The following is a 70,157-nucleotide window of genomic DNA, read 5'->3' on the forward strand; positions in this document are numbered from 1 at the left end:
CCTGGAAGAATAGAGTAGACCAGAGCCAGGCATTTCAGCTGAGCTGAAAACATCCAGAGGCAGGAATGAGAACAGCCAGTGATGACGTAGAATCTGTTGGGCAGCATCGGGCCGGGGGGACCCATGGGGCAGCCAGACTGAGGACACTGGATGCTAGAGAGACAGTCTGAGTCCCCACAGTGGATGCAGACAAGGAAATATGGAGACCCTATCTACCAGACTGCACCTGAAAAGATCTTCCATCCACAACACCTTCAAGCTTCAGAAAGTTTATGATTTCCTGGGCATAAACCGCAGGCCACCAACGTAGACCAGTTAATTGGTTTCAAGCATTGATGACACAATAGTATGTAGTACACACTGTCCTAGGCTCCAGCTACAAAGCAACCCCTAACGCTTTGTGCCAATAAAGACCACCTGCGGCCAGCTCCTGGGCACGTTCCTATCATGTATCAGCTGACCTTGCACGGCCCGTACCTTTCTACTGTGGCATTTGAGGCAGAATGGTCAGGTTTTCATGGGAAGTTTCTCACATGCCACAGTAAGCCCACCTAGGTTACCTAGGTGGAAACTGCATCCCAAGGACACTTGGGAGAAGCCTAGTCTGGACCAATGCCACTAGGGTCAGAAGGGTAAAGGGGAAGAGAGGGAGAGCCACTGAGCTGGTACAAGAAAGGGAAAGAGGTTGCAGAGCCTCCTGCCATGAGTAACCAAGAAGGTCTGTGGTTGTGTGCTTGCCAGTGGCCTTTTGGGAAGTTCCAGGGAGCCTGCCCTGGGTCACTGGCTCAAACCACCACAGACCTAGCTAGGGAGCAGCTGCCTGATAAACTTACGTCCTAAGGAGCCTCTCGGCCTCCAAATGGCACACAGCTCTGCAAAGAGACCAGGACTCCCCAAATTCAGGCACCAGGAAGATATTTGGATAGGTCCTGCATCTATCAAAAATGAAAAACATGAATCCAGACTGAAGCACCCATGAAGCATCTGTTTTCACACATGCACATGTACACAGACCACATCCTGCATTTCACTTGCGTCTCCTAGGCTGTCGATGGCGATGACAGGAAGCAGACGGCACGATGTGAGCTGGGTGCCAGATAGTTCCGGGCTTCCGTCCCTGATACACCATGTTACTTCAGTAGTCTTTATCACTTAGTACAAATAACCCTGGACTCAGGAAGGAGCTCAAAGACGGGCAGCCTCAGGCACAGACAGTGAAGTAGGTAGGAGAAAAGGTCTGACCCGGTCTGCTACTGACAATGAGTGCCTTGGGAGGGCAGACATAAAGCCACAAGGGTGACTACAGGACCTCAGAACATGGCAAATAGGGCTCCTTTCCTCGGAGCATGTCTGGACAATGGTACCAAAAGGCACCACTAATTTTCGAGATCTGATAGCAATCCTGTTGTATCCCTGGTGTTGGGAGACCTGAGTGATAGCATTTGGCAGGCCATGCATATTATATCGATATTTCACACATTGCGGCTGATGCTGTGTACAGTGTTTTCCTGGTTCTGCTCATTTCACTCAGCTTCAGTCCATACAAGTCTTTTCAGGCTTCTCTGAAGTCCGCCTGCTCATCATTTCTTATGGAACAATAGTATTCCATTGCATTCATATACCACAACTTGTTCAGTCATTCCGCAATTGATGGGCAACTCCTCAATTTCCAATTCTTGGCCACCAAAAAGAGCTGCTATAAATATTTTTGTACATGTAGGTCCCTTTCCCTGTTTTTATGATCTCTTTGGGAATACAGACCTAGTAGTGGTATTGCTGGGTCAAAAGGTATCATAGTTTTATAGCTCTTCGAGCATAGTTCCAAATTGCTCTCCAAAATGGTTAGAGCAGTTCACAACTCCACCAACAATGCATTAGTGTTCCAATTTTCCCACATCCCCTTCAACATTTCACATTTTCCTTTTTTGTCATATTAGACAATCTGATAGGTGTGAGGTGATATCTCAGAATTGCTTTAATTTGCATTTCTCTAATCAATAGTGATTTAGAGCATTTTTTCACATAACTATAGATACGTTTAATTTCTTCATCTGAAAACTGCCTGTTCATATCCTTTGACCAGTTATCAATTGAGGGATGGCTTGTATTTTTATAAATTTGACTCAATTCTCTATATATCTGAGAGATGAGGCCTTTATCAGCCACACTTGCTGTAAAGATTGTTTCCCAGATTTCTGCTTTACTTGTAATCTTGGTTGCATTGGTTTTGTTTGTGCAAAACCTTTTTAATTTAACATAATCAAAATTATCCATTTCATATTTCATAATGCTCTCTATTTCTTGTTTGATCGTAAATTGTTCCCTTCTCCACAGAGCTGATAGATAAACTATTCCTTGTTCTCCTAGTGTGCTTGTGATATCACCCTTTATGTCTAAATCATGTACCTATTTTGACCTTATCTTGGTATACAGTGTAAGATGTTGGTCTATACCTGCCATATTGTTTTTTCAGCTTTTCCAGCAATTTTTGTCAAATAGTGAGTTCTTATCCCAGAAGCTGGGGTCTTTTGGTACATCAAACACTAGATTATTATGGTAATTCACAACTGTCTTATGTCCCTAATCTATTCCGCTCCTCCACCACCCTATTTCTTAGCCAGTACCAGATAGTTTTGATGGTTACTACTTTATAATATACTTTTAGATCTAGTATGGCTAGGCCAACTTCCTTTGCATAACTGTGAATATGAATGGGATGAACTCTCCCATAAAATGGAAGCAGATAGCAGAGTGGATTAAATACCAGAATCCTACAATACATTCTTTACAAGAAACACACTTGAAGCAGAGAGACACACAGAATAAAAGTAAGAGGCTAGAGCAGAAGTAAAATAAATAAATAAATAAAAGCAGTGGTAGCAATCAGGATCTTAGACAAAGCAAAAATAGATCTAATTAAAAGAGATAAGGAAGAAAGCTACATCTTGCTAAAAGGTACCATAGACAATGAAGTAATATCAGTACTAAACATATATGCCCCAAGTGGTATGGCATCCCAATTTTTTTTTTTTTGGTGAGGCAATTGTGGTTAAGTGACTTGCCCAGAGTCACACAGCTAGTGAGTGTTATGTATCTGAGCCAGATTTGAACTCAGGTCCTCCTTACTCCAGAGCCCATGCTCTATCCACTATGCCACCTACCTGTCCTTGCATCCAAATTCTTAAAAGAGAAGTTAAGTGAGTTACAGGAGGAAATAGACAGCAAAACCATACTATTGAGAGACTTCAACTTTCCTCTAAATAAATCTGACAGACCTCTGAAGAAAAGTGAATGGGGATAGAAAAGAATATATATATTTTTTTCTCAGCAGCACATGGTATAAAATTGATCATGTATTAGGGCATAAAAACCTCAAAATCAAACACAGAAAGGCAAAAATATTAAATGCATCCTTTTCATATCACAGTGCAATAAAATTATACTCAATGAAGGGCAGTGGAAAGATAGATAAAAAATTAATTGGAAACTATATAATCTAACCCTAAAGATTAAGTGGGTCATAGAACAAATCATAGATCTCCCAGAAGAGCATGACCTCTGACCAAAGACCCTAAACACCATGATGCAAGAAATAATTCAAAAGAACCACCCAGAACTTCTGAACACAGAAAACAAAATACCAATTCAGAGGATTCATAGATAGGCTCCAAAAACAAAACCCAAAACTACAAACTCGAAGACATATAGTGGTTAAATCTAATAATTCAATTAAAATGACAACAAGTTCTACAAGTGACCAGGAGAAATACCTGCAAATGCAAAGAAAAAGAAATTCAAATAACAAAGCTCATTCTGCACACATCACAATAACATAGGAGAAAATGGAATAATATATTCTGAAGAGCAATGACATTCAGGATACAGCCCAGGGTTACATACCCTGCAAAGCTAAGCTTAACCCTTAAAAAGAAAAAAAGAAAGGATGGACATTCAATAATAAAGAGGTGTTTGAAACATTCTTTGGAAAGAAGAAATTATTTGCTTCTCAAATACCCCAGATAACAGAAATAAAGATGGGATGAAGGAATGGAGTAGCCAAGCACAGAAACTAGCAACAGAATGACAACAGAGAGACCAGTAAGAGACTGCTGTCCAAATGTACACAAGGGGACAGGGGTGAAGGTGGAAGTCAGGTGGTGGTATTAGTGTAGAAGTGGGTGTGGGGCTTTATGGACAGAACCTGGAGACATGCTGCCTACAGTTAAATCGATGTCTTATGGGGTTACATTACAAAATGGAAGACTGAATTAAAGGACAGAGGGCTGCAGGGAGACAGAGGGGAGTGTGTGATGAGCCCAGGTCAAATCAAGAGCTAGCAATGAGAAAAAGGTGACCTCTGTGGTCACTTAGAAAGAGAAAGCCTGAAGGGGAGTGGGTGAAGAAGAGGGGGGAAGGACATAGGGGGGAAACAGAGGCCTTCTTGTGGTGGTGAGACAGGGTTCCATTGATGAATGCTTGTATCGGTGAAGATAGAAGTTCTGTGAAGATAGATGGGTACCTTGTGCTGGGTGTTGTCTGGGGGATTTGGTACCTGAAAAGACCATTTATCCTACCTTAGGACGAGGGAGTTGGAACTCCCAGGTGCAACTGGAACCTGGGGGAGACAGAGGGCATGGACCCAGGGAGATTTTGAGGCAAATAGGGAAGAGTGACCAGGGTGAAGGTATAGATCAGTGGTGGGCTGCATAATCAGGGACTGAGGGAACAGGGGAGGATCCTACCATGAGGCAGTGCCCTCTCTGTCACTGCAGGAATTTGCATTGTTCTGAGAAAGTAGGAATCTGAGGGGTAAGAGCTACAAGGCAGTGCCTAGAGGGGAGAGTTCAGGATGGATATCTCAAAAGTTTTGATTCCTGAGGAATACAGAGACTAGACCAAGATTAGACAGTCATGGGAGTCATGAACCAGGCAATGAAGGTCTAGAGTAGACAGAAAGAGAGGATGGATAATGAAAAAAAATAGGAAAATCCTCTCTGGAAAGAAGTGCCAAAAATGAAACAAACCAACAAACAGCCCTAATGAACAGAATGAGTAGAAGAGGAGAGGAAAAAAGGAGTCTACTTGGCTAACTGAGAAGAAAAAAGGAGGGAAAATTAAACAAGCAGGTAAAGGAAAAAGAAAATAGAACAGGAAAGAAAAAGGAATGTATAACTAAAGTTCCAAAGGGAAAGGGAAAACAAATGGGAGCGGAGGATCAGGCATGAAGGAAAGAGAGTCTGGGGGAATAGAAATACCTTTTAAAAGATTAAGCTAAAATAACTGAAGAGATAGAGTGCTGTGTTTTCAGTAGAAGAGAGAAAAAATCCTAACTTGAAGAAAGCCCAATATTAGAGACAAATGGAGAAATCTAACCTCTCATAACTTTACATGTAAAGGGATTAAACAGTCCAATAAAACAAAATGGGATTGATTGGATGAGAAAACAAAACCTTACAATCTGTTGCTAACAGGAAACAAATTTTTTTAAAAAGACATAGATGAAGTAAAACTGAGGGAACAGAAAATAATATTAAAGATCAAGTGAATCCCAAAAGTTAGGCTGTGATTATGCTGTCTGATAAAGCAAAAACAAACATCCAAGAAGTACAAAGAAGATAAACAATAAAACTGCATTGTTCTGAAAGTAACTATAGATGACAATATCAGTAATACCCTCCGAATGCCTATAGCATTCAAATTCGTAAAGGAAACATTAACTAAGCTACAAGAAGACACAATAATGAGAGGAGATTTCAATATTCCTCTCTCAGTTCTGGATAAGTCTAACAGAAAGAAAAGCAAAAAGAAAAATATAAAACTGAACAAATTGCTGGAGAAACTAGCGCTAAAAGACATACAATATCTTCTAAATGGAACTGCAAAATAACATTACATATATAGGCATACATAGGCATATACACACGTATATACACATACATAAATATGTATATACACATTAACACTACATGGACCTTTTACAAAAATTGACTGTGTATTAAGGCACAGAGAATTATAACAAATGTAAAAAGGCAGAAATAGTAAATGTATACTTTACAGCCTACCACACAATAAAAATAATAATTGGTTCAGGAACAATAAACAAGAGACCTAGACCCAAATGGAGACTTAGCAATGAAATCCTAAATAATAAATAGGTCAAAGAACACATCATAGAAACAATTAATAATTATGTGAAAGAAAATTATAATGATGAAACAACACACCAAAATTTCTGGTATACAGCTAAGGTAATCCTCACGGGAAAAAATAATACTGCTACAAACAAGCATTAACGAAATAGAAAAAGAAAGGACTAATGAACTGAATATGCATTTAAAATGTTAAAAAGTCGGCCAACAAATAAACAAGCTTAAAATAAGCACAAAGGAGGGGATATTAAAATTTGGAGGAGAAGCAGATAAATCAGAAACAAAACTTCCATAGAAATGATAAATAAAAATAAAAGCTGATTCTTTGAAAAGTAATAAAATTAATATACTTTTAGCTGATTGGATTAAAAAGAAGAGGACAGAAAATTAAATTAATAAAATAGCAAATAAGCAAGTTAAAATCACAACAAAACCAGAAGAAATATAAAGAATAATCAGATCATATTGTGTACAGTTATATGCTACCAAAACTGAACACACAAAAGATATAAAGGAATATCCTTAAAAACATAAAATACCTAAACTATCAGAAGACCAAACAGCAATCTTAAATTACCCGATTTCAGAAAGAAAAAAAAAAAGAAAAACATCTTGTTATAAAAAAACTATCAAAGTGGGAGGGGGGAACTCCTGGACCTGATGAATTCACAGGAGAATTATATCAAACTTGTACAGAATAGTTAGTACCTATACGTCAGAGATTACTCTTAAAATAGAGAAAGAAAGCATTCTATCAGAATCCTTTTATAAGCAAAATATAGTCCTAATATCTAAACTAGGGAAAGATAAAGCACAGAAAGAAAACTATAGGTCAATAACATTAATGAATATTGACTCAGAAATTTTAAACAAATTCTGCCAAGCAGACTACAGTGATTTATCCAAGAAATCATTTATTATAACCAAATAAGTTAATATCAGGGATGCAAAGATGGTTCAACATTAGGAAAATAACCAACATAATCATATTAAAAACAAAGACATCCAAAGTCACATGACTATCTTAACAGTTGCAGAAAAAGCCTTTCACAAAGTATAGCACTCATTCATACTATTTTAAAAAAGCAGCTTACAAAGTATAAGCATAGAGGGACCTTTCAAAAATTTCATTAAAAGCATCTACCTAAAGCCAAAAACAAGCCTCATATGCAATAGGAATATACTAGAACCTTTTTCAATAAATACAAGAGTGAAGCAAGGATAACCACTCTCCCCACTATTATTTGATGTAGTTCTGAAAATGCTAGCAACAGGAATAAGGCAAGCAAAATTAAAGATATAAATAGAGGTAAAGAGGAGATAAAACTATCCATATTGGCTGATGATATAATAGCATACTTGGAAAATCCTAGGGGATCAGCAAAGAAGCCAATTGAGACCATTAAAAGCTTCAGCAAAGTTGCAGGCTACAAAATAAATCCTCAAAAATCAGTCACGTTTCAATATAATAATAACAAAACACAGGAAATAATAATAGAAACTTAATTCCAAATAATGACAAAAAGCATAAAATGCCTGAAGATCAACCTCCCAAAACACACAACACACTTGCATAAATTCAATTAAAAAATACTCCTTAAAGCAGTAACAAACAATTTCAGTGGGGTGGGGGGGGGAGCGAGAATATCCAGGGCTCACGGCTAGGCCACACCTAAGTGATAGAACAACAAGACTAATAAAGCAAATATATGCTTTTGATGCCATACCAATCAAATTATCAAAGGGACACTTTATAAAACTTGATGAAATAGCAAAATCACATGGAAAAACAAAAGCTCTGAAATATCTAGGGAAATGACAAAGAGAAGTAGGGATGAAGGGGAGTAGCACTTCCAGATCCCAAGCCATATTATAAAGCAGCAGTCATTGAAACCATGTGGTATTGGTTAAAAAGAGAGAGAGAGAGAGAGAGAGAGAGAGAGAGAGAGAGAGAGAGAGAGATCAATAGAACAGACCGAACAAGGGAGAATCAGAAACAATGTAAATCAACAACTCAGTGTTTGATGATAAAGTGGGAAATATAAATTACCTTACAAAAACTCCTTACTTGATTTAAAAAAAAAGAAAAACAGCTGGGTAAACTGGAAAGCAGTATGGCAGAAATTAGGCTTAAACCAATACTTTATACCATATTCCACAATACACTCTAAATGGATATGCAGTTTTAACATTAAATATCAGACTGCAAAAAAAAAAAAAACTAGAAGAGAAATAAAGCATATACCTCCCACACTTACGACTAAGAGATGTATTCTTAAGCAAACAAGAAACAGGCAGTATCAGTCCTGTCTGACTCTTGGTGACCCCATTTGGGGTTTTCTTGGCAGAGATACTGGAGTGGTTGGCCATGTCCTTCTCCAGATCATGTTACAGATGAGGAACCAAGGCAAATAGGGTGAAGTGACTTGCCCAGGGTCTCACAGAGCTGGATATGAACTCGCCAACGTGAATCTTCCTGATCCCAAGCCCAGTGCTCTCTCTACTACACTGCCTAGCCTCTCCATAGAGGCAATTACCAAAGATAAAATGGGTAACTTTGTTTACTTGAAGCTGAAAAGTGTCTGCAAACAACATTAAGGCACCGGGGTTACCAAGAGAAATGGTCGAATGAGAAAAAAAGTTTGTATCAACTTGCTACGATAAGGATTTGGTATTCGAGATATAAAAGCAATTAATAAACGTACAAGACTAATAGTCATTCCCCAATAGATAAGTGGTCAAAGAATATGAAGAAGCAGCTCTCACAAGAATTACAAACTATTCACAGCTGCATGACAAAGTCTCCAAATCCCACATAATAAGAGAAATCCATATTCAAACAACACTGAGGTTTCACCTCATGCTGACTTCCAGTGAAGGCGGGGGTGGGGTGGGGAGGGGACAGACCCTGTCACCCCTCACCCTCAGGCAATCTCCAGGGGACTCAGCGGTCTTCCTAGGAATTGCCTCCACGGAGGGAACTCCTCAAGCTGCCGAGTCTGTGGCACTCTGAGGGATCTCTGGGTCCAGGAGCGTCCCAGGTACTCTTCAGTCTAAATCATTGGCTTCTAGCCAGCTGCATCCGTGCCCCTTGCCCAGGGGGTTACAGGAATAGACATTCTCCCCAGGTGGCTGAGTGGCCAGAGAGCTGAGAAGCCCTGGGTTCGAGGCCTTTCTTCTTTCATGGCTCTGGCAATTTTACCACCAAGCAGCAAACGTGGTCAGTTGCCATGCCAACAAAATCAGAGTTCCTGTCCCTATGTACCAAATAAAGTGTTCTTCGTGTCAAAATAATTAATTTCTTTACTGCTTTTCTTGTGAGAAGATACATGGTAAACTCTAAAATGTGTTGCTTTTCACAAAGCCTGGGAGGTACAGGAAGGTTTACTGAAAGCCAAGGGATTGGGAACCTGATGGGGACTCCCTGAGTGAAACAATCAACAAAGTGGGCTTGTAGAGTTATTGCTGGGCCAAAGAATGGGGAGCCCTGACTTATGTGTCTTGGCTTTGGGCATTCATAAACTGAACAGCACCATGCTGGTGCCCTGAAGCTAGACAGCCTTCAGGGTTCGTTTGTGGTTTGAGGGTGACTGGCACAAAAGGGGACATCCTAGACTTGTGATTTTGGGCTTGGCTTAGCCAGTGACAAGGGCAACCTGGCGCTATGTAGGGCACTTCCAGCTGGACCAGGGTCTCCCTGCAGAGATGGACTGGGCCTATCCTTGGACCTCCAGGCAAAGGGTAGACCCCTTCAACCTCACCCTTACTCTCTTCGATGGCCTGAATCACTGGTGAGTCCCACCCTCTCACTAACCAAATGTCTCCACCTCCCATTCCTGCCCTCTTCTTGGCCCCCCAGGAAATCCTGCCTCCTGACCATCCTCTGCAGTAGAGGTTACTCCCCAACCCTTGCTGGGCCAGGGGAGGACCTAGAGATGCCTCTCCCTGCTCTCTGACACTTTCAGACCCTCCCTCTACTGCTCCTCCTCCTCTGCTCCCCAGTGCAATGCCAGCCCTGGAGACTGGGCACGGTTGTTTTTGTCTGCATGCTCCTAGCACCTAGTGTAGCACCTGGCTCCCAAGAAATGTCCAAAAAAAGCTTTTAGAACTATCTGGGATCAACACCATGACCAACCATGATGCAGAGGACGGAGGATTAAGAATGCTACCTCTTGTATTCCTGGGGCTTAGCACAATGCCTGGCACACAGTAGGCACTTAGTAAATGCTTATTGACTGACTGAATGCCCACCTCCTTGCAGAGTGAAGAATGGGACAGGCTTTTTTGACAGGGGCCATGAAGGAATTTATTTTGCTTGACTATGCAAATTTGTTATAAGTGCTCTATTTTTTCTTTTTTTATTATTGGGGGGGTCAGAGGTGGGAGAGAAAATGGATTTTTGTTCATTGAAAAAAATTAATTAATGAATAAAGAAATGCTTATTGAATGAACAGATCCATTTAGAACTTTCTCCCCTCCATCTAGCACCTGGTAGCTCCTATCAGTCCCCAAGCCATTCCTGTGTGCCTGCATCTACAAGCATAGTCTTCCTGGACACCCAAACCCCTGCCCTGCACCTTCACCTTTCATAAAGCTGGTCCCTCAAGCACCCTGGCTTCCCATGTATCACCCTCTGTGACCTCCAGCTCTTCTCCAGCTCAGCTCTACTCAGACACAGTCATGCCTTTGACCTCCTCTCATCCATAGCTTTTCTCACTCTATCTCCCGGGCCTCAACAGTCCCCCTGTCTGACTATAATCAACCATCTCTCCCTTTGTCTCTCTCTCCCTGTGCCTGCCTCATGCCTCCTAACTCTAGCCTTCATCTTCACTGCCATCCTGAGTCCCCACACTCCTCTCTGATCCCCCAATCCCTCTCTTCTTCTCAGTACCTCTTTCTTCCCTCTATACTCTGGAGTTTATAATTGACTGCTCAGTGACGCTCTGCCCTCTGCCTCTCGATTCCTTAGCCCCCAGGGCTGTGTTGCTACTCATCCCCACTCTTGTTCTTCCTCAGTATCTGCCTTTTCTGCTCCTCCTGAGCCATGTTTGAAGCCACACAGCTGGACCTGCTGGATCCACCACAAATGTATCTTCCTTAATCTCATCCAACCTCTCAGGGAAAAGCTTTTTGTCTTCCCTGACTGATTCTATCACGCTCCACAGACTGACTGTTTCAAACCTTCATTGCTTTCTTCTGGGCTCCTTTAGCACCCCTCCCCCTCCCTATCAGCAGAGGCCCTCCCCTTCAACTTGAAGGAGAAGATAGAAGCCACTCTTTACCCTTCCTTGCCTCATCTGTAGAAAGGAAGGAGGAATGAGACTGCTTCCTTCTGTGGGATAGAAGGGAAGGGAAGGGAAGTCAAGCCTGGCTCCAGGGTGTGTGCCCACAATGCACAGGCCATGAGTGATCCCAGCCCCATTGCGCATAGGTGTGCATGTGTTTGTGGGGATTTTTATGAGTGTGGGGAGTGTATGTGGGTATATGTATATGCATGTAGTGTGTGTGCATATGGGGTACAAGAACATGTGTGGGTGTGGGTGCATTTGTGGGATATGAATGTGAGTATGTGTGTATATTCGAGACATTTCCTGCCCATCCTCCTGGCCCTCAGACAGCCTTCTTCCTCCAAATGTTCAAATGGCCCTCAGCATCCTCCTTCCTTTGAATCATTCCTGCAAAATCTAGTGCTTAAAACCTGGAGCAGGAGCTGAGTAGCACAAAGTGGGAAGAAGAGTGGAGCTAGAGAGGTAGGAAATGATCTAATTCACCAGAAAATTACTACCCTCCACAAGTTGTGCACACTTTAATTAAAGAAGCCTGCCCACAGGACCAGGCGCTCTCTCCTCTCCCAGCTCACACCCTGGACTCAGGGGAGTACCTGAAACAAGAGAGTTGACATCTTTATAGCCATCCCAAAGCTAGTTGAAACTTGAGCATGGAATCTTTGGCCCAGGGCCAATGCCAAGCACTTACCAGTGTGGGTCCCCTTCCCCCGAGCACCAGATATTGGCAGGCAGCAGGCATGGCACAGAGGGATCCAAAGGACGGTGCAGGCGCAGCCACCGTTGACTGGCACAAAGCCACATCAGGATTCCTGTGGCCCCTGTTTTCTAACACTTATCTCTGTCCAGGAGGAAGATGGTCAGAGAAAACTCCCCAGTCCAATTCAGCACGGGGACTAAACAACAGACACTTACTCCCAGACTCAATTCACTTTTACTAAGTGAAAGTCTTTCTATAATTCCTTAACACCAGATTTTCATGCCCACTCCCACCCTGCCTTATCCTGTGGTCCCTACCTCCCGAATGTCTGGCCTCCCTGCAAAAGTATTGTCATCATATAAATGATTAGTGCTGTATTTGAAGAGGGGCTTCTTGCTTAAACATATTCAATCTTCTGCTGCCTAATGTAATGAAACACAGCTCTAGAAGAGAAACAGCTCCTATATCCCTCATAGCCATGGAGAACAGGTCGGTGCTTAACCAAACAAGGAGTAGTTTTTTCACAAACAAACTTAATGCATCTAGAATAATAAGAGAAGTGGTTGAATGGGAGAAAATATTTTTCAAATTTCTTGGATAAGGTTTGGTATCCAAGATGTATAAACAGTGAACAGAATTATATAAGACCCAAAGCCATTCCCAAATAAATAGGTGGCCAAAGGACATTTTAAAAAAACCTCTCAAAGTCAAAGGAAGGATAGAAAACTAGTAGCCACCACATGAAAGGATGCTCTAAATCACTAATGATACATTATGAATACAAATTAAAACAAGGTTTCACCTCACACATAGCAAATTGGCAAAGTTGACAAAAATGGGGATCATCAGCGTTGAACAGGGCTGTGACAAGATCAGCATGGGGAGCACAGATATTTTGGAAAGTAATTTGGAATTATGTAAATAAAGTGACTAATGTGCCCATACCTACTGATCCAGAAATTCTGCCACTAGGCTTATGCCCAAAGGATGTCATTGACAAAAAGAAGATTCCATATGGTTCCATACACACCAAAAATTTTATAGCAACATTTTTTTTTGTTATAGCAAAGAACTGCCCATCAAATGGGGAATGGCTAAAGAGATTGTAGTACATGGGTGTGCTGGAATACTACTGAGCTGTAATAAATGTGAATGTGATGAAGACAGAGAAGCCCGAGAAGCTTTGCATTAACTGATGCAAAGCGACACAATGAAAAGAACCAGCCAAAAGTCAGTGTTGTAAAACTACAACCAACAAGTCAAGCCCCAAAGAAGAGGGGCAGAAAGATGAGGCCCAACCCACTCTTGGCAGAGGTGGAAATCTACGAGGGTAGAACCTTGCATTTCTCTTCAGGTTTTTTCAATGTGTTGATTGGTTTTGCTGATTTTTCTCTTCTTTTCCTTTTTTTAAAAAAAATAATTTGCTATATGGGAAAGTTCTCTGGAAGAGAAGAGAGGAAAGGAACCCTAACCTTAATTCTGAGGACAGAAACAAAGTCTATCAATTAAAATGTGTTGGGGGAAAAAAGAGAAACATCTAGCTTTCTATCTACTTACGATCTTTCTAATAATGTGGCCCAGTGAGACTGCAACAAAAATGAAAGGGACAGGAGATACCAAAATAGAAAGAAGTTCTTCAGATGCAAAACAAACATGCCATACTCAAGAAAGTTCTGAGCCTCAGTCAGCTCAATTGTATATGAAGAGGCCTGTGAGACAATCAATTTGCTTCTAGGGCACAGCTTCTAGGGCACACACATTCCTACCTTTGTCCTAAGACAGTTATGTGCAAAAGACCTTTACTGAGCCTATGACCGCTAACAGAAGCATGACTGGCTGAATTGTGACTGATCCTCTTCAGCCGAAGAACAGTGCCTAACTTATGGAACTGACCCAGAAGTTGGATAAATTGTCAGACTGGAAAGGCTAGAGCTCTGTCACCTTCTGCCTGGAGGCAACAAATAGAGGTGATGAGGCTTCTGCCCATCCTTGGTGAAAGGTTAATGCCCTATCTAAAAGAGTATAGGAGCTCTCCAACACAAAGGAGACTTGTCAAAATCCAGCCACAGAGCAGGAAATATCTACCACCCATCCCAGGCTCTGACTTGAGGAGGGAGACAAGGCCAGGGAGTCCAAAGGACTGACTCACTCAGCAGAAACTCTGAACACTGAGAAGCTAAGAGGAGCAGAATCCTGCCTGGTTCAGCCCAACAGCAGCTGAACCAGAAGAGCTCAGCAGCACGAATCTGCTTGAATCCCAACAGCTGCAAAGTGATCCATGGAATAAGGCCCCCTACCCCAAGAGGAATCAGACTGGCTGAGCATTGGCATAATTAGTGCACCATTGACACCACGCTTCACAGTGAGTGTGGGAAGCACCACTAGAGAAAGGAAATCCAAGGAGGCCCTCCAGTTCCAAAGTCCGAGTTGCTTTGGCTATGTTGGGCTGCATATGTTCCCTATATGTGTCTTCCCAACACTGGACTTCAAATTTCTTCTCTTACCCCAGCACCACCATTGTATATGTATTTGTGGGAGAATGCAACCCAGTTTAGGGGAGAATGCTTTGTAACTACTATACCTGCCATGCCATTTGAATAAATACCCTTGCTAAAGAACTAACTCTACTGGCTACTTAGTAAAGGGGATGTCCCTTCACTGACAGGGGGCTCATAATCCCTTAGTGTTAGATGGATAGCCACATACAGGGTTAGCCCAGAAACTTGAAAGTAGCAGTAGCAGTTCCTATGGGAACACAGTGTGCTCATGCCAGAGAAGTCAGGGGAGAGAGCTCGAGGAATGATGCCCTCTATCTCTATGTGCAGTGCAGTGCTGCCTCTGACTCTTACTGACAAGAAAGAGTCAGTTGTCAGATGTTCAGTGTCAGCACTTATCCCTCAGAAATTGTAAAATGATACAAATCAGAGCTTGACTTATCATTTGTCGGTGTCCAACCAACGAATGAAGAAAGTGTTAATAATGCAGGTGAAATGTAAAAGTCTGTCATGCACACATTTATTTTTCTGGGGAGCTCCTTGTCAAACATTGTCCAGGGCATATACTACTGCATATATGAACACATAGCATCTTGAGCACTTCTCATGTGACAAGCACTTGGACGCAAATAGAAAGACAAGGCAATCTTTCTCCCCAAGGACCTTACAGGAGGCAAAACAACCCATATAGAGGAGGCAGTGTGGTTTTGGGGGACTTCCTGGAGATGGTGAATGCAGCCACAAGGAGGTGACTGATTTGCCTTTCTCCAGCACGGAGGCAATGTTGATTTTATTACACTGACTCCAGCAAAATGTGGAAAGGAGGGGGCATTCAGGGCAGATGGCAAAAAAGATGCCAAAGTAGAAAGCTGGATGTATGATATGGTAGCTGGAGATTGGCTGGAAATAACAGGGTCCTGGAAGTCTGACATCTTGTTGTTCAGCCATTTCAAACTCTTCATGACTCCAAATACTGGAGTGCTTTGTCATTTCCTTCTCCTGCTCATTTTATAAATGAGGAAATGGAGGCAAACAGGGTCACACAGTTAGTTAAGTACCTGAAGCTGGATTTGAACTCAGGAAGATGAGTCTCCTGGACTCTAGGCCTGGTGTTCTATGCACTATGGTGCCCTCTAGCTACCCCAAAGTTGGGCATATTGGTTGACAAATTGGGGCAGCTTAGCCCCAGGGAAGAATGACCAAACCTTATCTACATTTACACATGTGTTTTGACATAACAAATACCTAAATAAACCCGACTAAGCAGTTCTACCAGAGTTATCGATCATTAGCAGAACCTGAGTCCTTTCTGTGTTTATATGCCAACAAGTGTGATGGTTGTGTTATGTTGTATGAACAAATCCTCATCACAGCAGGGCTCCCCTACAACCCACATCTGGGCTGTTTCCTTCTGAACCCTTTTGAAGGAAGTTAACCTGGTAATACTAACCCTTTAGAGATGGTTCTCTCCTTGCACCTGTCATCTCTTCCTGAAGAGTTGTTTAGCCAGAGGAGTCACAGGCCAATGGATCAGACACTTAGCAAGGGTGTGGAAGCCATGTATTCCTAATCCCTCCTTTTACAGAAGAGGAAATTGGGGCACAGAATGGGGAGGGAAAGGTTTGCCCAAAGTCACTCCAGGAGCAATTGAAAGATGTGGAAGTGAAAGGCAGGTCCTGGAGCCCCAGAGGCAGTGCTTTCCAGCTCTCTCAGATGTTCCCCAGCTCTCCTAGGTGCTCTCCAGATCTCTCAGGCTCTCTTCAGCTCTCCTAGGTGCTCTCCAGATCTCTCAGGCTCTCTTCAGATCTCCCAGGAGCTCTACAGATCTCTGAGGAGCTCTTCAGATCTCCCAGACTCTCCCCAAATCTCTCAGACTCTCCCCAGATCTCTCAGGCTCTCTCCAGATCTCCCAGGAGCTCTCCAGATCTCCCAGGCTCTCCCCAGCTCTCCCAGGTGCTCTCCAGATCTCTCAGGCTCTCTCAAGATCTCCCAGGACCCTCCAGATCTTCTAGGTGCTCTCCAGATCTCTCAGGCTCTCTTCAGATCTCCCAGGCTCTCCCCATATCTCTCAGGTTCTCTCTAAATCTCTCCAGATCTCAAACTAATACACCACCTTCTCTCCCTCCCTAGTCCAATTTGAATTTGGCCAGGTGGGCCTTGGAGCCTTCCAGTCTTCGATTCCCTGAGCAGATTCACATGTAGTATTCCCTCAGATAGGCTTCAAGGGCACAAGAAGTGGGGGGAGGGAGGGAGAGATGTTTGACTTTTCCAGGCAATCAGATTCCTAGGGGGTAAAGGGAAGGCTGGAAGCTGAGGAGAGCCCCAGAAGCTTCCAAAGGACGACACAGGGACAGTGTCCACTTTACCTCCTAGCATTGCAAGACCTGGAGTCTATGAAGAGGTCTGGAGGAAAGAGATTTCCACAGAAATACATGTCTGCCTGATGCACTGAGGTCCTGAGATTCTGTCCAAGTTGGTAAGCCTCCTACCTCCGGCCACAGGCTCTGGAAAAGCCAGAGCCAAATCAGGCAAATGGGACAACATCTGACTCCCTGTGTGCGAAGTCTATGGTGGAGAGAGGGGCCAGGATACAGAACTGAAAAGTTTCTCTATTCTGAAGCATATGATGTCTTTTTCTTGGGAGTGGGGATGGGGAGGCATTGATTCTTATTTCCCAATTTCCATGGGACTTGGCCTCTGCCTTCTAAATGACTACTGATTGTAATTTAGGCCTGGAGGCCTGGGGGGGGGGGTGTGAGGTGATGTTTGTACTTCGGCCTAGGACCTGGGGTCTTGTGCCTAGGGGTCAGAGGAGAGACTGTACCACTACATAAAAAAGGTCCCTATAGCCTGCCAAGTATTTGCTAACCCGAGCTCTGACAAGGAGCTACAGCTACTCATTCTTGTGGAGGACTTCTGGGTCCCTTACAAGGTCCAAAGTTTGAGCCTGGCCCTAGAAGTCAGCTAACACCCCCTCCCTTGTGCACACCCACACACACCCCATCACCTTTCTCCACCTAATCCCATCAGCACAAAGCACAGCTACCTAAATTTCACACAGAGCAGGTCTTTCTCCCCCCTCCTCTCCAAACATTTAGACTTACACACTCCTACCACCCTGCACCCTAGTCACCCTGGACTCTGTGTCCCCTCCCCTTTCTACAGGGCATTGAACTGTCTCCTAATATGAGGGTCTTTCTCTGGACCCTCCCCCTCCCAGGCTGGGATCGGGGAGGGAGGAGGCTTCAGGAAGGGGAAGAGGCAGAATTAAGTCATGAAGTTTCTAGAAGGAATGTGGCTCAGCCCCCTACCCATACACCTTCCAAGGCCAGATCTGCCCACTGGCAGATCTCCCCTCACAGCCTGGTTGGTGGAGCCAAAAGTCAACGTTCCTGTGGGACCCTATATTCCCTTCAGGGAAGCCCGGAAAATTAGGGGAATGGGCAGGTCTAGATGGTCCAGAGTCAGACTAGCCTCTGGTCTCCGAACAAAATGAGGAGTGAGTTGGGTTGCTCAGTGGCCTGGGTCGTCTGCCTATCCAGTTCACTGTCTGCACACACAAGCTCCTGCCTATTCCCCAGCAATCTTCGGTCCCTGAAGAAAGTCAAAAGGTAGGACCGGCGGCGACCTGGGAATCCAGGCTGCCAAGTTCGCCACGAGGCAGTCCTGCATGTATGGGGAAAGGATTCGGGGGCCACCCACAAATGTCTCTTAGCTGTTGCCAGCCCTCTGCTCTACACCCGGCTTTTCTTCCCTCCCCCCCCAACCCCGCCCCCAGTCCCTGTAGTCTTAGCCTGTGCAGAAATCATCCCAATTCGTCAGAGCTGTGAGAGACCAGTTGCAGGTAGTGAGTGTTGGTGTGTCCTTCCAGCGGCGTACATAGGGGGAGGGAGGAGGAGGGAGGAGAGGCGGGTGTCTCCTATATGAGTCCGCATCAGCCTAGTTCTCAGTAACAGGGCCATCAGGTGAAAGTCGTGGTTTCTGCCTTCAAAGGGTCAGAACAGAGCAGGACCAGATGCCCGGAGTGCCCCCTCCTCTGGCCTTGGCGAGAGGCGCTCCCCCAGTTCCCCCGGCTCCAGCGCTGGAGCCGTTTTCCAATGCTGCTCAGTGCGGCGTCCAGAAACTGTGCCTCGAAATGCCAGGACCCTAACGATGGGGGGTAAGATTAAGACAGTGCCCATTCCTTGGCCTTGGCCAGTGTAGCCCCCCAAGGAGGTTGTTTGAGGGACTGCAGGGAGCCAGCAACAGGAGTGGACTCGCTTTATAACCCTGCTCCTTCGGGGAGGCAGCCACTGGGCCCAGGAAAACTGGAGGGGGACACAGGCAAAGTTACCAAAGTGGGAGCTAAAAGGGCCACGGAACTTTGATCAGCTTTGTAGACACCAACCAACACTATTGCCTAGGATAGGAAAGCCCCAGATTAAAGCTTCCTCTCCCGGCTCTTTCCAAACACAGTAGTCTCATTCGGGGGCCTAATTCAGCTCAGCATGGTTCTCCTCCCGGAGCATAAGAAGAAGAGATCCCCACCCCTGGAAGGGCCTTGGGGAGCCCTTGATTTCTAGGGGTGTGCCCCAGTGTTATCTCTGTGTGTGCCGTGAGTGTTTGTGTGTGCCCGCACTCCAACAAGCTACCTTTGTGCGCCAGGAACCAAGGTGGGGAGACACTCTTCTTTTCAATTACTGAGCATCGAAATAAATGTCCCCTCGCCTCACAACCTTCCCAGATAGTCCCTACTCCGGGAACCAGGAGGAAAGAAAGAAAGAAAGGAAGAAAGAAAGAAAGGAAGAAAGAAAGAAAGAAAGAAAGAAAGAAAGAAAGAAAGAAAGAAAGAAGAAAGAAAGGAGAGAGAAAGAAGAGAAAGAACAGAGAGAAAGGAGGAAGGAAAGGAAAGGCAAAGAAAGAAAGAATGAAAGCAGGAGGGAAGGAAAGAACGAAGGGAGAAGGGAAGGAAGGAGGGAAAGAAGAAGGGGGAGGACTGGAGCCCAGTTTCCTCTCATTTGTTTATTGCCAGCTTCTCCCCCTCTCTGCAAATCCATTTGAATAGCTTTCAAGCCGGAAAATGGAGCAGGGCTCCTGCCCCCTATTTCGGCGGCGGCCGCGTCCTGGCAACAACGCAATTTTCTATCATCAAGGATAAATGGCATCGAACAGAACATTCTGATAAAAAAGAAAAAAAATCTCTGCAGCCGGAGGAGCGCGCCGTGATTGCTGGCCTTCCTGTCTGTCATCCCTTTACAAAATCCGCTGCTCAGTCCTGAGCCGCTGCTGTCAGGGCTAATGATGTCTCTTCTAGAGGGGGCGCCTGGGAGGGGGGATGGGGGGGAGGACAGGGCGGAGGAAGGAGGCCTGGGGCTAAGGGGGGGTGGTGTGCCCAGCCTAGCGCACAATGGGCCCCTGTGGGAAACATGGGGCTGCTGGGAACATAGCAAATATCTTTGTTTGCTTCCCTACAAATTAAAACCAAGCTGGAAGTTGGGACAGGTTTGGGGGTAGAGGTGAGGAGTCAGGGCAAGGAGAAGCCCTGGCTCTTTTTGACCAGGGTGGGAGGGACAGAGGGATGCCTTAGAGCACCAGTCTTCTGGTTTCAACCGCCCAACTGGGAAGCAGCAAGGAGAAAGTAAGAGGAAAGCTGAGTACCTTGTGGGTGCTCTGGTGGGTGTGTGTGTGTGTGTGTGTGTGTGTGTGTGTGTGTGTGTGCATTCTGTGGTAGAGTTAGTCTCCATCCTGGAGGTCCAAGGGGCCAAGGTCACTGCCTGAGTCCAACTCCCACACCCACCCCCCGCAGATGCCCAGAGGCCTCCCTTTCTCTGGGCCCTCTCCAGGAGTTTCCAGGCTGAAGTTCTAGGAACTTTTGTGCTTTCCTGATTCGGCTCCTTCAGGTCTGCTGCTGCCCACTGCTGGAACTGGCCTGAGGCTGGAGCTGATAGAGAACAACCCACCAGGAACTTTCTCCTTCAGAAATAAGGGGAGGAGGGGCAGCTAGGTGGATAGAGCTCCAGCCTTGGTGTCAGGGGGACCTGAGTTCAAATCCAGCCTCAGACCAAACACTTGACACTTACTAGCTGTGTGACCCTGGGCAAGTCACTTAACCCCGATTGCCTAGCAAAAGGGGAAAAAAAGAAAAGAAATAAAAGGAGGGACCAGGGAAAGAGGGAAAAGGAGATTACAGAAAGAAGGCTGACCTTTGAATGAGGACACCTAGGGCAGAGTGGGAGAAGGACAGGGCTCCAAGGGCTAGGAGAAAGCCTAGATCTGTGTCACTCTAGAGCCAAATTTGGGTCCAGGAAGTTAGGGATGGGGGCAGGACTGTAGAGTTTGCAGGCAGAGAAAGGAAGAACTGTCCCAAAGAGCCACTGGGGAGCTCCCTATAGCCTTGCCAGGGCCCAAACAAGCACAGCCGTATAGGACAAATCTCTTATTGTAGATAGAAATTCAACAGTGAGCCTTAGGTCCAGCCTTCCCCCCCCCATTGAAGGTGACTTCAAAGTGAGGAAGCCAGGCCCCAAAAGTGGGCCCAGGCTATTTGCAATGCTCACCCCCTCCCAATACCCACACCCACGACTGGGTGAAAGCCAGCACTAGAAACAGAGGCAGGGCTCCAGGGCCAGGGCCATGCATTCAGCTCACCTCCAGCAATGCACTGCCCATACACTGACTGCTCTCCTTCCTTTACCCTCCGGCCCTTCTGGTCCTCTGAGTTAAAACACAATTCTGTATCAATGTTAATTTCCAACCCCACCAAAGAGGATTTTTGCAGGAAATAGGAATGTGTTGAATAAACAGTCATCCCTAGGGAAGGACCAGAGGCCTTTCTTTGCAAAGCTACAACTTCCAGAATTCATCAAGAAGGGAAACTGTGGGACCAGGGTTCAAATGTACATTGGAATAAGAGAGCTTTCCTGAAGTGTCTACTCTGTTCTAGGCACATTCCTTGACTCCAGTGATTCAAAGACAAAAAGGAAAAGAAAGAAAGTGGCTGTCCTCAAAGCACTCAGTTCAGGGGGCACCATAGATTCAGATAAGGCAATGGAAGGCAGTGCCCACTGCCAGCTGGTGTGGTGGTGGCAGAAAGGACCTCTCTTGGAAGGAGATGGAACCTGAGATGAGCTGCCCTTGGCAGCTTTAGGGCAGCCTAAGAGCCTTCAAAAGAGACCAGGGCTAAGGCCCTAAAATAGGAATGAAAGGTGAAGAGCCAGCAGGCCAGTAAGGCTGAACCCAGGCCTGGCTTTCATGTGATTTACTGTGGTTTTGAGAGGGGAGAAAAATGGTTCCTGATGTGAGCAAACAGACTCATATAAGCTCTACTATGACCATGGCTTCCTTTGGATTTCCTGAACAGGAAAGTGACCAGTGTATGTTGGGGGGAGGGGGAGGAGAAGGGAGAAGTCACAAGCAGCCCTCCTCCTTGTCCCAGTAATTGGAGGTGCCCAAGGAGACCTGATTTCCAAGAGCACTCCTGAGGTCAGCATGCCTGGGTTCAGCCCAAGCTGCTTTCCTGGACTCCAGAAGTCAGGATGTGGGGGGTCCCTTTGTACCTCCCTGAAATATGGATGCATATGGACTAACAACAGACTGGATTTTCAGAAAATAACATCCCATTGTAGGAAATAAGAAACAGATCCTTCCTCTGGAAATCAGAGACCTTAGAAGTGATCCCCTGATCTCCAGTCTCATTTTTATACTGGGGCTTGTGTGAGACAACTTGCTGCCTTGCCAAGAACCTGGATCAGTAGAAAAGACTGGATTCAAAGCCCAGCTCTGCCTTTTACTAGCTGTGGCGCCTTGGAAACCTTAATTCTCTCCTGTTCTTCTGAATGTAAGAGTTGTGTTGGGGGGGGGGCTGGCAGAGCTCAAGGTCCATTCCAGCTCTATGACCCCACCCAAGCTCAGCCCTAGAAGTTCCACAAATCTAAAATGGCGGGCGGGCTTGTGGGGGGAAAACATCTGATCCTCCCTGTGGCCAACCCTCAACTTCTGCTAGTTTGACCGTGAAAAGAAAGACTAGATCTACAGGAGAGGAGATTTGGGAAAACAGGACACTTGGAGAAAGAAGCGCACTCTCCTGCCCCCCCCCATCCAATTGACCCTAGTCTTAATGACCAGTAATATAGTCAAGCATTCCCAGCCTAGTCTGTGGCCCACGAGGAATTTCACTGCAATTTCCCGCCTCGCCCCCAACACCGCCACCAAGGCCTGAGAGAGGGTCTTTCAGTCGTGGGTTTTTGGGTCTCCGATTGGGGTTGGGGGTGGGGAGTTAGAAATCCCCTCCTTCCACAACGCTGCAATGTACTCAGGACCATAAGATTTGTGGAAACCAGCTTTGACTGAAACCCCCGGCCCAGAAAAGTCAAGAAGTGGGTGCTGAGCCAAGATCAAAACCATAGACCTCTGCCAAACATAGAGCAAGTTGCGCTGAGGGCGGAGGAATCCCGCTCCCCATCCTCACGCAGGCCTGGGTGCAGCAGTTCCTGGCTCCGCCGCGCTGTTGAAGAACAGCCCCCCACCTTCTTTGGGCTCGCAGGTCTAGAGGAGACACACCTGCAGGCGGAGGAAGGCTGGAGAGACGTTTGCCCGTCCTCTGATGGAGGAGAGTGGTGGTCTTCCTTGGCCTTGGCGTGGGCACAGATCACTGCTGAGAGACGAACTGAGGCAGAGGGTGGCATTTAGAGGGAATGAGGAAGAGCAAGGAGGTGGGGGTGGGGTAGGGCATCCAGCCAAAGCAGAAGGGTCCGTTGAACCTCTATAGAGGCTTCTGTAAATATACCAGCGAGCTTCCTGGAAGGAGTGAGTCTAAGCTACCATCCCTTTGCCCACGGACCAGAGGAGACTTGGGCCAACAGCTGAGCCCACGTTCTGGGGTTGCTGAGTTCCTTGTAGGTGGCATGTGATGGGGTGTATGGGGCGTGTGTGTGTGGGGGGGTTCCATTCTTTCTCGACTTATGCAGACCCTCCTGACTGCCCCAGAAAGGCTGACCAGAGAACTTGGATAACTGAATACTGAATGGGTTTGGAACCCGAAAGACGGAAATCTAGGGAAGAATAGAGTAGTAGGCCTGTTTCCCTCTGCGCCTTCACCCCAACCCCTTCTCTTTTCCTTTTGGACCCTCTATGCTCTTCCAGGATGACCATTGTTCCGAAATCCAGGACGTACCCAGCCTTGGACTGGTGGGACTGACCTGACCCATGGCAGGAGCAGCCCCCAGGGCCTCCGCCCAGCCTCAAACCTCTGCCTGGGCTCCATTGTGCTCTCGTCTTCTGTCTCGAAGGCAGGGATAGAGGGAGCCACAGTAGACTGGGGCAGAGGCCGCCCCTTCCCCTGGAGATGGAGAGAGCTTGCCCTGACAGAGGGGGATGGGGGAACAACCTTACTCTGAAAGTAGAATTGCCACCTTTTCCCCATTTACCACGAAACTCTACTTTGGGGTGGGGGGGATGGCCTGGCTCAGAACTCTCAGCGGCAGCTGAAATTTGGTTCTGGGAAAGTAGGAAACAGGTCGCTAGAGCTAAAAACCCAAGAGTGAGGTCCGCCCGACCAGCCCAGGTCCGGAAGAAGGAAAGGGGCCTCTACGCAGGAGGGTGGTCCCTAGCTGCCCAGACCGGGACACTGTTCACCAAAAGACAGGTTCGTCAAGGAAACTGGTTTGCTTCAGATTGTCTCCCTGTCCAGGCCGGCCGGGACTTGACTTCGCTCTCCTTGGCCTCTTGAGAAGGAGATATCTCAGAGCATCGCCCAAGTGCCCCTTCGATTTTGCTTCTCTAAACCAGAAGGGAGGCGGGATGCAGAGGAGTGGAGAGGAGAGGGAGAGAGAGAGAAAGAGAGAGAGAGAGAGAGAGAGAGAGAGAGAGAGAGAGAGAGAGAGAGAGAGAGAGAGAGAGAGTTAGAGACAATGGAGGGACAAACAGACCAGCGGGAGAGAGACGGACGCATAGACACAGAGCCAGAGAAAGCCTCTGAAGCCAAGATCAAGACAGACGGATGCCCAAGCCCTGCTGGAAGACTGCCTGTCACGCTCAGCCGAAGAAGTGCAAGTTCTTCAAAGGTCCCCAGAGCCTCCCTTTGCTGGCAGAGTCAGTCGCAGAGATAATACACCGAGGGGGCTGGGTGAGGAAGAAGTGCCTGGGCCTGAGTTCCCTCCTGTCCCCCTTTATTCTGCCATGGGAATCCCAGATTTCAATGTGCTGGACTTCGTGGGATCACAGCTCTTTTCTTATTCCTGAAGAATTCTGAGACTCCCGCAGACTTTCGTCCGGATACCCCAAAGACCCCGTATGTGCCCCTGGGAGGAGAGGAGCCTGAGGACATACCGAGACAAGGAGCGCCCTTCTAATATTTTCCTGACAACTGGGACTGGTGCGACCTGGGTAGGAGGAGAAGAATTATTTTACCAGACAACCTTCCCGGAAAAGGAGAGCAGCCTCCTGGTTTTCTGTGCTGGGGGAGACAAGGGGCAAAATCCTTCCTCTGCCCTAGCAGGGAGCAGCGCCCCTCCCTCCTACGGCAGAGGACCGATGTGCCCAAACCCGAGAGAGAAAAGGAAGCGGCTGACGCGGTCCAAGCCCGGCTACCTGGCCCCAGTCAGGCCTGTCTGCCCTGGACTTAAGCTGATGAAACTCCTGTGATCCAGCACGAGTGTGCTGGCTTCTCTCCTCTCCTCGGATCTCCTCTCTCTCTCTCTCTCTCTCTCTCTCTCTCTCTCTCTCTCTCTCTCTCTCTCTCTCTCTCTCTCCCTCTTTTTGCCAGTTTCTCATCTTTCCATTTCTCTTCTTAACCATTTATTTAGCATAGAGGTTAAGAGGAACTGAGCTGCTTATAGTACAAAGGTAAAAGATGGTGAACTAGAGAGGGAAGGAAGGAAAGGAAGACGGAATGAAGGAAGGAGGGGCGGAGGGAAGGAAGGCAGGAAGGAGGGAAGGAGGGAAGGAAAGAAGGAAGGGAAGAAAGAAGGAAAGAAAGAAAAAGAAAGAAAGAAAGAAAGAAAGAAAGAAAGAAAGAAAGAAAGAAAGAAAGAAAGAAAGAAAGAAAGAAAGAAAGAAAGAAAGAAAGAAAAGGAGGAGGGACCTGGTAGCAAGCGATCGGGTTATTTCTGTAACCTCAGACTCCGAGGCTGCATAAAGGCTCCGACCTGACTACGACCGCTTTAACGTTCTTCGGTGTCCAGTCAATGAGATCTCTATGAGTTGCCGTTTCTCTAGCTGTGAATGCTTGCTGCCAGTCTGGTGCCCTGTGAGCCCAGTCCGGTTCGGGGAGCCCCACTGGAAATAGGTTCAGGAGAAAACGATCGCCTTCTTACCTTTACCCACACTGGACTCCAGAAAAGGAGTGGGGGTGGGGTAGGTGGAGGAGGGGAGCTGAAGGGCCCAGACCCCTGGAGACAGGCGCTCTAACAGCCACCTGGAAGGACTGATTTCCACGTGGGCAACGATTTCCAAAGGGGAGGGGGGCAGAGGAAAGTGGACGGGTGGGGCAGGTTAGGTCGCACATCTTTCCCCCTGCCTGTCTGCTGTCTGGCTGTCTCAGTGCCTGTCATCCCACGGACCCTCCAGACAGGCCGCCAGCAAGAGGAACGTACAACAGTGGGAAATTGCTTCAAGATCTGGGTCTCTGCTCCCCCGCCTTCTCCTCTCCCTCACCTTCTTCGTCTGTTCCTTGCCTAACCCAGACTGTCCACAGCCCTGAGTCTGAGGCATGAGGGGAGAACGCAGAGTCTGGAGGCACTCTCCCCCCGCCCCCACCGGTGAGCCTCTGGCAGCCACTAGAGTAGCCAGGGCCGCATGCCTGCAACGCGGCCGTTCCTCCCTGGCCCTCCTGCCTCGGTCTGCAGTCCTGACCGGAATCTTCCAAAGTCCTTCCTAAGGGCGTGGCTCAGCCCTTCAGCTGGCCCAGCCACCGGATTCCTGGTTAACGCCGCCAACTTAGTCTTAGCCTCTAATTCAATTGTGAAGCGGATTGTTACTATTAAAAACACTGACGAGCAACACACTGAATTAATCTGGTTGTACGGTTTTAATTAGAGCGAGGGCTTCCCTACAAATCTGTGCAAGGCAGTGGCTGGCTCTCGGAAGGCTTTGCCTTCGGAAAGGGATTATTGGGGCCTTCATGCCTTCCATCCCTGCATCTGCGGGGCCGGGAAGAGAGGAGAAGGAAGGGAGACGAGAGGGCAGAGGATACCGCCCGCCCTCCCTCGCTAGCTCACTCACTGGCTTTCTCTCTCCAAATCTCTGGTTCTGTCTCTGACTCTCGGATTCCGGCTCTTGCTGTTTCTTTCAGTGTGCTGCTGTCTGTCTGTCTTGTATAATATACACACATGAATACAGCTTGTATGTCTGGGTGTGTGAATACAATAGTGGTGTTCGAGATCATGAATACACATGTATGCACGACTTATGGTTCTCATCCTGCTGCTTGTTCAGCCACATGGCACGCGCCTCCTCCTTGATGTGGCCAGGGCTGGCGGGACTGGTGGGACAAACAGGTGCAGTGAGGCGCAGCCAGGGAGTGAAGGAAAGGGGGGAGCGCCGGGAAGGGGGAGTGTGGAGGGGCCTCCGGACTGAAGGAGGCCTGAGAGCACTGGGGGAGGTCTGAGGAAGGCCTGGAAAGAGGCGATGAGCATAGACTTCAGCTAGACCCGCTGGGTCTCGAGCCTTCCACGGCCTGGCTAGTTAGGGGCGTCTGGCTCGGACTGTTGACCTTATTAGCAATGAGGTCCCAGTGCTCGCGCAGGTCTTGACAACTAACAGCGCGGCCCGGAGTAAAGGTGAAGGCGAGGTCTGTCCACCGTAGACGTTGTCTGTCCTGCCCGGTTCTCTCCTCTCTCCTTTCTTCTTCTTCTTCTTCTTCTTCTTCTTCTTCTTCTTCTTCTTCTTCTTCTTCTTCTTCTTCTTCTTCTTCTTCTTCTTCTTCTTCTTTTCTTCTTCTTCTTCTTCTTCTTCTTCTTCTTCTTCTTCTTCTCCTTCTCCTTCTTCTTTTCTCTCTCTGTCCTCTCTTTCCCCCTTCTCTGTCCCCGTCCCAAACTTTCTCCCTACTTCACCACCTCTCTGTCCTGCCGCTCAGCTCTTCCTCCTCCCTCGGGGCCTCCTTTCTCCACAGAGCTTTTGTTTGTCCCACTAGACGCGTCTCTTTCTTAGCCCAGACGCAGCTCAAAAATTCTGGTAAATGAAAGCCCCGGCATAGATACCAGGCCGCAAGGCCCTAGGAGGTTTGCAGGACATTGGGAGGTTTACCTCCAACCCTGCACTAGGTGGCCTTCGCAAAGGGGAGCCGCAGAACCACGGAACTGAGAAGGCTGAGGTACCTTTTTGTCCATTCCATATAACTTTGGACCCCCTTCTTTCCCTACTACCAAAACCCTAGGACCAAAAGGGTGCCAGAGAAGAGAAATGGGGTGGGGCTGGAAGTTTGTCTGGTCGAAACAGAAGGAAAAACGACCTCAGACTCGTGAGAAGACTCACGCCCACGAATCTGGAGAGTTCTGTAGTGGACTTCTCGAGCCCGTTTGGCCAAAGCCACTTGCCCGCTAGCTTTAGAGGCGAACGAGGAATGCGCTTGGGCAAAAACATCCCCTTCCTCTCCGGAGGTATTTCCGCTGAAGATCAAGCCAGGGAAAGCTGGGTCTTCCTCATTGGCCTGATGGGACCAAGAAACTCAAGTGGAGTCCAGGGTTCAGCCCTGCTAGAGCCGAGATTCCTCCCTGACAGATTTGGGGCCATAAAGGCTAGAGAGCCCAGGGAGGGGCAGGGAGCCTTTGTTGTTGCTACGGCGTCTGTGGCTGTGGCGCGGCTGAAGAACTTGCACCGAGCGGAAGACGCTCCAAGGCATTTAGTAACACTCTGAGCTTGTTCTACTAACTTCTCATTACAGCCTAAACATGTGGCCGTTTCCTGTTCCTGTCTGTCTGGTCCTTCCACCAATTGCCCATGGTCAGAGAGAAAGGGATGCACGAGCCTTTCGGATGAAAGCGGAAGGGGGGTTCTCCTTCACCCCTCGCCCCTCCAAGCCCCACCAGGCCCCCACGCTTACAGACCCAAGTTCCCGAGTGCAGACAGCCCAGGCCCCGAGCTACTGGGGCCGGGGCTAGGAAAGGTCTGAAGGGCCTCGCCAGCGCCCTTGGGTTTGGGGGTGAATTCTGGGGAGGACGGTGGGTGCAGGCGATGGGGGAAGGGTGAAGAGCATGCCCCTAAAAACAAATACCACAATAAGAAGCCTCACACGGCGCCAGAGCAGGAAGATTGGTGTGTGTTCCTTGCTTGATTTTACTGGTGAAATAATTCCCCTCCAAGAAAAACAGGCCAGAGGAGTGGGAAGACAGGTCCCCAAAGACTCCCTCCCGAATTAACCAGGATTCTGGACTCCCAGCAATAACCTCCCTTCTCCTAGGCCTCCTGGGGTGAAAACCTCCATTAAAACCCCAGGCTGGGAAGCCCAGGCCGGCCTCCCCAACAGTCTAGTGATATCTGGGGATATCACTCCTGGAATCTTCCGGCAAACCAGGATTTTTAAAAAAAAGGAAAAGAAAAGAAAAGAAAAGAAAAGAAAAAAAGAAAAGAAAAGAAAAGAAAAGAAAAGAAAAGAAAAGAAAAGAAAAGAAAAGGAAAGGAAAGGAAAGGAAAGAAAAGAAAAGGAAAGGAAAGAAAAGAAAAGAAAAGAAAAGAAAAGAAAAGAAAAGAAAAGAAAGGAAAAGAAAAGAGAAAAGAAACTTAGATGAAGGAAAAGAAAAACAAAACTAGAGGCCTGTGGATGCCGGCTAGAGGGGATCCCAAGAGCACCAAAGGCCTCTCAGAGCTGGGCTGGGCCGAGGATCACCTCGGAGCGGATAGCTGGGGACGTCACTCGACTGTCCAAGGCCTCCATTCCACCATCACACACCCCCGCCAAAAAAAAGAAAAGAAAAGAAAAGGAAAGGAAAAGAAAAACAACCCTGTGCTACTCATGCAGGGAGGGGAACGTAGAAACTTTGTGGAGTTTGTTAGCCGACACCAGAGCAAAAAGATGTTAATTTAATGCAGGCCTTTCGGTCAAAGCAGTAGCCACAGCCTCGACGCTATCTCTCTAACCCCCCATTGGCTGTTCCAGGATGCATAGCCCGGGACACCAGGTCTCCTGACGCCGATTTGAGATGGCACGTGTATGCTGTGGGCCAATGCCCACGTTCATCTATATCCACACGGGAACTGAGAGTATGTATGCACAGAGCCCTGGCCTGGATTGGAGACGGGCGGAACCAGCGCCCCCAGCCCACCTGGCCGCGCCGGCCACGCCGATAGGCCTGGCATTATGAAGCAAATAAACCTCAGACTGTGTTTATTTTCGTTTGTTTGTTTGGTTGGCTTTTGTTTTGTTTTGTTTTTAATCCAACGCGATTTATACAGGTCGGATTTCATTAGAATCAATGTAGTAAGAAAGCTTAACTTCGAAAGCCAACCTGGCTTCTAACCAGCACCCACATTCTAGAGCGGTGGCTGCAGCGCCCAAGCTACTGGCCCCCAGACCTGGGCCAAGAATGCCAACCTCCCTCACTAATAGTCATTCTCTCTCATCTTTTATACACTGTTAGAGACTTCCCATCGTGCCCTCTCCCTCCCTTACATCCAGGGGCAGGCCTGAGAGGATTGCATAGGCTGGTGGGAGTTCCTGGGGGGCAGCGGTGTCCTCCTTAGTGTTTCTTCAAAAAATGCCGTTCACTCTCACCTCCTGCGGGCGTTGCAGTTTTCTGAGCTGATGTTAACTCCAGCTGCCGCCCTGGGCCAGACCTCCCGGGGATTCCCTGCCCAGTGGCGAATCTCCCGATGTCTTTGGAGGACACCGGGCCTTCCCTGGCCCAGCTGCCTTTCAGGGGGCCTTGCCCTCTTTGGTGGGGCAGAACAGCTAGGAACAACCTGGCCTCCTGCAAGCCAGGGAACCTAGCGATTGGCCAGGGACTGGAGGCCTCCGAGCCGGATAGTTTCTATTTCCCGGACAGTTTCTATTTCCCGGACATCTCCGGGATTTCGGAGGTACCGGCCAACCTTGAGGACGTCATAAATTCTGACAGCCCGAGGCCTCCTCTTCCTCCCTTTCTGTCCAGCCAACCTTTGTCTACATCCTGGCCTGGAGACTGCCGATGAAACGCGGAAAGATGGGGTAGACGGGGTGATGGGAAGTCGGGGAGTCAAAGGTGGGCCTCACGCTCAGCCTTGTCCAGCGGCCTGGATTTTGCGCTTCCCAGAGGCCAGCTAGCAAGCTTTGGAAACTAGGCCCGCTGGGCGGCCCATAGGGCTAGTTCCTCTAAGCCTTCGGGCCACTCGCAACATTGGCGGCCAGGTCCAAGTTGACAGGAGCACTTGGATCTTGGGAAAGGGGCAGTATCCGAGACAGCGCAGGCTTCAAAAAGGCTTAGGAGGAAGAAGACAAACTTGTGTTTGGTTGCAGGAGAAAGTGCAGACGACGCGGGGTGCTTGAACCCCGAGGCCCTGAGGGGGAGGGGGGCACCTGGCCAAGGCCACTAGCTTGCTGTGTTCCATCCCGCTCTGACACAGCCACCGAAACCTCCTCCTGGTCCCAGCAATCCTCAGGGCTGTGTGGTGATCTAGTTTTCCTGCCTTCTCTGCCCCCCCCGCCCCCAACACCCTGCTAAGGTCTTGCTTCTGAGAAGAGTGAGGTGGGCGGAGGAAAAAGGGACTTAGGTCAGGCGCAAAGCTTTGGAGCTGCACCTGCCGAGGCAAAAACCACAGGGGGGAAGCGCCTCCCGCGTTTAAGAACCAACTTGTGGGCTTGAGGTAATAAAACTGACAGGTCTACGTGCAGCCCAGACGGCCTGGCCAGTATCGAGCGCAGTACGAGACCCTTGGAATACCAGCTAACTTGCAGGGGGAAGCTGGCGTCCTTTTCTCCCCCTGCATCCCCCTCCCTCCTTCTCTCCCTACCCACCTTGGGCTGCCCTGAACATTCTAGTCACAGCAGGTTTGAAGCTAGTGGATCAGATTACCCGTGTTAAAGCAGAACCCTTGTGCAAAGTGGTCAAACAAGGACCAACATTCACGAATGAATTCGGAGGCGCGGAGGGACTGGGGGGACTTCATCCTAGAAACCCTGGGAGAAGATCCTATGGGCACAGTTCTGTTTTAGAGAGGAGGAAAGGAAGGAAGGAAGGAAGGAAGGAAGAAAAAAGGGAATGAAGAAAATGCGAAGAAACTCGAAGAGCAGTAGCTCGTGGGGAGCATGGAGCTCTGGGCCTGGCCGCTAAGCACCCGTTCCCCAGTTTACCGGACTCCAGAGGTTAGCCCACTAAACAAAAAGAAATGCAAACGGCGCCCCCGGCCTGTGCCAGTCCAGGAGGTAACGAGTAAGAGACCTGGCAAGCCTTCCCCACACTGCAATGCCCACCCGGCTAAGGACTGGCTCCTGGCCTTGGAGGTCCGCGGCGGAACTCCAGACACTTTGTTTCTCCAAAGAGAAGGAAGCCCGCCTGAGGCTGTAGAGTCTCCGAATAGGCATGCACACCGGCACACAGGCTCTCTCACACACATTTCTCTTCGAGGGCCCCCAGGGCTCTCTGCGAAGAATCCGAAGCTAGCGACTCCAGAAGCCCCACTGGGCCAGGTGAAGTCCTCGGGGTCCTGGATCGGTCTGTACTTCTTTCGGTGTACTGCGCGGCCCAGGCTGGTCTGGAAGCTCGGGGTCCCTCTACACACACACACACACACACACACACACACACACACACACACACACGCACGCACATACACAACGTACTCACACGCACACAAGCATCCCAAATACACTCTTTCACAAGACACATATATACACATACAACACAAGCCCCAGCTCAGGCCGAGGGGCACTGGCTACTTTCGCACCTACACGCCTTGCCAGGTGGAACCCGTCAGTCCATTTTCCCGATCAGCTTACCTGGTAGCCTCCACAGGATCCGAAGCTAGGGAGCTCGGCTAGACCCAAGCGGGTTTGTACCAGGAATGAGAGACACGGAGAGAAAGAGACAGAGAGATGGGGGGAGGGGGAGAGAGAGGGAGAGGGGAGAAAGAGAAAGAGAGAGGGAGAGAGAGGACGAGGAGAACGAGCGAACAAGCGAGGGTGGCGAGTCCAAGCTTCTAGAGACGCCTGGCCGCTGCTGCTGCTGCTGCTGCGGCGGCGGCGGCGGCGGCGGAGGCGCGGGGAGGGTGGGGAGCTCCCCAGTTCGTCTCTTCCCCGAGTCCGTCCATCTTTGCAGAAGGAGTGCGCCTACCACCACCTGGATGTTCCCCTATAAATCCCCTGGCAAATAATAAATGGACTAATAATAACAAGGTATGAAGTTCTTTTTATAGAAAAAAAAAGGAGAGAATTGAAACTAAATGCGGCGGGGAGACAAGCATTTGATAAGAGGATAATTGAGGCGACAGCAGCGTATAATTAGAGGATAATTTATGCTATATCCACTTTTATTCCACCTCCCAAAATAAACCCAGTCCATAATCATTACAGGGAAATTGTTCGGAATTGTGCGGCTCCCATTCGAACCAAGTGCCGCAGTTAATCACGGCTCCTGATTACAGCCCTAATTGCCTCCTTCCCCCAAGTAAAAATAACTGCAAACAATAAGTGGCGCGCGCGGCTCCAGTTTTGCCATTAACGATGTTGATGATAAAATACAATCAATCGGAATTGGGATTTGAGGCTCGGCGAGGACGCGTCTGGACGGGGCTGGGGACGGACCGGCCGGGCTGGGGCCGGGCCTGGGGCCGCGACTGGGGCAAGGACAGGAACAGAAGGAGACCGGGACCGCGACTGGGGCAAAGACGAGAAGAGGCCGCAACAGGGACAGCAATGGGGAAAGAGACAGGCGTGGGCCCGGCCAGGCCCAGGCCAGAGCCAGGACAGTGGCTCTCGCCTCGGCTCCACTCGGCCCCTCTAGGCTCGGGAGGGGAAGATGGGAGGGAAGGAGCCAGTGGAGGGCATTTGTAATCAGCATTGCCAAACCACTAACCACACGGATCATTTGCATATATTTGAAAGCATTACAGCGGCTTCTGTTTTCAATAGGAAAAAATGCATTAGTGTCAGGCTTGCATGGGGCGCTGGGGACGCGAGGAGGGGCTCTGTGCCGAGGCCTCTCCCCAACGTGAGGGAGCTTGTGATTTCTGCTGTTTGTTTGTTTTGATCCCTTGGAGGAGGGTGGGGAATGGTCTGCAAACCCAGAACTCGTCCACTTCAGCCAGGATTCTGCCTGCTTGGCTGCCGGGCCACCCTGGGCTCTGGGGGTTCCCTTTCCTCGCTCCTCAGGCTGCGGGAGAGGCCATCTGAGGCGGCTATGGCTTGGAGGAGAGGATGGGAGCAACATGAAGGCCTGGGGCCGGGGGCCAGGGATCCCTGAGACCGGGAGGCCGAGCCTTGCTGAACATCTACTCTCGACTGAGGGAGGGCGGGGGTTGAGGCGGGCGGGCTAAGGAAGCTAGCAAGGCCCTCGGCCGGGGAGGGGCGAGGCCAGGGAGTGGCCCGTTTCTATTCTTTCTTTCGCGCGGGTCTGCGGGGCTGAGTAAGGGCGCTGGCGCGGGCCGAGGCGCAGGGGCTCGGCGGCGCCATGCCAGCATCCGCCGAGGGTAGCGGAGCGCCCCACACCGAGGTGCGCCCATGGGCAGCTCTCTTGCTGGCGCTGGGCTGGCGGAAGGTAGGCTAAGAACTCCGAGGCACAGGCACCAGTAGAAGCCGTGCGCTTGTGACGTCAGGGGTTGAATGACCAATGGGAAGGCGCTGCCCTTTGGAGACAAACCATTCGACTCGTGGCGTCTGCATGAAGTCTGATAGCAGAAGCGCAACTTTCGCAGAATCCACCTTAAAATCTCTGCCTTAAACGGCACCAGCCCCCGAAAAGCCAAGGGGGGAAACGGGGGAGCGCAGGCCCCCTCCCCCTCGCCTCTGCGCTCCTCTGCCAGCCCTCCCCCTCCTCTCTGCTAGTTAACAAGGCCCCGCTCACTAGATCTCTTTCTATTAAAAAAAAATCGAGGGGAGCGAGAGAAAGGGAGAGAGGGGGAGAGAGAGGGGGAGAGAGGGGGGAGAGAGAAGGAGAGAGAGGAGAGAGGAAAGGAGCGAGCGAGTGAGCGAGCGAGCGGAGGCCAGAGCACAGGAGAGAGCACCGGAGAGAGGCCGAGCGGGGCTGAGGCCCAGGGAGGGCGAGGCAGAGGGAGAGCACTCCGCGCCCGGCGGCCGCGGCCGCCGCCCCCCAACCTCCCATCTGCAAGGATCCCCGCGCGAAGGTGGCTGGAGAGGCTAGAGCAACGAGCGCCGCCGCTGCCGCCGCTGCCGCCGCCGCCGCCGCCGCCGCCGCCGCCCGGGGGGGCCGGGCCCAGGCCGAGGCGGCCGCTGCCGGGGAGGACAGCGCTCCCTCCGGCCGCCAAAGTTTTCATGATGACCATGACCGCGATGGCTGATGGCTTGGACGCCCAGGACTCGTCCAAATCTGCCTTCATGGAGTTCGGGCAGCAGCAGCAGCAGCAGCAGCCCCCGCCGCCGCAGGCACCCCCGCAGGCGCCCCCACCGCCGCAGCCGCAGCCCCCGCCGCCGCCGCCGCCGCCTCCCCCTGTGCCCGGGCAGCCGCACTCGGCCGCGCAGCAGCCGCCGAACTCGCCGGCCATGGCGGGCGCCCACTACCCGCTGCACTGCCTCCATTCCGCGGCGGCTGCGGCAGCGGCGGCTGCGGCGGCCGCGGGCTCCCACCACCACCATCACCACCATCACCATCATCAACACCACGGCGCGCCCTACTCCTCGGCGGCTGGCGGCGGCGGCGGGGGCGGCGGGGGCGGCGGAGGCGCCTACAGCCACCGCTCACTGGCCGCCGCCTACCCCTATATGAGCCACTCGCAACACAGCCCCTACCTCCAGGCCTACCATAACAGCGGCTCGGCCGGCCCGACGCGGCCCGACGACCCAGGTGAGCCCGGCTCCCAGGACGCCTCCCCGAGTCTTTCCGTCTGCCTGCCCCGTCCGCCTCCTGCCCGCTTGCCCTGCCTGCCTTCCTGCCCACCTACCTGCTTGCCTACCTGCTTGCCTGCCTGTCTGCCCTGCTGTCTGCGGCCTTTCGGGCTGCGGGCCTTCCCTATCCCCTTTCTCTCCTGCTCTCCCGTGATGTCGCCTCTGGCCTCTTTCCAGTTCCAGCCTGTCACTGAATCGCTCCAGGCTTCTCTCGGGCAGTTCGGTCTCATCCGCACTCCTTCGGTCGCCGAGGGTAAACCGGTGTTTGTGAGTGAACTCCGGACCCAGGCAGGGGCTTGTGTGCTTCTAGGCTCTGTCCAGGCACACACACTCACACACTGACACAGTACCAGTTTGGCCCCGGGGCCCCCATTCGGCTCTCGCCAGACCTTTTGTCTTCTTACCCTACCTGCTTCTCTGCCTCGGTTGTCGCCTGCGGTCCCGCTGCCACCGCCTCTACCTAGGGAAGGGGCTTCCCACAGAGCACCAGACCAGGCTGCTATGCGGGCCCGAGAGCCACTATGATAGTTTAGCTCGCCGGTGGAGCCCAGCCGCCAGACTTGTTGTCCTCGAACAACAAGAAGGGAAGGAACGCGGTGGGGAGGGTATTCTGGCCCAATTCTTATGCCAGGCCGCAGAGGGGGAAGGTTCCCACGGGCTTGTTGACAGTCTGTCCCCACGTCGATTCTCAAACCCGGAGGTCGGGCAACTCTACAGAGTCTTTGTTAGCCCCTGAGGGTAGGGAGGCAGGCTAGCAGTCTGGCCCGAAATGTTTCTGAGTCGGCTAGAGGCCGGGCTCCGTCAGTTAGTCAAACAATCCTACCCCCTCTCAGCTTCTCACCGCAGCCGGGCCGCACCTAGGGATCTAGGGAAGCCCCCCTAAACGACTGGGGGGAGGGTGTGTCTGTGTTTTTGGAGTCCAGGCGGGTGCTGAGTCTTCTGCTGGCCTAAGCACACAATTCGATGAGACCAAGCAGAATCCCCCTGGTAGCTCCCAGACACCAAACACCAGCCTGGGGGTGGGGACGTAGGTAGGAAGGCAGTGAGGGAAAGTAACCTTGCCCGAATCTTCTCAGCTGTGTATCTGAGCAGACAGCGCCCTTCTGCCTCTCTCGCGCCTTCCCTCCCCCCCCTGCTGCGGCCTGGATATCAGACCCCCGACACTTCTCCAGCCCAGCCTTCGTTTCACCCCTGAGGGCTCGGCAGTGGGTAGCACCCGGGCTCTCCGGCAGCCGACAAAAAGACTGGAGCTTTGCCACCCCGACTGTGGCTCGGGGAGACCTCGGGGAGGGAGAGCGAAGTCCCTGGGGATGTCCCGCACTGGTTCTCGCTGATCACTCCCAAGGGTCGCTCCCACCGACTCCCTTTGATTACAGATCAACAGAAAACCACGGTCATTGAAAACGGGGAGATCCGGTTCAACGGCAAAGGGAAGAAAATTCGGAAGCCTCGGACCATTTACTCGAGTCTGCAGCTGCAGGCTCTGAACCACCGCTTCCAGCAGACCCAGTACCTGGCGCTGCCCGAGCGAGCTGAACTCGCAGCTTCCCTGGGCCTGACTCAAACCCAGGTAATTCTGCCCCAGGAAGTCCTTGCCCGCCTGCCGGCGGCCTTCTAGTTGAACACTGGTTGGGGAGGGGGTGTGGCTGGGGCCGGTGAATACGGCCTCACCGCTGGGCCTCGCGGCTGGGGGTGCAGGGGAAGATTTGCAGGGTGTGGACAAATCGAAGAGCGTTGGAGGGAGATCCTGGGCTGGCCTGGCCTCCTGTGCACCCTCCCACCCCATCCGCTACCAGCGTCCGAGCCCTCACAGCCGCCTCCCACCGCCTACCCCGTGCGGCGAGATTTGACTGAGCTAGGTTAGTGGATTTGCAGTGGAGAGCCTGGATAGAAAGAAAGGCAAGGATGGCTCCCGAGATGGAGCAGAGGGAAGGCGGGCAGGAGGCCTGAGAAGGCGTCGCTTTGCAACCCGGTAGGAGCAGTCTCAATATGGAGCTAGGAGAGATTAAGTACTCAATCTAGCCAAGCAATGAAGCGAAGCTAAGCAAGCGCCAGGCCCGCTGCAGCTAGGCGGAAGGGCTCAGCTCCAAACCCAAAGAATCCCACCTAGGTGTAGCTACAATCTCCTTTCCGAGAGAGAAAGGCATTGGAGCAGTGGAGTATCTGCTCCGGGGTTCCAGGCAGACGGGGTGCTTCTATTGCACAGTAGGCAAAGAGACTAAAAAAGGGGATCTAATGATTTAAGATGAAAGGACAACTATCCTTGGCCAGGATAGCCAGGGCAAAGGTATCCGGCTGCTGGCGATCTCCAAACTCCTGGGCAGGAGACTTCGGAGACGTCCTCAGAAGGCAAACGGGCCAGCAAGTAAGAAGGGGGCAATGGCGGCTCCATCTGAAAGGGCAGATATCGGGCAGGTCAGCGGGCTCCAGGGGCGGACCCTTAGCGCGATGGTTTGAGGCTTTGCTGAAACCGTGTTAGAAACGCATTGGCCAAAGGCGGACCTTGCGAGTGAACTGCGGCCTCGCCCTGAAGCCAACGACCTAGTCTCTGCCCGAGTTGGCTGCAGCTGCCTGGCCGCCTCACCATTTGTGGGCATTTTCTCTGCTTCGCTTTTGAGACAACGTCAGCTTCTAGAGACTAAGATTGTGTGTGTGTGTGTGTGTGTGTGTGTGTGTGTGTGTGTGTGTGTGCGCGAGGGCGCGCTTACATTTGCATACGTGTTTAGGTATATTGTGATTCTATATGTTGTGTGTATGGTGTAGATGTGTATTGAATTTAAATTTGTATATCTGTCCTTCTATGTGCTGTGTTGGCTGTCAATGTGTACGTGTGTGATTCTATATATTTGTGGGTACATACAAATATTTTTGTGTCTATATATACCTAGACACATATATTCCTATATCACACACACACACTCACTCACTCACCTACATTATATATGTGTATATATAAAGGCCCATTCTCTAGGCCTTGCACCAACTTCTGCGTGTGAAGCAGGGGATCAGAGAGGCCTGGTCTCCTTTCCACCCCCACCTCAGCTTCCCGGGGGGCCTAGGCTTGAGCTCCTTTGCTCAGCATAGTCCTGTCACTCCAGGATGCCCGAACACAGCGTGATCAGAGGCTCCTTAAGTCAGCGAGTGAGTGAAGGATGGATGAATGATGAACCTTTCGGCTGAAGCAAGGCCCTGGCACGCTCATGCACTCACACTCTTACCCACACTGAACCCACGGTACATGTCCTCAATAATGCTCGTCCCCAGAGTCACAGGATCTAACAAGACCAGTTTTGTTAGAGCTCACCATCACGGTTGGGCACTGTGCGCAAACACGCACACGCACTTGGGTGAAGGGAGATTTAAAAGATACTCTGAGAGAAGTGGAGGCTGAGCTGAGGCAGTCTGGCCCCAGAAGGCCCTGCAGCCCACGGGCACCGTGGCTCAGCGCACCGGGCCTGCGCCTCCCCCAACCTTGTTCAGGCTTAGCTGGGACCTGACCTGGAACTTTGGATTTGGACGGGCGGGCTCTGAGAGAGGAGGCCTGGGCCTCTGATCTAGGGCTGGAGGGCTGAGTCCGGCCGCTGCTCTTCACCTCTTGGCTGACTCCTGCATTTTACTTCCAGGTGAAGATCTGGTTTCAGAACAAACGCTCCAAGTTCAAGAAGTTGCTAAAACAGGGCAGCAATCCTCACGAGAGCGAGCCCCTGGCGGGTTCAGCGGCTCTGTCTCCGCGCTCGCCGGCCCTGCCTCCCGTGTGGGACGTTTCTGCTTCAGCCAAGGGAGTCAATATGCCCCCCAGCAGCTACATGCCGGGCTACTCTCCCTGGTACTCTTCTCCACACCAAGACACGATGCAGAGACCGCAGATGATGTGACCCCGAGGCGCTCGCCTTGAGCTGGCAAAGGAGCCATCCTCGCCAGGGCCGGGAAGCTCCCTGCCCTGGGTCCCCAAACCAAGCGGTGCCAGGCAAGCGGGGCCAGGAGGGGACCAGGAGGCCGGTTGGGTTTTCTGCTTTGCTTTTCTCCCTCCCTCCCCCCGTCTCCCCTACAGAACAGCCTAGCTGCAGTGGCTGGAGCTTTGGGGAGAGCTCCAGCTCTCCACACTTCTCCATGAGGATTCTCGGTTCCCAGGGACTCCCACGTGGTCAGTTTGGGGCAGCCCGATGGGGCCTGCCGGCAGAATCTTGTTCCAGACTTTCTAGCCCATTGGAGAGAGCGCCTTTCTCTACCACGCCCAGGCTTTCACTGGTTTCGGGAGTTTAGAAACCGACCCCAGATGAATGAGGAGAAAGAAGCTGCTTACACTCCTCCTGCGGGTGGATTTTGCCAATCCCGGACAGGCGACAGCAACTTCCCTCTCCCCGCCCTCCTCCCCCCTATCCCTGCCTGGAGGGAGATGCTTTGAGCCTGTCGGTCCCATTGGAGGGGGCCGGTGAGGGGGAAGCTGCATGTTGTGCTCCAAGTGGGCTGAGCAGGAACACGGACAGACAGAGCCCACTGTCCATCCTCAGCCCCTGCTTCCCTGGTCCCCGTCCCCTGCCACCTTCTCCAAGCCCTGAACTCGGGAGGAAAGACAGAGGACAGCGCACCAACACCTCCTGCCGACCCATGACTTGGCAAGGCTCAGTCAGTAAAGTGGCTGCCGACGACCCCTATTTACGGAGCAGCTCGTTGGACGCTTAGAACGAGAAACTTTCTGTTTATATTGTTGAATTTTAGCTGTACAGAGACTTTGTATGTTTTTGTCTTCTTTCATATATGGAGTAAAAGCCACAAAATGCCGCTGAGTTCTCTCTCCCTGTCTCTGTCTCTATCTCTGTCTGTATCTCTCTCTCTCTCTCTCTCTCTCTCTCTCTCTCTCTCTCTCTCTCTCTCTCTCTCTCTCTCTCTCTTCCCCCTCCTTCCCTCACCCTCCCTCCCTCCGTCTCTCTTCCTTCTTCCCCCACCCCGCCCCCATACTCTATTTTCTTCCACTTAAAAAAAAAAAGACCTCCCCAATAAGGGATGAAAGTTCTTTCTATAAAAACCAGGCCCCTGGAAAAGGGACATTGTGGGGACCACTCTCCTTTCTCGGAACTGCTTCACAATGAATCGTGGTGTCTTGGTGACTAGCCTTCCCTTCCCCCCTTTTCTTCTTCCTTCACTTGCTTCTCCTGTCCCTCATCGCTTTCTACCTTTGAAATTCAAGAGACATACTTAGGTCAATCTCCAGGGATATGATTGTGTCTTAACACAGAAATGGAAAGGAGCAAAGAGGTGGCCGTCCCCCTCCTCAGACCCTGCTTTCTCCCCTCGTCCCTCCCCCAAACACCCACTTGCAGGCTTGTTTCAGAAACAAGCTTTTTGCGTCTTTAAAGCTAAACTCCGGGACCCACGAATTGGCTCAAGTTATGTCTCCACCATCCCGGGCCCGAGGGCCCTTGACCACTAGGTAGCAGGCCAGGATGAGTCGGGGCTCTTTGGGGGTCCTGAACAGAGGGGTGGGAAGCCCTTAAGGCAAGGGCACTGTAAAGGCCTCGGTCTGCAGAGCCGGCCGCCAGCCCCATACTGCGAGAATGAATGGCTACTGCAGCTCTGGGCGGCCTGCAAACCCTGAGCCTTGAATGCCGGGCGCCATTGATCAGGAGTCAATGGGCCGTTCGCTCTCTCCCAGGCTCCCCCCAGGCTAATGACAACCGCCGCCGCCGCCGCCGCTGCCGCGCAAAAGGACAGTCCCTATAATTAGGCACAAAGCAAAGACTACTTACCCAGAGACCCGCTCCCTTTTTGTTGAGGAACTTCCCCGCGCAGTCAGGCTTCAGAATGGTTTTAAACCGATCAGTCTCGTCATTTTCTACCCTTCGCATTGTTCCATTAGGAAAACTGTTTTCTTTTCTTTTCCCCCCTTCCCACTGCGAAACTTTGGGCTGTGCGCTCCCCAGGATCACGGCGGAACAAAGCCTCCAGCTGCAGTGCCATCCAATTTGAGGCAGACATTGGGGACAATTTAAGGGTTTTATCCACAAGAAGGTTTTTTTTCCATTCTCTTAAATGCAGCCATAATTAGAGTAATTTTTCATGTAGCCCGCTGATTACAGCGTTTTTACCGTCAAAGATAATTACCTGTAATTTCCCCCCACTTTTAATACTAAAAAGCCATCTTTATTTAGATTCAGGAACAGGAAAGGCGAAACAAAAGAGGGAAATTATTCTGTTATTCATACACAAATTGCAGAGACGTAGGACCTAAAATTGAAAATTAACCAAAATTATAATGCTGAAAAGAATGGAAGAGGCTGCAGAAGTACAGCTGCTAGTGGGCTTTTACTGAATTATTCAAATTACGTTCAAGAGAAAGCTAGCTACCATACATGAAACCAACGGGAGACCCGTGCCAAACCACTGTGAGTGCCTGGCATCCTGGACCCCAGAGAGCTCCTAGGAGCTTGGAAGACCTGGTGCTTTGAAACCTTTCCTCCCTCTTTCCTCCCTCCCTTCCTCCCTTTCCTCCTTCCTTTCTTCCTTTCCTCCCTCCTTCTTTCTTTCCTTCCTTCCCTCTTTCCTTCTTTCCCTGCCTTCCTCTCCTTCCTCAATCTTTTTTTTCTTTCTTTGATTTCTTGCTTCCTTCCTCCTCCCTTCTTTTCTTCTTCCCTCTCTCCTTCCTTCCCCAAAGTCTTATGTAGTGGTTACTGCTCCTTTGGGTTGGGATCACTGGGGGTGGGAGGAATCTGTCTTCTAGGGGTCTGCAATCTCAACCCAAGAACAGAGTTGAACCGGCCCTGGACTCCTTGAACCTCATGAGTTATGCAGAATGAATAGACTCCTTCCGAAGCCCTTGACTGTGAGGTCCAGGATGGGTAAGAGAAGTGTGTAAGCATCACCTTTCCTGGTACCCAGAGGCAGTGGCCCTGACTGGGGCTAGTTGAGAGAAGACCTTCAGGGCTCCAACTGCAGGTCTCTCTTTAAAAAGCTGATGGGGTTGTGTGGGAAGGAAAGCAGGGCCTCCCCTCCTGCTAGCCAAAGTCCCTGACCATTTCATTGTCTTTTGACACAGCTCATTCACCAAGGTTCAGCGTCCAAGGAGAGCTCTTCCTCTTGAATAGAGAAGGGCAGGACATATTGGCTTCCACGAGCTCTCCAGCTCTCCGATTTCTTTCACTTTGAGAGCCGTCAACTGGAGCCAAGGAGAGAGGCCCTGAGCTCCGGGAAACAGCGGCATCTATGGACAGCCGGGAGCAGCTCTCTCAACCTCCACTTAGCCCTGGAGGGAGACACCTTTGCTGTGGTCTGGGGCAGGGCATTGACAGGAAGGTCGTCCCATCTAAAAAACCAACTTTCAGCTTTCTTTCTGTCCCTCTAGCAGGCCCTAAGCAACTCCCAGAGAGCTAGGGGCAGGCTAGCATGGGAAGCACGCCAAAGAAATGGATGTTTCTTAGGAACAGCCCTGCACCCGCAGCCAGCTCGGAGACCCAAGTCAAGCTGCATCAATGAGAGGAACTCAGACAGAGGTCACCAGCCTTTAGGGACATTTTCAGGCACAGGATGGAAAAAGCAGCTCCAGAAGTCTTGCAGGCGTGACCCTCTGGAGCACCTACAGCATGCAGCCCAGACAGAACCGTGTGTAGGCCAGGGCAACAGCCTTGGCATGGCCAGACTGAGAAATCCCATATCTGTCTTCGGAGCTCAGACTATCACTCAGGGCCTGCAAGGTCACGGAACCGCAGCATTTTCCGGGGCTCCACTACCCGCATGCACCAGAAGCCAACAAATATATCATCCGTCCATTGATCAAGTGTATACAGTAAAGGCGAGAAAGAAAAAAGGTGTATATATGGGTGAACTGGGAAGGCAGACAAGCAGAAAGACAAAGAGAACAAGACAGAGACAGAATTGGAGAATAGAGACAAAGAGAGACCGAAGGCTGACACAGACAGACAAAAAAGAGACAAGAGACAATGAGAGAGAGAGAGAGAGAGAGAGAGAGAGAGAGAGAGAGAGAGAGAGAGAGAGAGAGAGAGAGAGAGAGAGAGTGTCTGGGTTTCCTGAGTATCCATCTTGAGCAGAGGGTCCGGCCTTCCTTGCCTCCACGATCTCTGCCTCAGTGTCCCCATCCCATTCTCCACCCCCACCCCCCACCCCCGCCCACTACTCCAACTTCTGTCTTGCAGGGCCGAGATTGGGAGCGGAGGCCTGGGAGCTCGATCGAAAGCCCTTTGGCCGTGGAGGCTCCAGAGGCCGAGCCCTCCACTCCCAAGGCTCCGAGATAATGGAACAAAGCAGCTACTGAGGCAGGCTGGAAGGACGCGAGAAGGGCGCACTTACCCCCGGGGCCAGAGCTTGCAGCACTTACGCGCCGCGGCTCGGGGTCGCTAGCGCTGAGCTGGCCCGAAGAGCCGAGCAAGCTCGGCTGCGGCTCCTCCGGGCGCAGCTCTAGCTCCCTCCGTCCTCGGTTGAGTGAGCACAGCCAGGTGTGAACTTGTTCGCACAGCCCAGCACCTCTTATATCGCCAGCGAAATTAGCGGTTATTACTGTCACTGTTTAGTGATGGTTAGCTTGATAAAAACACACACACACACACACTGCTGTAATCAGGACCTGGTGCATCTTTGCAAATTACAGATAATTGGAAACGTCCAGATTATGATAATAGCATCCTAATCCAGCCCGCGAGGTAATGATTCCGGAGTGGTACATGGGAAACTGTCCAGTAGGGCCAATTCAGCCATTGTTGACACCCTCGCTTTGCTCCACAAATGGGTTGCTGAGAGGCTGCTCACGGCTGCCGCCGGGTTCTTCTCATTCCCTGGGCACTAGGGGAGGCCCGGAACGGGGGAGGGGGTTGAGGAAGGAGCCGCGCCCGCCCAGGGGAAAGGAGGGGGCCGGTGGCGGGCAAAGCCAACCGCGAGGACAAAGGGCTGTGGGATTCCCACAAGGAAATAGCAAACCCGAAGGGGAGCAAGGAACCTAAGGGGAGAAGGGGCCGGCCTTAGTCCCGGGCTCCCGGACTCGCTCTCAGAATCTCTGATGACTCCTTGGTTCTGCCCTGACCGTCGAGCTCTCGGCTTCTTTCCTGGGCTCCCAGGATCCTTCCGTGAAGCGAAGGAAAGCAGTCCTGGCTGTGCAGCACTCTCCCCCACACCCACTCCAGGCCCTCCCCACACAGTCAGTTGGCCTCTATTCCGCTTCTCGCTCTGGTCTTCCCAGTAGCCTCTCTGTCCCCTCCAGCCCTTCGGGACTTTCAAAGCAGAAGGCTTCCCTATGCCCACCCCAGACCTTAGACTCTCTGGTCATAATCAGACGCCGCGCCAGGACCTTTTCGGAAATGTCTTTGTGGCCTCTGTGGAGTTGTCAGCGGCTTCGGCAGGTGTGCATCAGAGGAATTCTGCCAATCTGCACACCTCCTCGAGCCCCTTCTTCGCTCACCTTTTTTCAGGCCCATAGGTCCTGAAAGGCCAGAGTAGAAAAATAAGGTTGTCGCTAAGGTAGAATCTGAACAGAACACAGAGCACTGTGGGGTTGGCTGGCTGCCCTGTACCTACTGCCCTGCCTTCGGGGGCTCCTCAGCCAAGCACCCTGCGGTGCTCAGCTAGGACAGTCTGGGGCTCTGATCTCCGGGAAAGTTGAAAGCTCTTCCCTGGGCCTAGTTCAGGCAGAGCTCCCGAGCGCATTCTCGGAGTTGGCTAGCCATGTTTCACCTCTCACTGCGCACCTCCCGCTCTCTAGCAAAGGCCCAGTGGTCCGCGTCCCTCCCCCCCCCCAACACAGCAGACTCTACAGCTTGTCCCCTTGAGCTGGGGAGGGGGCGGCAGATTTAAAATAGATCTCAAGTGCCAACTATTTGCCTTTGCCATCTCACACCTGTGGTGTATTTCTGGGACTTCTGCTATTCTAGGGACTGTGCCCCCGAATAATCTGGGAGGGAGGCTCGGCTGAGGACTGACACTGAGGCTGGAGATGGCTGCACCTGGGACTGAGGAAGCTGGCCTCTCTGGGGCTGCAAAGACCGGGACTGCATTTCAGGGCTTTAGCGAAATCCAGGCTTCATGTGCGGCTTGGACACCAGAAAAGAATTGTCTCCGGAAGCTCAAAGTCGCTCCCCCATCTCCTTACCCCCTCCCCCGCCGGCCAAAGCTCGACGTAAATCAGAAGCTCTGGAGAACAAAGGCCCAGATCACTGCCAGATCGGGGCTCCTCCCCAGGCCTCGGCCAATGCCATCCTCGGCCAGCCCGTGGCCATCCTCGTCACCCTGCTCCGGACTAGCCTGGACAGCAGCTCCTCACTTTCCGGGGAGGGCCTCCCGGATGATTGAGATATTCTTCCCCCTCTTCCTCCTCCTTCCTCCCCTCCCTCTTCTCCCTATCTCTCTCTCCCTGTTCCATCCCCTCCCTCCACTTCTTTCCTTTACCTTCCTCTCCCTCTCCCTCTCCCTCGTGCTTCCTTACTCGTCCTCCCCCCTCCTCTCTCCTCCACTCCTCTCACCCTCCCCTCCCTCTCTTCTCATACCCCTCAAACCTTCTCCTCCCTTTCCTTTCTCTTCCCTCCCTCTTCTTGCTCTTCCTTTTCTCTCTCTTCCTTCCCCTTCTTGCTTTCCCTCCTTCTCTCTTCCTCCTTTCCTCTTCCTCTGTGTCTCCTTCCCTCCCTCCCTCTCCCCCCTCCCTCTCTCTTTCCCTTCATCTCCTTCACCTTTCCTCCTCCTCCCTCCCTCTTTCTCTCCCTCCTTCACTTCTCTTCTCCCTCCCTCTTCCTTTTTTTTCCCTTTCCTCCTTTTCCTTATCTCCCTCATTTCCCCATTGACAGAAGCAAGAGACAGACTTTGTGTAGCCCACTAGCAGGGCCTCGAAACCCTCAGATTAAGCTATGGAGAGGTAGGGGTAAGAAAGTTATTTTGGAAAGACATTAGAGAAAGATCATGTAGTGGTCTTCCCTTCCCCCCCCCCACTGCTTAGCAAGCCTCTAACCCTGTTGGACCTGAGGGAGGGGTGGTCAATGAATTGGGACTGCCGGTGTCAAGGTCATGCTTGGTCACTGAGATCCCCATCTCAGGAGCTACTTGCTTGGGGAATGGAGGGGAGATCAGGGCTGGAAGCAGGCTCAACTTTCTCCAATCCATTAGGTGCCTTTATTCCACTCTAAGGATCTCTCCTTCAGTCCAAGCCAAGTGACCTTTACTAAGGCCAAGTGACCTTGGCTAGGCCTAAAGTTATGTGTGTAGGCAAGGGAAACTGCATAGCGCCCTACACAGCCTCCCCTCCCTTACCGTAGATACAAGTCCATGTGGGTATAGATACTAGAGCCCTGGAGTATTGACAGCCAGAAGCCCTGGGCCAGTAGATTGAAATGGGAAAAGGGGTGCTTTCCGTAGAAGGGAAGGTCAGGGCCCAGCTTGGGCTCTCTGATTTAGTGGGTGACCTTCAAGGCAGCTGGCTGGAAGTTGTTGCCAAAGGGGAATCTCTTGGGATCAGAGAGACCAGAGGAGTTGAGCTGGCATCTGAGGCTGTGGGCTAAGTGGGGTGGGGGTGGGGGAAGTGCTGTTTTGGGAGGGTTGGAATTGGGGTAAGGGTGGGAGAGTGGGAGGAGAAGGGAAAGAAAAGGCAGATACAGTGGGCCCTTCGTTTTGAGACTGGAAGCATGTTTGACAGGATATGCGAATATGTGTATATGTTGGGGGGGGAGGCTGACAAACAGAGATGAAGAGAGAGAGACAGAGAGAGTGAGAGACAGATGCAGACAGACAGAAACAGAAATAGAGAGACACAGTGAGAGAAATAAAGAGGGAGAGAGACTGACAGACTAACAGAGACAGAGGGATGGAAGAACAGAAACAGAGACAGACAAACAAAAACAGAGAGGCAGAGAGACAGATTGAGGCAAAGGTAAGTAGCAGTGCAACAAGGGGGTGGGTGGCATCTGTTAAAGGTTCTTTTCCCAGGGGCAAGGTCTGTGCCAAGCAGAATGAATCTGTATCTCTGTGGAATGGCTCTCCAGGGGTGGATGGGAGCCCCGACATGAAGGCGGGTGGGAGGGAGGGAGCGAGTCCCAGGGCAGCGGCAGAGGCCAGGGTTGGGGGCTGTGCGTGTGGGTCTGTGCTTCAGGCCCTGTGGCTCAGCCCTGGAGCCGCCTGGCACCCGCAGGAATGCGGCTCCTCTCAGCTCCCTGGGCTGCCCCCGTCTCCATTCAGAGGGAGCAGTGGCGGAGGGGTGGGGAGGGCGGGGGCGGGGCGGGGAGGAGGGAAGAAGAATGAAGAGCAGAAAGAGAAAAGAAGCCGAAATAAGTCCAGCCCAACCCAGCCCAGCTGGGGAGGAAGGAACAAAGGTAGTTCATCTGATCCCTCCCAACAAGATTTGGGGTATCGGAGCTAATCTTGCTCCAACCAGATCGGCTCTGTGGGGCTCAGCTTGGTTCCTCCCGGTTCGCTTCCTGCACCCCCTTTTCAGTGAAAGAAGCCTGAGGAAGCTCTGCGCTTAGGGGAGAAGGTGAGGGGGGACCTTTCTGCCCGCCCCCCAAGCCTTCTGCACAGTAGGCTTGAAAGGGGAGCAGCACAGTCTGGGCCGGGGGAATTGCACCCCCTCCCGGCGGGGGTCATACCAGGAGTCCCACCCACCCTGCAGCCGCAGATTAGGGGCAGCTAACGACATAACTGGGTTTTTCCTCCCCCTCACATCGTACCATCAACCTCAACATACACAGTGTGCGCTGGAGACCAAAACCCCTTCAGACCAGAAGGGAGGAGAAGAGATAATGAAAGATCGAGAGAGACACGAGAAACCGAAAGAAACAAAGAAGAAACACAAACACAGAAAGACTGATGAGGAGGAAGTAAAAGACACAGAGACAGAGACAGAGACGGAGAGAACGAGACAGAACTCCATAGACCAGGGTCGGGGAGCGAAGCCACATCCTGGCGATATTTTGGGAAGCTGGCTTTGCTGCCATCGGGTTATTTTTATGTCTCGTTGCTGGAGACTCCAGGGGCCCCAGGTCCTCGCGGAGAAGTCTCATTGTCCCTGCTGTCTCGGGGAACCGGTCTCCTGGCGCTTCTGCTGGGGTATTTTTGTCCACCACTCGTGGACCGTGCCAAAGAAATGGGAAGAAAGGGAACTACAGGAATAAGAGAAGAAAAACAAAGCAAACTCAAAGGGAGCGCACCAACCCCCAAACCAGCAGAGTCACGAAGGAACCCTTTGGACCCTTCCCCGGAGTTCAAGTGCCCAGGTGGCCTGGCTCGGAGCTGGCTGGCCACGCGATTGGGCAGCTCCCGGGAAGCCGCGGGCCCCTCAGCTCTCTCTCTCTCCCGGTCACCGGAGGTCTCCCTCCCAGCAGCAGCCAGCAGCGCCCTAGCTTGAGCTAAGAAATGCACCCCTCTCCTGCCCCTCCCCCTTTCTTTGTGCCTCGGAAGAGCCCAGAGCAGAGGGAGTTCAGCCTAAGTCTAAGAGGAGGAGGAGAAGGGGAGGCTAGAAGGCAGAAGGGGAGGTTGAGTGTGTGGAGGGCAGGGATGGGGACGGTGATGAAAAATCTGGTGTCCAAAGCCAGAAACGGAAAGTGGTTGGTCACATCAATAAGTGCAAGGCTTGGAGAGCTGTGCGTCCCACGCGGGACCACCCACACCATCGCACCCACGCACACTTGTAGCAGATAACAACAGGGCCCGTGTAGACTTCAGGTGCTCAGCCAGCCCTGAGAGAAAAATGGAGTTCCACCTGCTCTGTGTGCCATAGTAATTCCCTTGTCCTTCCTCATTGTCACGGGGGGGGGGGTGACAGCCTTCGTCCTTCTTCCTCCCGCTCACGGAGTGTCCCAGAGTCAGGCCCGAATCTGGCTCTGTCCAGAACATCATCGGGTCACTTGGCTCCAGGGAACATAGGAGGGGGCTGCTCCCGATGGACCCTGGGCAACGGGGGATGGCTGAGAGTCAAGGTAGAAGTTGGCCCTCAGGTTTTGCAAATGGACATCTGTGAAACTGTGCTGCCTGGGCCCCCAGGCTTCCTGCACTCCGCCCTAAGCTGCTACAAGGCCCGATGTCCAGGCCAGCTAATAATACGCTTAACTTAAAAAAAAAAGGCAAAACGAAACAAAACTAGATAAAATCAAACCAAATCCCAATTCGAGAGTCTCGCAGCCTCTACTTAAACCAGGTTGGTCCAGGAAGCAAAGTTGAGAGAGCCTGGGTCAGGAGGTGGCCCTGCAGGCAGAGAGGTAGAGCTGGCAGCAAGACTTAAATGTTGAGCAAGTAGGAGGTGAGGGCTTTGGCACTTGGGCTCATCACCATCAAGGCCGAAGTCAGTCTTTTAGGCCCTGCTTTTCCAGTTCCCATCAGGGCTGGGGATGTTTCAAGCTCTAATCCTAACCGCCACCACCACCACCAACAGCCATCAAGCAACCTACCAAACAATCAACCAAGGACAGCTACCCTTTGCCAGCCCTTGCCATCCAGGGACTGGCTGGCTTCCTCAGAGCCAGCTCTGAATCCTTGAATTTACAGCTCCGAGTTTCTTTTGCTAACAGGGAAACAGGAGGCAAAATAGGAAACAGCTGGTGCCAGGCCCAGGTAGAGACTGGGAAATGTCTGAGCCATCTCTGTAGACTGTGCAATAGGGAGAATCACACCTAGTGACAGAAAAACAAATAAAGGCCGACAGGCAGGCAGACAGATAAAGACAGACAAAGACAGACAAAGAGATAGACAACAAATAAAGATGACAGACAAGCAGACAGACAAAGCCCAACAGAAAGACAGACAGACACAGAGGTGAAGGGGGAGACAGGGCCAGGGCCCAGACTGACCCCAGGCTTTGTTTTAGTTTCTGGCTTTGGGGGATCTGCTTTGCCAAGGCACTAGACAAGCTCCAAGCTTCCTTTCCTGTAACAAAGGAGTTATGAAAGAAAGAGATTTAAATGCTACCCATATTATTCTGCCCTCAATAATGACACTCTGAAGCACCCTGATTGAATTGTCTAGCTGTCCAGTGCCACACCAGAGCTGTGAATTAGGGGAAATGCTGCTCTCATCGTTGGAAATGAAGGTCATTCTAGCACTGAAGGTCTCCCAAACATCCCCCCTCAGACACCCAGCTTCATCCTCTGGGCACTGCCTGGGAAACTGGCCTAAAACTGACACCAGGAGAGACAGGGGCACTGGGCAAAGCTGCCTTTCCCATTGTCTGAAAGAGCTCCTGCAAAGTACTGTTATTAATATTACCAGTAATGTAACAATTAAAATGTAATTAAAACACTCAAAATGTTTGAGACCTCTTATCTCTTATTCCTCCTCCTCCTCCTCTTCTTCCTCTTCTCCCTCTCCTCCTCCTCCTCCTCCTCCTCCTCCTCCTCCTCCTCCTTCTTCTTCTTCTTCTTCTTCTTCTTCTTCTTCTTCTTCTTCTTCTTCTTTTCCTCCTCCTCCTCCTCTTTCTCCTCCTCCTCCTCTTCCCAGGCAGAGCCAAAGTAGACCCTCATTTTTATTCTTTGCTTTGCTCTCCAGCTTGCTTGGGGCCCAGTGTAATCTGCCTAACTGCTCTGGTTACTGCTACCACTGCTGCTCTCATTGTGCTGAGTTCCGAATTCCGGAGGCTCGCCCCACTGGAGGGGCCTAGGGTTGGGGTAGGGGTAGAGAATTACAGCTTCCGAACTTCTCTTCATCAGAGCTAGTTCGAGGTTAAGCTCGACAAGATCCGCCAGTATCTTGTGGCCAGATCCATAAACCCCAGTAAGCCTCTCTCTCTGCTTGTACGTGTTATGTGGCAGAAATAAAAACCATGGTCCATTGTTCCAGTGAAGTTATAGACAGTGGAGCCTATGTCCTATACACCACACAAATCGCCGTGTTCCAGGACCCAAATGAGCCAGGTGCTTCCCAGGGGCCCTTCCAGGTCTCTCAGAGATTCCCCCCAACGGCTTTCATGAAGCATCTCCAGACAATTATCTGAAAGTCAGAAAGAATATCTCCCCAGACATTCTGTATTCATGGTGGAAATAATTTTATTTGTCCAGAATATACAGTTTAATTCCTCTATCTACACCTATTTACATGGTTAAAATAACATTGAAAAAAGTCTTTTGAAAAGTTGAGGTCATAGATTTCAAGGCACCATTGATAGTGTCCACGGATGCGCAAAAAGTTCGTCTATAAAAAAGGGGGAGGGGGTCCTTTGAAATGCAATAACTTACATGCACAAGCTTTACACGCGAATCTGGGTCTCCGGTTGTTGGTTTTTAAACACTTCCCCACACGCATTCCTTTCATTAATATTCCTAAAACAGCAAAATATGGGAGTCCGGGCAACAGAGGCAGAGCGCAAGCGGCTGGCGCGAGGGCAAGGGGCTGCGCCCACTCCTGTCTCTCTAGTAAAGCGTCCCGGAGGTGAGCGCCAGCGGATGCTGTAGGGAGCCGTGCGGCTGGAGGTGGGAATTGAGGGAACCGGCCCCAGGGTACCAGGACGCCGAGTTCTCCAGGTAGCTTGAGGCAGGGGACGGATTGGAAGCTGGAGGGTGGCCGTGAGGGTGGTGGCCAAGAGAGCGAGCTGCTGCCCCGCTACCCGGAGGCTCCCACACAGCTGGAGATTGGGGAGAGTTACATGCCATGGGGTCACTGGAGCTGGGGCTGTGCTCCGGCGGCATCTCCCCGTTCTTCATGATCTTCTTAATCTTGGACCTTTTGTTCTGAAACCAGATTTTAACCTGAGAGGGGGAACAAATGCAGCGATTACGAGAATAGTCTGGGAGGGGGGGTTTGAGCGGCCTGAGGTCTGTGGTGACCTCTGGCTAAATGACCCCCGCCGCGCCTTCCTTCGCTGTCGCGGTTGGGCCAGCCAGGGCGGCACGCTTCCCCTCTGCCCCCACTCACACTCCAGTCCCCGAGCCTCCTTCCTCATACGAACCAGAGCCCGCATCATACAAAGCTAGGGGCTGTGAACCAGAGCGATTCGTGTTATTCCTCGCCTCTCTCCTTTTCTCCCGGTCTTTTTTCCTCTCCCTGGCTTTGGTAGCTCCAGGACACCTGGCTCAGTAGGGCTACTTCTGGCGCTCGACCCGGGTTCCACTTCTTTCCCGGGTGCGCCAGCTACCCGGCTTGGGCAAACGCTAGAGACCAGACACCTAGAAGCTCCCCGATCCCTCGCCGCCTCTCTTCAAGCCAGGCAGCCCTTCCTGCTTATTCCCGAGGTTCTCCCTCCCACCCACGTCCCAGGAGTAGGAAAAGGAGCAAAGGAACAAAAGAGGGGGAAACGGCCTCTTTTCTCCTGGTGGCCGCTGGTTGTGGGTAGGTGTATGTCCGTGTGCGTGGTAGGTAGAGGGGGCGGAGAGAGTGGAAATCGGTTTGCAGGAAGTCACCAAGATGACCTTTAAGAGGGGACAGGAAAGGAGAAAACAGGCGCCTAGAGGCTGCGCAGAGTCAATTTTGCGGCCTCGAAAGCCCCAGGAAAAGAGAACCGACAGGACGACAGCTGGGCAGGCAGGTAGTCAGGAGGCAGACTATCAGTAGGAGAGGGGAGCAAGAGGGCGGATGGACAAGAGGCCATGTGGGCCGACGGACAGAGCTGCCTCTGTCCAGCCACGGGCTCGGGGGCTCGAGGGACCTTCGTGGCCTTTACACTAGGAGGGCAGAGGGAAGGGCGCTGTTAGGAGACGAGATGAACCCCAAGACCCCAAGACCCTCACGCTCCTCCTGCTCCCAGGGAAGCCCGACTAGCACCAGAGCTGGGTGGTTCTTTTGTTTCTGCCTACACAGTGTGGGCCCCCAAGGCCCCCGTCCCGGGCTACCCGGCTGCCCAAGTCCTACCCCCGCTCCAAGGAAAGAGGACCCATCGGTTTAGAGCTGGAGTGGGGGGCCGCCAGCTCTGGGATGAGCACCTACCAGCACGTACCACCTCACTGCAAAGGCCTGGGGAGCCAGAAGTAAGAGGGGCCCGGAGGTGCCTGCCAATTGAGAACTGGTAGGGTGCATCGCCTGGGCTCTCACTGCTCAACTCAGAAGCCAGAGCTCTGAATGTAGGTAGGGACTGGGGGAACGGGGGGCGGTGGGAGGGAGAGCGATGGCTCCAGGTCAGGATCCCTGGCTAGGGAGCCCAACGGGCTTCTGGCTTTACCTGTGTCTGCGTGAGGCCCAAAGAAGCCGCCAGTTCGGCGCGTTCGGGCAGGGCGAGGTATTGGGTCTTCTGAAACCGCCTCTGCAGGGCAGCCAGCTGAAAACTGGAGTAAATCGTCCGGGGTTTGCGAACCTTCTTGGGCTTGCCATTCACCATCCTCACCTCGGGCTCTGCAGCGTCTTTGTCTAAACCGTCAAAAACAGAGCGGGTTAGGGCCCCGCTGAGGAAGTAGGCAGCTTCCTGCCCGCATGCCTGGCCTCACCTTCCAGAGACTGGAGCTAATAGGGCGCTGCAGGGCCCCGCCAAAGTCCCCTGGAGCCCAGAGTCCAGGGTTTTCTTCCCAACAATACTCTCCCTCCTTTACTCCACATTCTTTCTCCTCTCTAAGTGGCAGAAAGGCCAGGTCAGGTCAGATAGATTTCGGACTGGCCTGCCTCCTCTGTCTGTTCAACCCGGCTGCTTTCTCTGGGTATCGTGAGCCTTGCCCACCTCCTGCACCGCGTTCTTTTGGGGACTATTTTCGCCTCCTCCTTCCCTCACGTGGCGGGGACGGACAGAGTAGAGCCGGTCACTGTATGCGACGGGTCCAGAACTTGGTGTGGACTCTGCCGCCGCCCACCGTCCTCGGAGCCCACACTCGCTGACCCAGAGGCCGCGAGCCGAGGTCTACCAAGTTCACAGAGCCGCAAGCAAGCACGCGGGGCTCCTTCCTCTGAGCTGAGCTGCCCCAGACAGAGGGCTGATTATCCCAGGCCCATAATCTCCCTGCAGATCGGCTAGGACACAGATGCGTCTGGTTTCTTTTACAAATAGACTTAATAAGCCCTTGGCAAAAAAAAAGAAAAAAGAAAAAAAGAAAAAAAGTGGGGGGTGTCGTTCATTTAATGAACGAAACAGAGAGACAGTGGAAGAAACCAAGCCTGGCCGGCTCCTCGGCTCTGAGTAAAGGGAAGCAAAAAGCAGGGGTTGGGGAGGAGCAGGACAGACAAACGTGCGGAGCCACAGACAGCGCGCGAGCTGCAGAGAAGATTGAGAGCCTTCGTAAGAAAAGGAAAATGCGGGAAGGCCGAGAAAAAAAAAACCTCCAGGGCGTCTTGCGATCTGCCGAGCATTAAACACCAGTAAAGAAGAGAGAGGGGTGGGGAGAAGGAATTGAGAGACAAAGAGCCCTCTCTATGGCAAGAAGCATCCCTACGGCAACAGTCCCTCCCGCCCCCCAGAAACGATTTTATCAGAGACCTCATTTCCCAACTTGGTGAGACTTCAGAGAAATAACTCTTGTGTTGTGTGCCGTGTGTGTGTGTATTTGTGTGGTGTATGTGTGGTATATGCACTCAGCACAGCTCCTGGTTGGGAGGAGGTGCTGGAGGCCGAGAGAAGGCTGTGGTTTGCTTCTGCCAGCTAAGGGATGCTAATATTAGAAGGATTATTCATATACTGAGGGTGGGAAGAGCTCAAAGCCCATCAGAAAAACCTCCCCACAAAGACCCCCCACTTCTGACTGCTGAGCCGCCGCCGCCGCCCAAGCTCCGGAGCCCGCAAGTTCTGAAACCAGCCTGGGAGGGAGGAAAGGAGTGTGTGTGTGTGTGTGTGTGTGTGTGTGTGTGTGTGTATTTCTCTGTGTGTAGGGGGGAGGTGGTCGAGAGGAGAGAACACACTAACATTACCTACTCGGCCACGCACACACACACCACAGATGGTTAGATGGCTTCTGCAAATGCTGAGCTGAAAAAGTCAACTGCGTTCTCGGAGCTCCTGCGCCCGAGTAACTGACTTCGCTCAGCAGATGCAGTCTGACGCGCCTCGGGCGCAGGCGGAGAGTGCTGGGCACCCACAGCTGCCCTCATACTGGCCCAGGGCCTAGCTGGTTTTCTCCTCTGAGCTCAGTGCCCCAAGCCCAGCAACATTTTTCCCCGCTCCCCCCTCCCACCACCAGTCTTCTTTACTGAATCTTGCCGGCATTGGGATTCTTTCTGCCCAAGTCATCTCTTGAGCCCCTGCCGGCAGCTGTGAAGCGGCGACCCTCCAAGCTGGGCTAGCCCAGAAAGTGGGGGTCTAACCACAAATAGAGGCAACCTACAACCAGAAGACCTTGGACCTTTTTCGATTTATCTGTTGGCTGCCCCTTCCTCGTCTGTCACCCCCTTTGCTCCGAGGGGAGCAACCCCCTCTCTCCTCTCAGTTCTTTCTTCGTCCACCTCGTGTTCCCCTGAGCTCTCTCTACCTCTCTCTTGGTTCCCTCCCCAGCCCCCGCCCGTTCCAAGGCTCTCCACCCGGCCTGGCCCGGTCCTCACCTGGCTGGCCCGAGGAGCTCTGTGACCGACCATAAGCCCCGCTGTACTGGGGATGGTAGGAACTGGTGTAGCCGTAGTCCGCGTACGCTTTGGCGGGGTAGGTGCCGGGCGGCGGCCCGGCTGCGGCCCCGCTCACGCCATGGTAGGGATACTGGTAAGGATGCAGTGCCTTGCCGTAGGAAGCTGCTGGGGGCGAACAGTAGCCGTGCGGGGCACCCCCCGCCGGGCTGTAATAGTCGGCATCTGTGGCCGAGGATTCTGGCAAAGTGGGCGACTCCTGAGACGGGTGATGCATGGCTGCGGCCGTCTGAAAAGGAGCGGGGAACTCACTGGAGCGGATGCTGGGACCCCTCCGGTCAAACACCCCGGTCATAGTTCAGTGGCGGAGGCAGACACCCAGGCAGTGGAAGTGGCTGTGGCTGCGGGGGCGGAGGCTCCGGGCTTCTCTGGAAGAGGAGGAGGCGGCAGTGGCGGAGGCTCGAGTTCGCTCTTGGGGCTGCTTCGGTCTAAGCAGACATGGCTGTGGGAGAGGAGGAGACAGAGAAGGAGGAGGCAGAGGAGGAGGCGGGGGTACTGGAGAGGGAGGAGGAAGAGGAGGAGGCAGGAGAGCAGGAGGAGGAGGAGGAGGCGGGAGTGCAGAAGGGGGAGGAGGAGGAGGAGGAAGATGAGGAAGAAAAGGAGGAGGAGGAAGAAAAGAGGCGGCGGCGGCAGCGAGGAGGCTGGGAGCCTCCGAGTCTCGGGCTCGGGTAGACTGCTGGCGGGACGCAGCCTAACCTTGGTTAAATCCTTAATTGAGCGCTTACGCACAGCGGGGTGGATCGGGTTCCATTGGCCAGAGCCGTCGGGAGCAGCGACACTCGAACTCACCCAACTCGTTCAGCTCCTTGACAAAGCTGGGCTTAAAAAAAAAGTGGTGTGTGTGTGTGTGTGTGTGTGTGTGTGTGTGTGTGTGTGTGTGTGTGAGAGAGAGAGAGAGAGAGAGAGAGAGAGAGAGAGAGAGAGAGAGAGTAGAGTCTGTGTGATACGGAGTGTGGGATGGAGGAGGGTTCCCAGAGGGACCTCGCAGGAGCTCCCTCCTTCCCTGCCCTAGCATTTGACCCACTCGGCAAGACACACTCGGACACACGGAGAAAGACTCAGACACTTACTGGAACACAAGCACACATATGCGCACTTTCTCGCATTGACACCATCTTGAAGGAAGGCTGGCTCCGGGTTCGAGGGCGCCAGTGCCCTGGGGAGCAGGGAGCCTTGACAAGGGGTGGGGACGAAGCTTGGGGTCTGGCGTGGGGCAGACCAGGCAGAGAGAAGCAGAGTTCTTCATTTCTCGAAGAGAGGTTGGTCAATGGGGATCGTCAAATTGGGGAATTTCAAATTCGGGGAAGCTAGATGAAGCATTTCCTTCTCCGAGACACATCTGGCTAAGAGGCCCTCACTGAGCTGTGGGTGGGTGCACACCAGGGCACGCACCTCCGCACGGAATCACATCACGCAGGGGCACACACATCACACACTCTGGGCCGCACTGGGACATAAGCGGCTCCTTAAGCTTTCCCAGTCCATGGATTTAAGTCCAGTGAAGAACTCCCCCACCCCAAAGCTAGGCTTGGCGGAGCTATCTTTGCAGGAGTCTGTTCCTCTTTTCCCCCTCTTCCTCTTGCTTCATGTCCCCCTTCTCTCTCCCTGGCTCACCGAGCTCCAACAATCCTAAAAGTTCTGAAGCCGTGGACCGTTCAACCTGGTCTCTGGTACTTCCATTTGCACCAAGAGAAAACGTGGAGGAAACCAAAGCCGGCGCCAGCCGGCCAAGCTGTGAGAGGGAGCTCGAGGAAAGTCGCTCCATCCCTCCTTCTGTGTCCAGGCGCCACAGCGGCCTCACTGTAGCCTTAGGCCCTGGGTCCTTCCATTTCTACAATCCAGGAGAAGACCCTGGGAATGCCTCGTCTCTCGGTCTGTAGGCCCTGGCCTCGTTGTTCCATCATCTTCTTAACTGTCCCTGAATATTGCCGCTACCGCCGCAACCCATCACCTTCCCGCCTGCCAGTTCCTTTCTTAACACGAGAGAGAGAGAGAGAGAGAGAGAGAGAGAGAGAGAGAGAGAGAGAGAGAGAGAGAGAGAGACACAGACAGACAGACAGACAGACAGACAGACAGACAGACAGACAGAGACAGAGACAGAGACAGACAGAGAAACAGAGAAAGCGAGAAGAAAAACAGAGAGAGAGAGATTTAAAAGGGATTTCGGACCTATCTCGGGTTAGGCTGCGCTTTCAAAGTCTCAGAAATCACCTTCCTTTTTTCCATCTCCCTCTGCCCCAAGAAGCAGGGCCGGGAGTTGAAGATACATGGAGTACATTTTTCGCAGCTTCTCCGACAGGCGGGAACCCTTTTCCAGAAGGACTGTCCACTTTAGGCCAGTGTGTGCTCGGGGTCTGAGTGTGAGCCCTCTAGCGCCTGTGTGTAAGGAGCTGTGGTCTTCATTGTTTCCACTAGACAGGACCCCCCGCCCCCAAGAAAAAACTGCTCTAGGGAAGGTGGAAGAGAGGAAAAGACGACTCTCCCCAAGTTCTGGCTTTAAATACGAAACAAGACTAAAAGGAGAACGCGGGCAAGTTCGGACAATAGTCTCAAGACCCTCGGCCTTGCTGGCCTGGAGCTCCCTCATCGGAACCCACACTCTCCCAGCCCCGGGACCAAGGAGCGGAACCAGGCGCCTTGCCTGGCCACAGCCACGCCCCAGCCCGAGCTCCTCAAAGTGCTTGCTCCACTACTACTCCGAACCTGGGTCTCGTCAGTGGAGACTGAGACTGCCCGGCGCTGGCTAAGCGTCTAGGAGAGGGAAAATTCGCCAAGGGCGCTGACAGCAGGTTAGGCGGCCCCAGGACCCTCGCGGCTCAAGTCTCCAGAGCCTCTTCTGAGGGTCTGGGCCCTGGCTGGTCTGCACCTTTCTGCCGCGAAAGAAGCTGAGTTAAGCGTGGCTCAGGTCCGGAGCTCTAAGAGTGGACAGCGAGCCACCCGCACCTCCGTCGGCCAGGCCAAATTGCCAGCAGCTTTGTCCAAAAGCGCAATCAGCCACAGTCTTACCCCTCCCCAACCCCTCCTGCTTCTTTTTAATTCTTCAACAACTGCGTGTGTGTGTGTGTGTGTGCTCTTCCTGGGTTCACGAACTCCACCTTCCTCTGCCATCGGCCAGCCCCTCTTTTCTCCTCGCTGCCCACCGCTTCCCCTGCTCCCCTGGCCCCAGGTGTAACCGCTGCTGGGCAGCTGTTGCTTCCGGGTCAGTCCAACTCTGGCCTTCCTTTCGGTCCCATCAGTGGCCGTACTCCTGCTCCCCATCCCAAGGCGCGTGTGCTCGTGTGTCTGGATGTACACGACGTGTAGGGAGCGGGGGATGGGGAAGGAGGAGCCTCTGTCCTCCCTCCTTTCGGGGCACGGTGGGTGAGTGCCCGTGGCAGGGTCAGGGGCACCAGCTCTGACTCTCGGTTCCCACTCAGTTCTCTCCCGCCTCCTCCCTCAGGTTCTTAGGTGAGCAAAGCGGGGGGGGGGGCGAGGGGGGTCTGGGAAGCCCCCTTCCCCTAAAGGGGTCTGCAAACTCGAGTTCTTCTCTGCCCTCCCCAGATAAGACCCCTACCAAGCCCCAGGAGGTTGGGGGGGAGAAAGTTTGAACTCTCCAGCCCAGCCCAACGCCACGCACCTAGTGGCAGAGGCACGGAGCGAGCATGGGGGAGTTTTGGAAGGCCGCCGGAGAGCCCAGTCGAATGCCTGTGCCACGAGCGCCACCTTGTGGCTGAATAGAGCGGCTTTCCAGCGCAGGCCGCCTTAGCCAGGTACCTAGAGAGCCTCAGGAGTCAGCAGCAAACATCCCGTGCCTGGCTACCTGGCCGCCAAATACTCCTAGTAGAGGAAGAAGCTCAGGCTGAAGAGATGAGGGGACTTTCCCAAGAACAGGCAGAGTGGGCTGGTGGTCTTACCACCCCCTCCCCCAAGTGCCTCTCCCTCATTCCCAGCCACTTTGCTTCTGCCTCCTTCCATGGCCAGTCCAGGGTTGCTGTACTGCCCTCCCTCCAAGACCAGGATGGGTCTTTGCCCCTCTTCCCTAGGGCTGCAAGCCTCACCCTTCACTCACTGCCCACTTTCCCTGCGCTAACCTACAGAAGAGGAAAGCCTGTTTTCACTGCTCATGCCTAGAGAAAGCTGCTGGACTCTGGCTGAGACAGAGTCCCTCCCCAAATTCTCCACAAACATATGCGCATATACATACTCCCCCCTTCACTGGGAGCCTCCCTTCACAGATGCAGACCAACCACACCTTCCCAGAATGCTAGATGAAGAGCTGAAAGAGACTTCAGAGATCATCAAGTCCACCCTCACCACATCCCAATTTTACAGATGGGGAAACTGAGGCCCACAGAGTCAAGTGGCCAAAAGCCATGCAAGTAGTAGTTCATAGCAGAGCCAGGTCCTCTGACTCCAAATGAGCTACTCCTCCTGAAGTGTAGTTGGGACACTAGGAAAGTAACTTTTGCAAGGCCACACAGCCCTTGTGTCCCAAGCAGAATGTGGACCCAGGTCTTTTATCTCAGAGCTGTCCCTCTGTCCTTTTATTTTGACTGTCTCTTCCCATCAGATGCCATGGTAGAGTGAGGCTCAGCTTGGAAGATTTCTCCTACCTGATTTTCAGAAAATAATAAGATGCCTTCATACTTGAAATGTGGAGAAGACATTGATGACTAGACATGGACATCACTAGATATGGACAAGGATTGGTCATGTCAATCAACCAGAGGATTTAGAATACGTGAAAAAAAAAAGCTCTCATCAGTTTAGGGATCTTTGCAAGGAATAGGTTGAGAATGGTTGAGGGGCTTGGTCCTGTCCGTGTGAAAAGCCAGTGAGTGAGTTGGCATTGGGGAACATGGTATCTAATAGGTCAGTGGTAGAAGACTGCAGACAAACCCCAGCAGAGGAATCCAGTGGGTCAGGAGAGTGGGAGTGGAGGGGGGTGTGCCTTAGTCTTGGCTCATTCTCCTCCAGCCTGGATCAGAGGAGTCCCTGTGGGAATTGAAGAGTTATAGTATGTGGAGCTTTACATTAGTCTCCTGGCAGCGTCCCTGGGACAGTGGCAGCCGTCAGAAATGTCTCCATCAGGAGATCAGGACAAACTAGGCACATTGAGGACTGTACAAGGAGCCTAGCAGAGAAGCTGTACCATATGGAAGGAAAGTCTTGGGGACTGCAAGAGGGGAAAAGCACCTTCTGGAAGCTATTACCTTCTTCATCATGTATGTCCTAAGCTTGAACCTACTTTCCCCTGGAGTCTTAGAGAGCAGAGAGGCGCCACAGTGGATAGAGTGTCTGACATGAGTCAGGAAGAGCTGAGTCTGAATCCTGCCTCTAGATAGGTGACCCTAGGCAAATCACCCAAACTCTCTCAGCTTCGCTTTCTTCATCAGTAAAATGGGGACAATAACCACACCTACCTCACAGGGGTATTGTAAGGGTCAAATGAGATAGTATGTAAAACACTTTGCAAACCTTAAAGTACTTTATAAATGCTTGTGGTACTAGTAGTAGTAGTAGTAGTAGTAGTAGTAGTAGTAGTAGTAGTAGAGGTGAGCATGTCCTGGTGGCAGAATGTTGGTATCACAGACTTTGGAGAAGTTGTTTTCTACCAACACTATCATGTGGTAAATACCTTTTTCTTGACGCTAATTAAGTCAGGCAGGCTAATTGATATCAATTGGTAATCATGGGATGAAACAAGTTAGTAGGAATCCTTTAGGCATTCTACCTCCTAAAGTTCCCTCTAGAACCCTGAGCAGAGCAAAACCCCCTGATCTCCAGCATCCCAGGCTGCTAGGGTTGGTGATGGGGTGACAGAGTAGCTATTCATACCAAAACATGACCTATGAAAATAAATGGAGAATTTTGTACCTTCACTTAACAAAAACATTGCTTTTTAAATCTTTGTCCCCCTAGCCCATGCACAGGCTTTGAATGGGATGGGTGCTTGATCAATGTTTAATCAATGTTGATCAATGAATAAATTCATTTCAGCACCAAATTCAGACATCCAGGTGAGCTCAGGCCACCCCAGTGTGAGACCAGGCTCCCCAGCAAGATCAGAGGGAGAAAGCATCTGCTTCAAAGAGGAACATAACAAATTCCTATCTAGGATCATAGATTTAAAGTTGGAAGGACCTCTGAGGTTACCTAGTATGAGGCTGAGAATAGTCCAGGTTCAAACAGGGCATAAGTTAAGTGTCTGAGGTAGGATTTGAATTCAGCTCTTCCCAACTCCATATCCAACTTTCTCTCCTTTGCATAGTACTGCCTCACAATCCTACACGGCACCAGCCCTGCTTCCAGTAGGTCCCCTGTAGTCATCATCCAAAGAGCAAACAACCTCTGTGGAGAAAGAGCCCACCATCCCTAATACAACCAATACCAAGCCTCAATCAGCTGCCACTGAAAAGCAGGTAAGCCCAAGAACCCTGGGAACAGGAGTTTCCCTGCCCCCAACTAGTTGTACTCTCAAACTGGCCTCCAGAGCAACCCTTATAGGGAGGGCAATCACCTCTGCATGGGTCTCAATGGCCACAGATACTGAAGAACCAAGAAATTCTTGTCTAAGTCTTTGGCACAGTCAGATGGTTGTTCTGAGATGTGTGGGCTATTCAGAGAGGACTAGAACCTCTGATACGAGGGTTGCCTTAATTATATCACTTTAGTACACTAAAACAAGTAGCAGGAAAACACAAAACCTTCTCTACAGTTGCCATTACCACCCTATCTCCTCCTCCTCTCTCTTCTTCTTCTCTTCCTTGGAAGTTCACTTTGCTGCTTCCTATCACTCCACCATCGTGGCTTCCCAGTATTAAGTGTAGAAAGATTGGTTGGGACCAGATTAGTTCTGGTATCAGATGCCGGAATACCAAATTGTGTACTTGATTTGCAAGCCAATGGGGAAGCTTTGAAAGTTTCTGAGTAGTGTGTGATCAGCACATATGTGTTAGAGAAATGACCCAAACAGCTGTGCAAAGGCTGTCTTGGGGAGGTCATCAAGACCATCCAGGAGTCACAGTGTCATTTCTACCTTCATCAACATCCTTCACCCCTGTCCCCTTTTCTCCACATACCTGGTCACCACTCCAGTTCATCAGTTTCTTTCTGGGTCTAGTGGAATTGGTCTCCTTGATGCAAAACTCTTCCCAATTCAGTCTGTTCTCTACACAATTACCAAAGTGATTTTTCTAAAGTGCAGGTGGTTTTCCTTCTTTAGGAAATCCAGTGCTTCTTATTTACTGCTAGGATCAAAGATTAACACCTCCATTTGGCATTTCCAGCCTTTTACAACCTGGCCCCAGTACACCTTTCCAGCCTTCTTCCTTCCTTCCTTCCTTCCTTCCTTCCTTCCTTCCTTCCTTCCTTCCTTCCTTTCCTTCCTTCCTTCCTTCCTTCCTTCCTTCCTTCCTTCCTCCTCCTTTCCTTCCTTCCCTCCTTTTTTAAAATTAAAAAAAAATTCCACTCCAAATGCCCTCCCTTCTTATAGCCCCTCTCTCATGCCTTGAGAAGGCAAGCAATAGGATACTCATTATACACGTGAAGCAATGTGAACTACCACATCAGCCATGTTACTTAAAGCTGAAAGAGAAAACAAAGAGAGAAAAAAACTGCTTCGATGTACATCAGTTCAATGTGTCCATTAGTTCTCTGTCTGGAGGTGGAGAGCAGTTGGAATTGTTTTGGGTCATTGTATTGATGAGAGTTCAAATTCCTCTCCATGGACACTCTGCTCCAGCCAAATTGGCATTTTTGCTCTTCTTCCTAGATGAGATTCCATCTCCTATCTCCACACCTTCACCTTTGCCTTTGCTCCCACTTCCTGGAAGGTTCTACCTCCTCCAATCTTCCTTAAAATTCTTAGTTTCCTTCAGGGCTTAGCTCAGGTCACGAAATCTCTCTTGATCTTGCAAATCGGTAGTCCTTTTTCTGACAAACTATCTCCTACCTTTTTAAATATATGGAGTACATGCTACTATTCACCTCCTTCTTGAATTGGTATTTTGGGTCCTTAGAGCAAGGCTATTACAACTCCTTTAGAGTTACAGAAGTAGACTGGAGTTGGCTGTTCCCCCATCCCAAATTATACATAGATCACATTCCCTACCAGTGTACTTGCCCTGTGGTTACCAGTTGATGTTATTCAATCAGACATAAAAAATTTCATTCTGAACTTAAATACTGAAAAAGAGCATTTCCATACATAGCAGAAAATAAAAAGATGAATGATTGTATATGAAATCACGAATCTCCATTTCCTCTTACTTTACCAAAAAAAGGGTCATAGTAAATCCCACACATTATTTCCAAAATCGTCCTACATGTCTTTTCTTCATTTTAAACTTCCTTCTGTTGATTTTGTACATTTAAAAATTTACCCAGGGCTGTTTTGTTGGCATTGCTATACTTAACCTCTCTCTTTCCTCCCACCTCCCAACTAAACACTGAAAGAGAAAAAATCATGTAACAAGTAATCTAATTAAGCAAAATGAACCCAAATGCTGAGCGTGTCTCTAAATGTGTGTGTCTCTCTCTCCACTTTAAGCCCATCCACCTCTCTGTCAAGAGGTGGGTAACATGCTTCATCCTGGTCCCCCAGAGACATGATTGGTCTGTGGTGTCAGAGCTCCTAAGTCTTTCCAAGTGATTTTTCTTTACCGTATTGTTATCCTTATATCAAAGGTTAGTTTACTTCACACTACATCTCTCCAGGATTCTTAGCAATTTTCTCATCATTCTTTTGGCAAAATCCTATTTCATTCTACCCCTATGGTAACATTTCTTCAAGCCTTTCCCAATGGAAGGGTGCTTCCTTAGATTTCAGCACTCTGCTTTTGATTTTTTCCCTCTTTAATTCGCCCTTCATTTATTTTTTACTATATTCAACCACTTGCCTTTGAATATTATATTTTACAATATTGTTGGCAAAGAATGTACTTGATATTTATGTAACATCTATTTCACTAGGCTCTCCCACATAAACTACAGATACTGATACTGTATCTTTAAGAACCAGGCAGAATATTGTGGAATAGGCAGTTGGGACTTACAATTTTAATTGTCATTCTATGTGGTATTTCTTTCATTCAGTGGAATCCTTTAATAACAATCACCTCATCAATTGATCCAGATACATAAGGATCCCCCATGCACATGAATCAATCATTCAATAGACATTTATTAAGTACCTACTATGCACCAGGCACTATGCTAAGGGCTAGGGATACAAAAAGAGGCAAAAGACAGTTCCTGCCCTCAATCTAATGGGCGAGACAACAAGCAAACAAATACGTACAAACAAGCTATGTCCAAGATAAATAGGACAGAAATAACAGCAGGAAGGCACTAGAGTTAAGAAGGATCAATCAGAATTCCTGTAAAATGGGGGATTTTAGTTGGGACATGAAGGAAGCCAGGAAGGTAGGAGGCAGAGATAATGAGGAAGCATATTCCAGGCATAGGGGACACCCAGAGAAAATGCTCAGAGCTGAGAGGTGAAGGATTTTATCCTCAGAACCGCCAGGAGGCCAGCGTCACTGGATCAGAGTACATGGTGGAGAGTAAGGTGTAAGAAGACTGGAAAGGTAGAAGGGGTCAAGAGTATTTGGAATTATAGCTATGTGGGAAAGGCTCAGTTCTTTCTCCTAACACTTTTTGGCATCCATTGAAAGGAAGGAACCAGCTCTGGTGTGCTTTGGAGAGTTATTCTTCTCCTGTGAAGCCTGCATTCTCTTTTTGTCAGGGTGGTGAACTCCACTGAGGCTTCAAGGTGGGCCTGGAATTAGGAAGGCCTGAGTTCATATTTGTCCTCAGACATTCCCCAGCTGTGAGATGCTCAGTCTGCCTCATTTTCCTCGACTGTAAATGGGAATAGTAACAGTATTTACTTCACAGCATTCTTGTATCAAATAAGAGATGTTTTGCTGCTGAGGTTTCCTCAGAGAGTAAGGCTAGGAATCCTTCCCTTCAGAAAACTTTCCATGTTCTCTGTGCCCTTGTGGAAGTCAGTCTGGGGGGGTGCCAATTAGTGCTGGAGCACAAAGCCAAGGAACAATGCAAATCTCAAATGAAAAGTGCTTCTCAGCAGCCTAGTCTATTTTGGGCATGAAGATGATCATATCAGGCATTAGCAGAGAAAATATAGCTTGTTAGCACTGGATAAAGCTTGTTAAAGAAAGACAATTGGACAATGCCAAAGTAGGTTTGGGCTGCTTGGGATTATCTGTCATAACAGATGCCCCTCCCCCCCAATGGTGACGAGGATTGCCATGGCTTCCTCTCACTTTGGACAGTGTTGTCTTTTCTTCTTAGACTTGCCTTGACAGCAATTTAATCTTGACATCGTGAGATCATCTTCCTTAACTTCAACCTGAGGGCCTCAGGAAATGCGGGCAATGGCACGATTGAGATGCCAAGGATAAGAGTGTTGGCACCGGGAAAGTTAGCAAGTCATGTGGTCCTTGTCACTTGAGAAAGCAGCTCCTGCGGGTTCCTTGGGCCACTGTAGGCCTTGGGATCCTGGGTATTTACTCAGCCATTTTTTATCCAGGGGGCCTTAGACAACATCACAGGACTTGATGCTGGGCAACCTTTCCCGAAGTCACTTTGCTTTCTCAATCCCGATGGATTCCTTTAACAAATTTCCAATGAGTCAACATGGCATTTATCAGGGACCTACTATGTGTGAGGGACTGGGCTGGGTGCTGGAGACACAATGACAAAAGTCAAACACTTCCTGCCCTCAAGGAGCTTGAATTACAAGTTTGAAAGAACTGGAGTCTCTGTGAGGTTATAAAGGAATGGAGCCTGACCAATGGTGGAACTTCACACTTTTGCTCTGTGAGAAATGGTGTGAGAAAGCTGCTGTTGTAAGATAGTGTGAATGTGGACCTTCAAGAAACCCCTGCTTCCATCATGTTCCCACTGCAGTGACACGTGGGGGCTACCAGGAGCCGGCAATGGCAGTTGAGCCTGTTGCTATTTTTACAGAACCAGACAGCTGGAGGGGTCACTCCTGGATCCTGTGGCCAGTGGTAGTCTGCTGTTCCCATGAATGGCCACTTGATAGGTTGAGGCAGGGCATGCTCTGATTCTCCAGGGCTCAGCTTTCCTTCCACTATGCATGCATTGCCTGAGTAGGGCAACTTTCCAGTCTTAAGGCTTGTTATCTGATGGAATATTTTTTGTTTATTTTGTTAGTTTGCTTTAATTTTGTTTATTTATTTTATTTTGAACTTCTCAAATACAAAATTCCAAAATGCAAAATAATAATAATAGCTAACACTTACATAAAGCTTTAAAGTTTTCAAAGCGCTTTAAAACATGATTTCATTTTATGTTCACAGTCCTGGAAGGTATGTGATATATTGTCCCCCATTTTATAAATGAGGAAACTGAAGCAGACTGGGATTATATGACTTGCCCAGGGTCACACAGTTAGTAAGTGTCTGAGGCCAGATTTGAACTCAGGTCTTCCTGACACCAGGTCAGAGCTCTACCCACCACCAGTAGAGCAGAAAAAGAGAATTGTACAAGAAACCAATGAACTTCTGTTACATAAACCTTGTTTTTCCTTTTAACTGTGTCATGAGTTCAACATGTAACTTTCAAAGTTGTCCTGCTCATCCATATTTCCTTCTAGACTTCCTTCTCCTCTCTTATATCGATTTAAAATGACGCTGCAATTACCCTCGTTGTTTGTTTTTTATTTTTAACCATCTCATCACTATCCCCTATTCTTCCTACATCCATCCCCCAAGTTAAAAAAAGCAAATAAAACCAAAATCCTTTAAAAGCAAACAAATACATATAGGCAAGCAAAACCCACCCCCGCAATAGCTGTATCTGAAAATGTGGGTCTCTTTCTTCGAGTCCACTTTCTGGCAGGAGGCCAGTAGCATGCTTCCTTATTGGTCAAAGTCAAGTCAACAATCATTTATTAAATGTCTACTCTGTGCCAGGTGCCATGCTAAGTGCTAGAAATATGAAGAAAGGTAAAAAAGGCCCTTGCCCTCAAGGAGTTTCCATTCTAATGATAACCTCTGAAATCAAGGTTGATTATGACATTGATCAGAATCATTGTTTTCCCAAGTCGTTTTCCTTGACTCTGTTGTTGTCCTTATATAATTTATATTCTGCTCACTTCACTCTGCTTCAGGTCATACAAGTCTTAGTAGTTTTCTCTGAAATTCTCCCTTTCCTCATTTTGTACATTGCAATAATATTCTATCACATCGACATACCATAATTTGTCACCCATTCTTCAATTGACTGGCACCCCTTAGTTTGACTGGATACTTTTTCAAATCATTTAGGAATGTGAAGAGACTGTTTCTTGTAAATTAATCAATTAGTTGAGAAATCCATAAGTAATTATTAAATCATTGCTACAGGCTCAGTGAGGATTATGCAAATGTCACACGTATTCTACCACCACCCTACTAATAATCTCTAGTGGCACTGACAAGTTGGCTCCCAAGAAATCCTTAAGGAAACTTTCACATCTCTAAATATTTCAACAAAGAGAGAATGAACCAATCAATGATTTGAGCATGCAACTAAAAAAAACCCTATGAAAACCAACAAAATTTTAAATCTATAATTAAATACTAAAATAGAAATCCTGAAAAGCAAAGTAAAGATGAACAAAATTTAAGGCAAAAACCCCACTGTGTTTATAAATAAAATTAGAAGCTTTTAAAAAGAAAAACTAAAATAGATGAACAATTAGTTAGATTTAAAAAAAAAAGAGGAAAACCAAATGACCAGAATTCACAACACATGAAACAGAAATAAGACGATTAGTTATAAAAAACTATTTTACCCAACTATGTGCCAATAACACCAACAATTTAAATGAAATGGATGGATATTTACAAAAATATAAAATAGCCAGATTAGTGGAACAATAGAGGGCAGAAATAACAAAAATTCAGAAAAGAAATTGAATATGCCATAGATGAATTTCCAAAGGAGAAAAAAAGAGATGTATTATAAGTGAATTCTATCAAACATTAAAATAACAATTCCAATATCCCATAAATTATTTGCAAAAGCAGACAAAGAAGGGATCTCACCTAATTCTATCCTGATATCCCCAGTGAACATTGATGAAAACATATTAAATAAAATATTAGCATAGAGCCTATGGCTCTACTCAACAGTAAGATGAGGTTAAATTTTTACTAGAAATGTAGGACTGGTTCAATATTTTGAAAACTATGAAGACAATTATTGTTGTTCAGTCATGTCCAACTCTCCATGACTCCATCTGGAGTTTTATTGGAAAAGATACTGGAGTGGCTTGTCATTTCCTTCTCCAGCTCATTTTACAGATGAGGAACTGAGGCAAACAGGGTGAAGTGACTTGCCCAGAGTCACTCAGCTAGTATCTGAGGCCAGATTTGAACTCACAGAGATGAGCCTTCCTGATTCCAGGACTGGTGCTCCATTCATCATACTACCTAATTTCAACAGACCCCATTTATAACAGGAATAATAAAAATGTCGTGTTTATATCATTAGATACAGGAAAAGCTTTTGCAAATGAAAGTACTCAATTCTATTAAAACTCTAGAAAATATAGCAATAGCTAGACCTTTTGTTATTACGTTAAGTAGCATCCATCCAAGATCAATAACTAGTATTATCTATAATGAGGATAAACAAGAGGTTTTCCCAATAAGACCAAGGGTGAAGCTAGGTTGGCTTTTATCATAACGACCTTGATATTGGGTTATGGCAATAACACAAGTCAAGAAAATTGATGGAATGAGCCTTGGCAAGGAGAAAACAAATTTAGTGATTTTTTTTTCTTATGGATTTGTGTTGTTTGACCTCTGGTAGCTCTTCCATTCTTCTAAAACTCACAAGGTCTTAACCTGGTCCTGTCCACCTCTGATCCCCATTCCCTTAAGATCACAACAGAACGTACTCAACAGAGAAAGAAGAGCCAACAAGCTGAGTGTTCATAGCCTGTGGTGACTGGGTGGGAGATGGGCTCCCCTGTTTAGAAGAATTCCCCTGCAGTTCCTCCTCCTCCTCCTCATTTAAAATCCTCAGGGAGACAGACTTCATCCATTTCAGTCTTAGTCTGAACTCTCAGCTCTGTCTTAACAGTCACCCAAAAGGTGTTGGACCCTGACCCAAAGAGCTGACAGCAAGCACTCG

General features: G+C 50.3%; 2 protein-coding genes across 2 annotated transcripts; one reads left to right on the forward strand and one right to left on the reverse strand.

Moving 5' to 3' along the window:
* Positions 1-34,917: 34,917 nt before the first annotated feature.
* Positions 34,918-40,351, forward strand: DLX6 (distal-less homeobox 6). The gene is made up of 3 exons (XM_020999961.2): positions 34,918-35,532; positions 36,950-37,143; positions 39,197-40,351. Exons 1-3 carry the CDS (start codon positions 35,004-35,006, stop codon positions 39,446-39,448), a joined length of 975 nt encoding a protein of 324 aa, XP_020855620.1. The 5' UTR covers positions 34,918-35,003; the 3' UTR covers positions 39,449-40,351.
* Positions 40,352-51,540: 11,189 nt separating this feature from the next.
* DLX5 (distal-less homeobox 5) lies at positions 51,541-56,489 on the reverse strand. Its single transcript, XM_021000099.2, has 3 exons — positions 55,926-56,489; positions 53,632-53,816; positions 51,541-52,225 (listed from the first exon to the last, which is right to left on the reverse strand). The coding sequence occupies exons 1-3, from the start codon at positions 56,296-56,298 to the stop codon at positions 51,890-51,892; spliced, it is 894 nt and encodes a 297-aa protein (XP_020855758.1). The 5' UTR covers positions 56,299-56,489; the 3' UTR covers positions 51,541-51,889.
* Between the last annotated feature and the right edge of the window lie 13,668 nt (positions 56,490-70,157).

This window comes from Phascolarctos cinereus, unplaced genomic scaffold (assembly GCF_003287225.1).
Source record: "Phascolarctos cinereus isolate Bilbo 61053 unplaced genomic scaffold, phaCin_HiC Scaffold_1;HRSCAF=81, whole genome shotgun sequence".
Classification (NCBI taxonomy): Eukaryota; Metazoa; Chordata; class Mammalia; order Diprotodontia; family Phascolarctidae; genus Phascolarctos; species Phascolarctos cinereus.

Bases quoted from the DNA above. Each gene is read 5' to 3' on its own strand.
- DLX5 (XM_021000099.2), bottom strand. From the start codon at position 56,298: ATGACCGGGGTGTTTGACCGGAGGGGTCCCAGCATCCGCTCCAGTGAG. The intron at 53,817-55,925 runs GTGAGGACCGGG...TTGACGGTTTAG, and splicing joins GAGCTCCTCGGGCCAGCCAG to ACAAAGACGCTGCAGAGCCC. The intron at 52,226-53,631 runs GTAAAGCCAGAA...TCCCCCTCTCAG, and splicing joins TGGGCCTCACGCAGACACAG to GTTAAAATCTGGTTTCAGAA.
- DLX6 (XM_020999961.2), top strand. From the start codon at position 35,004: ATGATGACCATGACCGCGATGGCTGATGGCTTGGACGCCCAGGACTCG. The intron at 35,533-36,949 runs GTGAGCCCGGCT...CTTTGATTACAG, and splicing joins GACGCGGCCCGACGACCCAG to ATCAACAGAAAACCACGGTC. The intron at 37,144-39,196 runs GTAATTCTGCCC...TTTTACTTCCAG, and splicing joins TGGGCCTGACTCAAACCCAG to GTGAAGATCTGGTTTCAGAA.